The sequence below is a fragment of the Fukomys damarensis genome, unplaced genomic scaffold, assembly GCF_012274545.1.
Source record: "Fukomys damarensis isolate Sample0158 unplaced genomic scaffold, DMR_v1.0_HiC HiC_scaffold_9, whole genome shotgun sequence".
Classification (NCBI taxonomy): Eukaryota; Metazoa; Chordata; class Mammalia; order Rodentia; family Bathyergidae; genus Fukomys; species Fukomys damarensis.
This window is the reverse complement of record NW_022900921.1, coordinates 49,383,218-49,446,367: the sequence shown is the minus strand read 5'-3', so window position 1 is coordinate 49,446,367 and position 63,150 is coordinate 49,383,218. Positions and strand designations below refer to the sequence as shown.

Sequence of the window (63,150 nt, the reverse complement as noted above, 5' to 3'; positions counted from 1 at the left end):
CTTTCTTTCTTTCTTTCTTTCTTTCTTTCTTTCTTTCTTTCTTTCTTTCTTTCTTTCTTTCTTTCTTTCTTTCTTTCTTTCTTTCTTTCCTTCTTTCTTCATGTTTCCAGAACATATAATTACGATTATTGTGGGGAGTTGATACACATACAAAATACATCTTATTAGTTTTTTTCTCTTTTTTATGTCCTACCCTTCTCCTCCTTCCCTGTTCCTTATATTAGTCTCCTTCCCACTTACAAAAGCTCTGTTTTCATTATTTTCCCCTCCTCCTTTCATCTCTTATTGACAGGGGAGGGTGGGCATTTCTCATATAAGAGAAACCATGCAATATTTAAGTTTGTGTATCTGGTTTATTTCTCTAAATGTTATTGTCCTAAATTACATTGCTTCTAGTGTTGTCTGTCCCACCTGCAGCCTCTAGCTGCCTTAATGTCTTATTTCTGATCTTATGGGAAAGCTTTGAGTTTCTATACACTGAGTGATGTTAATAGTAGGTTTTTTTTAGTAGCTGTTGTCAATCAAGCTGAGAAAGTTCTTCTCTTTCACAGATTGCAGACAGTTTTTAATTTTTGGATTATGAATAAGTGTTGGTTATTTTCAAGTGCTTTTTCTGGATCTATTGATATGGGTCTGTGATTTGCCTTCATTGATTTTCAAATATGAGTCCATCTTGCACAGCTGGGATAAAGCCCACTTGGGTGGTTGCTAAGTATTCTTCATGTATTGGTGGATTCAACTGCTGAAATTTTACTGGGGATTTTTGCATTTATGTCATAAAAGACAATGTTGACTTGTAACTCCAAGTATAAACTAAATACATGAATTCATGCTAATATTAATTTATTTATTAAATTGAGGAAAATAAGCAAATTGTCTACACAAAAGAATCCAAGTACTCTACATTGCTGATCCCCTTGGACTTGCAACCTCAAATATCCATCTGCAGAAAGGAAGCCAGACATGGATTAATACTGTCATCCACACCTCTGAAACAGGTCTTCACAGATTGCATAGGTTTCTTCTTTACTTATCTGTAGCTCCCTGCTTTAACAGTGAACAACCCAGCTTCTGCCATCTCACAATTCTGTGTTTAAAATTATAGAATGCTAGATTTTTATAAAATAAATGTTATAAAAACTGAAAGCTAAATATTTAACTTAGTTTTCTTTATTTTTCTATCAATTATCTTGATATTTTAAAGGTTAGTGGGTCTGTAAGATTTAATCCTACCTTCAATTTTACAAAAATCCTGTGAATGTAAATGGAATGGACCATTTGATGTGTCTTTTCTAATCATCATACTAAGAGACATTAAATATTTTGGTCACACAGAGTTGTTTACATTGAACATCACCTTCTCTATAGTGTAACTAATTATTGAAATCTGTTTTTTCCATTCATGTTGGTTGTAAATATTTTGTTTCTGACAGTTTCTGACATTAAGCACTGGTACTTCCTAGGGAAGAAAATGGAAATAAACATTATCATTACTATTATTTAATTGATGATTAAAAACTTACTAAATGTGCATATTCAGAAGACGCTCAATTTAAAAATTAGCAGGATTTAATCCTAACATAATTTATATTACTGGCTGATTAACTCTGTACAATAAATCAGTTAACAAATAGAAGATTTTCAGATTTTTATTAAGGATAACCATTTTACCTATACTCCTGAAAAATCTTCTATTTGTTAATTGATTTATTTTAAAGAGTAATGTTAATTATTTCCATGTTAAAGAGAAATTTGTTCTATATGCAAAAAATTCAACTTTGGTCCAAATTGTTCAGATATCTGACACATAATTTTTATCAGCTTATTTGACATTTTTATGTTTTTATCTGGATTGAATTTTCTTGTCTGTAGTATGTCTATAATTAATGGCTTTTAGATAGTTTAATAAGTATTTATTAATTTTAATCATAGATATCTTCAGTAAATTCATGTTCCTTGATGAACATGGTAAGATAAACCATTCAGCGTTTTAACAAATATATATTCAGCAGGTATTATGTGGGAGGTCTAATGCTGAATAGCTTTTGAATTTGTTTGGTTGGGTTTTTTTTGCATTTGTCATGGGAGTTGGAATATAAAAGTACTTAATGATGTATTGTAGTTGCATGACTGTGATTCTCTGGAAATAAACACCATTGCACTTTACACAGGTAATTTGAGTAAACAAAATGAAACATGGCATTGTATTCTTATTTTCCTTGGTGAGTGGGCATCTTACTTTTTCTAGTCCCATGACACATATGCTATGGTCCATTTGTAGTTCTTGACCAAATGTGGTAACTCTGCTCTTGTGTTTTTCCTGTCTGAGTATATACTAACAATAAACCCAATCATGACATTATTATAGGAAGAGCAACCATGAATAATCTGGAAAATGAGAGACTCGGCGGGTGTGGCCCCCTTCCCTGTCCTTTCCCCTTTCCCAACCTCAGTCAGCATTTTAGGAAATCCAGTCCTGGGTAGAAGGACATAAGTTTTGTAGTTTTCTGTTTGGTGTGAACAGAACAGAAGCCATCTTATCTTCTGTCTGATTTCCAATTTACTTACGATGATGTGAGCAGGATGGAAGCCATCTTATGCTTCTGTCTGTTCTAAACTTACTTTCTGAGTTTAAACTAGCTTGTGATAACCATATGACCAGTATGCCTGTGTAGTAACTGGTGTGGTAACCATGTGGCCTGAATGCCAAAAAGCTTATCTTGTAAACTCTTTCAAGAAACTTATAAAAATATGTTTTCTAAAAGATTTATTTTTACCACCATAGGATTAGCACGATACTTGTGCATCATGTGAGATTAGCACATGTTACTTGTACCAAACTCCCACAACACAAAAGACAAAACCTTCAGCTGCTCTTCAGCTTGGTCTGCTGGCTCCATGCTGTGGACTCTGCCCAGGCACTGCTTGGAACTAGCTGTGGCCATCACTCTAGTCAACGCATCCAGAATGCCCGGTCTGGCTGCCCAGCTGTACCAATCTCCAGATTCCCCATAAGTTCCAGTGCTGCCACTTGGGTCCCCATGTTCTCACAGTGTGTTGGCCAGGAGGAAGAAAGATCCAGCACCGCCTCCAGCTTCCAGCTTATGCCTGCATGAGATCCCCTCTGTCTTGCTGTGAATGTAACAAATGCTCAAAAAACCGTTCCATTCAGGAGATCGACTTTCAGAATCTTTGTTTGGCAGATGCTCCAACTCCCTTTGGCTTTTCTGAGCCCCTGGGTGGCCTAACTCAGAGGGCCTTTTGGCCTTGGGAGTGGCCTCCTTGTCCACTTATGACACCTCAGTCATTTAGGTTTATTATGTGACCCTGCATCTCTGCTTCAGTGTGCACTATGGCTTATTGTTGCTATTAGTTTTGCTGTCGTGAGTTTCAGGACTGGTAATGTGTGAGAGACTGCTTGGGCCTGCACAAGATGGCTGCCCTCAACCTTAGCCTTTGCCTCAGTGGAAAAATCCCACTAGACTACATACGTGACTTTTGGCAGGTCTAGCCCCTGGGCAAACAGGAAATCTTACAGAAAGAATAGCCCTTTGTGCTAACCACAGGGTCACGGGATCTGGAGCAGGAGGCCGGTGGTATTTCCTTGTCCTGCTTGCCCCTAGAGATTGTGAAGTTAAAGATCGCATAGGGTTAACTGTTGATGTACGCCTTCCCACTTACCCCTCCCCACATTTGGTAAAATACTGATTGCTGTATGCTGCTAAGTGCTTTGTCCCTTTATGGTTAAATGCTTGAATGACTCATGTGATTGGTAGAGGATTTGTTTGAACTGTCCAATAAGCTTGCTGAACCTTCCCCCTGGGATAACAGTATATAATCGTTTTGCTGAGCCAATAAAGTGCCTTTGATCAGAAACCAGACTTGGGCCGTGTGCTCTAACTTCTTAAAGATTTCCTTCACAGACATTCAAGATCGGATCGGCCTCTGATGACCCACGAATAAGAGGCGGCTCTCACCTCTTATTCCCCGCGGGACGGGGTCCCCCCAGAGAGCCGCAGTAATGAGTCTTCAGGAGCAGCCACCACAGCACCCTGCAGCCTATGGCATCACCGCCCCATATGACACAGTTCCTAGAAGCCAAATGATGATTCTGAGCTGGGTCCAGGTCTATTTTATTTGGGTCAAGAGTTTGGGCTTACTTGACTATCTTAAAGTAAGATTTCACATCAAAATTCAGATTTCTCCTTCAGGAGAGAATCTGATCTTCTGGTTGTTGGTTTCCTCAGAATGGTGGAGTGTGTTGAATGATTGTTATTCCTTCCAATGTGGGGCCATGAAACTTACCACCTGCTCTTTTTTTCTTTTCTTTTCTTCCTTCCTTTTGTTAAGTTAGTTTCTCCAAGACTATTTTGTTATAAAGGGGTACATGACCCAGGTATCTACAGTGGAGCCCCTTAATGAATGTTTCCCAATTAATTTTACAATCCTCACAATGTACTTGCTTCTAATGTGTGCTGCATGATAATACCACAGACTAGAACTGAATTCCCTACCTCACTAATCATTACTACAAGAAAATACTAACTTTTTTTTTTTTTTTGGTACTGGGGATTGAACTCAGGTCCTTGTGCTTGCAAGGCAGGCCAAAGAACCGTTGAGCTAAATCCCCGGCCCAAATACTAATGTTTTGATAGAAGCAAAAATCAGAACTCTTGGAATTGAAAGTTCCCCCCTCATTCAAATCTGCAGAAAAAATTTCAACACCTATTGATGGGGGGCATGTTAAAAATACCCTAATAACTAGTAAGGGAATAACATTGTTTCTATCAAGGAAAAGGTAATTTCTGACAAGAATTACAGAACAGTCCATACATCAAGGGACAAAAATTCTATCAGAGCAAAGGAGATCGATCCATCTGCTATTATTTGAACATTAGTCATTGTCTGTACACTTTACCACGAATGGATTTATAAAATTGTTAGGGAGAGAACACTTTAAATCACATGCAAACAGCTGTCTTCTCAAGCAGGCTTTACCTCACTAGCTCTCAACAGTTTCATTATCCACACTAGGGATTCACAAAATGATGGGCTTCTCTTTCTTAATCCAGCTTGTGGAAAGTACCGCAGGAGAGAAGGAAATTCATAAGTCACAATGGCAGTGGCTTTAGCTGTTGTTCCCACAATTTAAAGCAGCAAATAATGGCTCTGTTGAGAGTTGGTGCCCCTCATGGTGACTGCCAGCGATGAGTGTGGGGAGGGCTCTTCTTGCAGACAGAGCGGGGCTGAAGGATCATTCTAGGGCTGCATTTGGAGGTGAGGTGGGAGGGAACGACAGGGAAGGTAGAAATTCTCAGCCATCAGGAACTTGCTGGCTTGGCAACACAGCTATCCCTTCATTTTTTTGCTTTCTCTTAAACCTTTTTCTGCTTGAAAGTGACCCCCAAAAGCCAGTTGTATTAATTTAGGGTAGTGTAAGAGAAGTGGATGTTTAATCTAAGGACTTTAGTCTCTAGAAAGAATGAGTCTCATGATTGGATTGCTCCTTCCTGCCAGGAGCTTTTCTCTGTTTAGAACACAGATCATGTTAACACTTTTTAAAATAACATGAAATATCACCTCTCATGTCTGCAATTGGCCAATACTAAAGTCATGTAAAGATGTCATAATTTATTGTATGAAATCTTTCCCCTTAACTGCCTTGAGCCACATTTGAGAAATGGTTTATTCACACTTCTCTTCAAGCAAATGATCTTTGCAAGTAATTTCTTTTATATTCAGGCTTATCTATAAATTATCTTCATCTCATAGCAACGTTATATTATTAGATTTTTGGGGAATGAACTAAAAGTACCACCTGAATAAGATGTTCTGTTAAAGGCTGAGCGAGTAGCCCCTACTCAGAGACAGTACTCTTTAATCACTGTGTCCTTTCCTCTCTGGGTAAAGTTACAGAATCCACTAAGGGTTCTGTCCTCTGTTTCATGATCACACAATGGGCTAGACAACTGTTTGGTTGCCCTGGGGACATGAGTTGGCCCTGTCCTGACTTCACTGTGGCTCAGTGCTTCCTTCAGTAAATCTTTTAGCTGAGCCAAAGTACCAGAGGCAGGATCACTTTTCTCATTCCTCCAATAAGGCAGTCATGGCTTTCTTGAAACCAATTTGCCTAAAAGCGCTTAGCTGGAGAGTAAGTGGAGGAGGCAGGATTTCATTGCAATTCTCCAAAACTCCAATGTTCTAATGGTGGCTTTGAATGACCAGCATGGGTTCTGTTTTAGGACCAGGACTGGCTTCCTGGGTCCCTCATCATTTGCTAAGACATGGGCTCAGACCCTGGCCCATGCTCTGTTCTGCTGTGCTCCTGGATCCCTGCTGGGTTGACACTTGGCTTTACAGGTGTGACTATGTCATAGCCTTGCAGGTTAAACTGACTCGATTTCACCTGGATGGATGCACCATGTGGCTGAAATTGTTCTGAGGACTCTAATAAACTAGAACTGAAAGAATAATGACTGTAAGTACAGGAAAGAGATGGTATCTGGAGAAATGGGGACCCAGGGATTGGAGCTGGAGGAGAGATGAGGTACAGCTCGTGCTAATTCCCTCAAGTTGCTGTCCTTAATTTTGTTTAGAATATTTTGAGAAACGGGTGCTCTCCAATCACTCTTTGGGGAACATGGATTTATATTAACAAAGAAAAACTATAAACATTTGTCTTTCTCTTCCTGAGACACACATAAAGCCATGACTGAAACCCACAGTGTCCCCTACCTTCCTCCTCTTGATTTCTCTACCCATTCAACTGGTTTCTTTTTCAAGATAGTTCTTCTAGAACTATCCTTGTGGAACTCAACTTAAATTTTTACTGATAAACTGCTCTTGACTGATTGCAAAAGACTTTGTCCTATTGGAGAGGCTCCAGAGGCGGGCAGTGAGCTCCCTTCTCCTAGAGGAGGTGGCACTTGCTCCTTTCCTCCAATGTTCTCTACGATCCAATCTGGTCCAGTCTGACAAAAGCATGGCAAAGCATCTTTAGCTGCTAAGTGAGGTGGTCAGGGGCTGGAGCCCTGGGTGTCATGCTGCTAAGGAAGCCGCCAGTCTTCTCAGCATGGCCTTCCTCACTGTCTTCCACTCGTCATCTATGAGAAGTGTCTCTCTGCAGACAGTGTCTCTGCAGACAGGAGCAGCAGTCCGTTGCACTTGTGCATCTGGGCATGGCCACACACACACACAAGCATCCACACAGCTGGCCTCACCTCTCCTCACATGCACGTGTGCCAGATCACTGGATTTACCAGCATATTGATACACAATGATCATGTTTAGAAAAGATATATTTTCCTGCAAATGAAAAAGATAGCAGTAACTGATTTTGGATATCTAAGTTTACATATTGGGAAGTCTTGGAATTGGGCTAAAAGTGTTAATGAGGTAGAATCATAAAGTAATTTTCCTCTGAATGTCTTTTAACCTACCCACCAGGGTCACCTCTGCTGATCAGTGTCTAAGTAGCTACTTTGGAAATTACTGTCTTAATAATTAACTTATCATCTATAGAAATCTTGCATCAGAAATGCAGACCATGTATATGTTAATGGGTGCACAATAGCCATGTGAGGTGTCTACTTGCACTTGGGAATCACAAATGTGCTCTGTTCCCTGAACGGCTGCTGGAGATGGTAGACTACATGTCTCTCAGCCTGAAGGACCACAGAGTGGGGCCAGCACAGGTGCATCAACAGTCCCTGGAGGTGATGTCAACGAGAGGCCTTGACTTCCCTGGGTGATCCCTGGGGTACACATTCTCCTTTCCTTACCTACTGAGGGTTGGGTCAGATGCTTAGAATCTCCAAAAGAACGCTGAGCAAGGATGGGATTAGGGAAGTCATACAGATTATCCTGCCCTTTAAGAACAATTCTTTTTGTAAATGCTATATTCCCAGGGTAATATGTCTTAGTCTTTTTTCTGTTGTTAAAACTAAATGCCACAGACGGGGTGATTTATAAAGAATGGAAGTTTACTTAGCTCACGGATCTGAAGGCTGTGAAGTAAAGAGTGTGGGTCTGGCATATGCTTGGTGTGGGGTGAAGGCCTTCCTCGTATAACACAGCCTGGTGCGGGCACACCATGACAAGGTGGAGAAGGCCTGTCAGCAGAGCTCTTCTTCTTCTTGTGAAGTCCTCATGACCACATAGCTTCCTCTGTTCCTGTTACTTCCCTCAGTTCCTGCCTCCTAATACCACTGATTTGGGGAATAGGTTTCCAGCACATGAACCCTTGGGGGACAGCCTCAAACCACAGCCAGGGGATAGAGGCTAAGAGCCCTCTCATCCCCGTCTCTTTCTGCTCAGGCCTAGGAATGTGGCCTACTTCCTTGGTCATTCATAGTCCAGTCCTCCCACACATGGCCTGGAACCTGTGGAGAGTGGAAGGCATCTAGGGTGCTGCTGGCTGGTTTCCTACTCTTGGCCCCTCTGCTCCACTGGTCCCTGAGGGCTGGAAGCAGGCAGGTGGAACACTGCAACACGGTTGTCTCTGGAGCACATTGTGGGGAGCTTCTAGGACTTTGCGCAATTGTATCTGAGACTCACCAGGTACAGCAACAAACTGAAGGAGTATGGACACAATCTAGGAGTTTGTTAGCAAGCACAATCACACTCACAGAGCCAATAGGACCTGTGTTCTTTGTAGATTTAATGTTGAGGTTTGAAATGAAAAATGCGCCACCCCCAGCTTGTGCAGGAACCATTCTCTACGTCCTTGTTGACACTCGTTACTGTGGTCCTTCCCACTAGAGTCACCATGCAGTGTGTGCGGGATCCCCAGAGGTATTAAGGATGTTAACACCCTTTCATGTATTTACTAATCATCTCTATGTTTTCTTTGGCAAAATGTCTGCTCATATATATTTTTAAAAATAGTACTTGGGGTTGAATTGAGGGCCCAAGGCCTGGTCCTGAGCTACATCCCCAGCCCTTTTTATTTTTTACTTTGAAATTGGATCCTGCTAAGTTGTCCGGGCTGAGCTGGAATTTGTGATCCTCCTGCCTCAGTCCCTCCCATAGTTGGGAAAATAGGAGTTTGCTACCATGCCTGGCCCTTCCAATCCTACCTACATTTTAAAGATCAATGATGTTTCTCCTCATTACTGACCTGTAAGGATTCTTTATATATTCTTGACCCAAATCTTTAATCAGATACACGATCTTCAGATATTTTTTTCAGGTCTTTCCCCAACAACGTCATTTTCAACTCAGCTTTGTAGAATTTTGAGAAAGTTCGACAGGTCAATTTCTCTTATGAATTCTGTTTCTGGTGTTTGTCTTTTAAAGCAGTTAGCTTTTCATTACTCTTTTATGATGGAAAGAGGTCTGTGTACATCACAGACTTGGAGTGGGAGACCACACAGCATCATTTGGGTCTGAAGAGGCCCCACAGCTGCACCTCTCATGGTGGGTGTTGAATGTTCTATTGGTCTGTGTGTTCTCACCCATATCCTTATAGAACACCGGATTCATCATGGGGCTCGCTATATTGACTTTGTGTAATCCAGTCTAATCCTGCCCCAAAGGCTGTGCCTCTAAGACTTTGGGAACTAAACTCCTGCTGAGGAGTTAATGTTACTGACACTATAGCATCTTTGCTTTGCCTAAGGACACAGAGATTTCCTCCTGTGTTTTTTTAGTGGAAGCTCTCTCCCTCCCCCATACTAGGAATCAAACTCAGGACCCTGTGTTTGTGAGGCAGAAACAGTGCTACTGAGCTAAATCCCCAGCCAAGGACAAATGGAAGTTTTTTAGTTTTTTTTCTTGCAATTAGGTCACTGACTCATTTAATTTTCACACATGATATAAAATAGGATCTAAAGTCAGTATTTGTCTTGTGGCCACTTGTGGCCAGAGCCACTTGTTGAAAACTCTGTCTGCTGCAGTTTATGCCTTGGATATCCACAACAGCTAATGCTTCGGAGTCTCTGTCCAGTGTGGTGCTACTGGGAGGTGCAGAGACTACCAACGGGTGGGGTCACTGGGAGGTCTTTAGTACCCTTGAGGGGAATGGTGAGATCCCAGCCCCTCTTCACTCATTTTTGTTTCCAGCCATGAGATAAGCAGTTCTCCACCATGTGCTCTATCTATGGTGGGTTCAAAGGAATAGAGCCAACTGATCATGTGCAGAACCTCCAAACTACAAGCCAAGACAAAACTTTCCTTCCACAAGGTTATATCACCTTTGCTGCTTTCTCACAGTAACAGAAAGCTGACCAACGCACTATCCCTTCTCCTGTTGAATGATCTTGGAACATTTGTTGAGCATTTACTCGAAATAAGACTCTCACATCTGTTTCATTGCTCTGTATGATTTTTCTTAAATCAACACAGGGTTAATTTTGTAGCTTCATAAGCTGTTAACTCAGGTAGTATATTTATTAAACAGTGTTCATATTTTTAAAGTTGCTTGGATTATTCAGAGTTTGCCTTGCCTTATAAATTCCAAATGTATTTCTGTTATAGTGAAGTGTGACGGCTCAAGTTTACAGCCAAGCGTTACAGTAATCCAAAGGTTTCTGGAGGCAAAGATATGGAAGGCAGCACTTGGAGAGATGGAGGAACCAAGTTTTGTCATGTTGTCAGGCTCAGAGGAGTTTGTACTCCAAAGTCCCCAAAAGCCCCCAAACAAGAATCGAAGCAACCTTATACAGAAATTCTCAGAGTAAGGAAGTGGGGCCATGTACGGAGGAAGCAAGCTCACAGAAGGGGAAGAGCAGAGTTAACAGAAATCTGGAAACGTTAGGTAAGAACTTCGGGCAGCTCAAATAGATACATTGAGCAGAACACCTTATGGCAAAAACATGGGGCACAGACAAAGGCCTGTCCTGTTGTGCATTATTTCCTCATCAGTGCCGGTACTGAAACAGTCATTCGGTTTATAAAGAATTGATATCTGGAATACATTGAGCCTTCAACTGTGTGAGCATGGGTTGTCTCTCCACTTACTCAGAACTGGAATTTCTCTCATCAGTGTTTTGTAGTTTAGTGTGCATCCCTTTATACTTCTGTCAGATTTATTCCTGAAATTTTATTTTTTAATGTTATTGGGAATGAATGTGTTTTCTTAATTTTATTTCTGAATCCCTCCCCTGTATGTGATGAGTCATATTTCTCTTTCCTCTTTCAGAATTTTCTTTTTGCCTTTAGGGGATTGACTATGATGTGTCTTCATTTGCTTCTCTATACAATTATCCAACAGGGCTTGTTGAGCTTCTTGGAAGTGTGGATTAATAGTTTTAATCAAATTTGTGAGGTTTTAGGTACCTATTTCTTCAAATATTATGTTCTTTCTCTTCTCTCTTAAAATGTCTCACAAATTTCTAATGTTCTATAAATTATTTATATTTTCTCATCTGTGTTTTTTAGTTGGATTACTCCTGTTGATCTGTCTTCAAATGCTGGTTTTTCTGTTATCTTGAATCTGTGAGCCCATTCAGTGAATTTTTCACATTGGTTATTTTACATTTTACCTCCAGAATTCTGCTTGGCTCTTTAAAAAAATAATTCCTCATTAGGATAATCCCCTTCTTGAGATATAAGTCTACTTTCCTTTAATTCTTTAAAAGTAATTTCCTTTAGGTGTTGATATCCTTTTTTTGTTGAGTCCAATCTCTGAACTACTGGGAGATAGTACATGCTGACTGCATTCGTTTTCCTGAATATGAGCCATACTTTTCTCTTCTTACTTATCTTGTCATTTCTCCATTGAGAATTGACCAGTTTAGGCAATATACTGTAGCAAAATTTTGATCTCCCTTGTTATTTTTGTTTTTGCTGTTTGTAGTTTTTAAAGCAACTTGGCTGGACAGCATCCCCTGTGATATATCTCTGCACAGTAATTCTTTTATTCTTGTCTTTATTTTTATGCCTGGCTTCTCAGGGGTTTTCATGCTTGCACAGGTTCATGGTGAGCTTAGTGATTCGATACTTTGACTCCAGGGATTTGGCCACTGCTGAGGGACCTGTTTGAGTATGGAGGTTCATAAATTTCAGGAAGTCTCCCATTTTCTGGATCTCCCTGTTAAACTGTGGCCCCCTTTGTGCTCTAGTTTTGCCCTAACCAGGACTCTGATCTCAGCCTTGCTGAGCTGCTGACCATTCCCAGGTTTTGCACATGGAGGTGGCTACTGTCCCTGGATGCTGCACTGTGGTAATGTTTGTGCTCTGCTCCAGATCAGCTAAGCCCTTCTTCGGCAGTACATCCTCTGGCTCTCCTGCTTGTTCCTTCCCAGGAAACCAGCACATTAGCTGGTGAGGTGGCATGGTCCACCAGTTATTTTCCATGCAAATTTAGCTAAGCATCTCTTGGTTGGACCTGAGGTACAAAAAGGCAACAAGAATTCTGTCTAGAAGGGAACTGCATTTTAACACCCTCAAACCTCTCTAGCCAAAATGCCAAATTCTCTTCTTTCTCAAGTCTTTACTTCCTGACCTTGCCAATTCCCTCATCACCATTGCTCAAATATATGGGAGCAGATTTTGTTGACTTTTATTTTGTTCTATAACTTGCATGTTGTTGCAATTATGTGTCTTTTTCCAGCTTGACTGAATAGGATTGACCAAAATATTGCACAAGTTTAGGTGGCACAATGTGGAGTTCTAGATATAGGAATGCATTGTGAAATTATTGCCATGGACATCATTATCTCTTCATGTAGTTATTGTGTGTGTGTGTGTGTGTGTGTGTGTGTGTGTGTGTAACACTTGATACCTATTCTGTTAGCTAATTCAGAGTGTGTACTGTAAGGTGAGCTATGGCTCCACATTACACAGCTGGTCTCCTGAGGTTTCCCCAATAGCTGAGGGGATGCACTCTGTGAGTGAGACTCTCTTCCCGCATGCTCAGACCCCATAGCCACCATCCTCTCTGTACCCAAATCCCACGTGGAAGAGAGGCTGTGCAGCCTTCACCTTTTCATACCTGGCTTATTTCACTTACATTGTCCTCAAGGTTCAACTGCATTGTTGGAAACAGCAGGATTTCTTTCCTTTCTAAGGCCACTAATACTGCATTATGCATATTAGTAATATTATAATCAAATAATATGACCAGCTTTCAGATTTTTCTTAGATGTTCATATGTTTTTGTTCTTGTTTCTCCTGTGTGTTAGTAGCCTGTAAAGAATAACAGACATTTCCCATAAAGCTATTTCACGGTTGATGTGAGCCCTCTGAAGCCTGCTCATTTCATTCCCTTCCCAAGCTGTTCAGAATGTTTGCCTGAGTCTCAAATTCTTGGTGTGCAGACCCATGAGTGGGGACAATGGGTCGTCACTTGGGCCCTCATCTGTTTCTCCGGGGCTTTGATTTTTTTGCTCTCTCCTTCAGGGACAGCTTTGACAATTATATTCCTGGAGTTTGCTAATACTTTCTTATGCTATAACTTACTTTCTTTTTCAGAGGATCTCATGAGCCTTTGGAAGCTGATCAAAACACTATTATAAATGATGTAATACTGTTAGAAATAATGGAAATGAGAATGTTTATTCTAAATTTACCTAATCCAATGGAAACTTTTTTCTTGATATTTGTTTCAAATGTTATGTGTTTAACCTGCTGAGAGAAAATAAAACCACCTTGATAGTTAACTAAAAATTTTGTGGATTTCTTTTTAACAGGGTAACATTGGTAAAATGGAAAGAAAGACAAAAATCAAACAGGGCGATAGAAACAGAAGGAGAAACAGCGATGTGATAGGTTAGGCTGTGAAGAGACTGGCGACAAAGGTGTTCATGGGGGACGGCAGGGGGAATAGGGAGGGACACACAGACACTTGGCGAAGCACGGACAATGGGGGGATGGAAGAGACCAGTGGTGAATACCGAAGTCATTGGTACTAAGGCCTTGGCGCTTTCTATAAAAATCAAGGCTGCTGCAGATCCAGCATCATGTGAGGTGACATTGTGATGGCTGTGAGTGTGGCCAGGGATGAAGTCAGGAGTGAGCACTACAGCAACCCTTTTGCAGACAGTGTGGGTGGGTGTGTGGTCCTCTTCGAGAGCCGCTGAAGACAAGTCAGTGTTCAAACACACAAAACACCGATTCACCTTTGCTTTTCCATGGAGAAGTCCCCGAAATGAATCTCTCAGTCAGGGGCATGTGAGTTACCCTAGCATCACTGTACAGATCCCAAGAAGGTTAGGTCTGGAGTAAAGTGGGGCTTGCCCTGGGTAGGGCAGGGCAGACTCCACACTTGCTGACTCTGGCCTGAGCCCTGGCCCGACACTTGATCCTGTGAAGCGTGGAGTGTGAGTACCCAGCTCCCACTGCTCCTCTAAGAGGATACCCCAGAGGCCTAGGCCTCCGGCCACACCACCTCTGCAAGGTCCCTAGCATCATTTCCCTACCCTGGACCAAGCCTCATGCGCGGACCTTCAGGGACGCACACCTAAACCACTGCCGTTGGTGAGTCCAATCTCATTTTTTTTATGGCTCATCATAACTTATTTTATGTTAAAATGTACAGCTTTTTTGTTTGTTTTTTGAAGTAATTGACTAAAAGGAGAACAGATAAATACAACAGTGTTGCTGGCTCCTATTTTATACAAGGATTATACCTCTCCTGCTTGGCCCTTAATGTCACCCTATACAGGTACAAAGGCTACAAAAAGGAAGCAATATAAACAGACACAAATAACTCTTTTGCTTTTTTTAAACATGCAGTTGTAAACTCAGTTTCAGCTACTCACAAGTTACTTCTGTGTTTTTCCTTAAAAATAACTCCAATATTTTATAAAGATAGAAAAATCTACAAATGGAATGAAAATGTAAAGTTAGAGGCATTTCCATAAAATAGCAACTTTACACCAAATTCACTATTTTAAAAAATCCTGCCAAGTATTTGGACACATATGAAATGTTTCAAAACCTGTCAGATAAACACTGAGACATGCTTCATTCAATAAGCAGAAATCTCTGCATTTGTAAAACAGATATCTGCCTTTTCCCCCAAAGAAATCTGTCACCAAAATGGAAAAGGGTGTCAATTTTAGCAATAAAATCCCTTTGACTAACCAAATGGGAATAGCTTTTGTAGGTCTTTACAGCTTTATAATTAACAAAAATATAATTTTTAAACCCTCAAATTAGAGCACCCTAATCAAGGCAAAAAACTTGAGAAATGGCTTACTGTTAGCGCAGCACTTATGCAGTACTGTAAAATGCACTGTCACGGCATGCTGAAGTGTCACCTTCGACAAAATATAAAGAACTGAAATGCTAAGGGCAGTTATGTGGAGTGAATGGGAGGGGAAAAAAGCTCTAGGTTCAGTATTAAAGCAGATAATTTGGAGGGCTTGATATCCACATTGTTTTTAGGAAAGCAGGCACGACAAGCGACTGCCTCCAAATTGTAGTCCAAAGAGAGGCCTTTCTTTGTCAAAGATTCCATATAGAAGTAACAGAAGCTGAGGAACAAAAGAAAAAAGAAGGAAAGAAGGAAAAGCAACTTGTATAAGGCTTTCTGCTGCATACAGTTTTTAAAAAAATAAGTGGTGCCAATCTTTGTTCTTTAATTCATATTGCAAATTGTTTTCCAGGGGGAAAAAGTCACACAACTTAAAGAAGTTCCATTAGCACTTAGAGTGACCACTTTACTACATTTATCCATAACAGCGATTACCTAGCTTGATATTTATGTTGATTTCATTGGACAATAATTCTGTTTTGATTTTTATTTATTTGATTAGTATCAGGTTGATTGTTATGTAAATCTGTTATCTAATCTGTATTCCTCTTTTATGAATAGTCTTTTTATAATAGCAGTTAGTAGAGGTACCTTTTTTTTGCTTTTTCTGATTTGCCACTGTATCTCTTTATATATGAAACACATCAACAGTCTTTTTTTGTCATATTCATGGAAATATACTTTTCCAAGTTCATTTTTCTATTATAATATTTCACCTTGGAATTCTTTCATTGCATTTATAACTAGAAAGCTGTTCTACAGAAATCTGAATCAAGATTTAACTAATTTTTAGCCTAGATTTTTCTATTATTTTTATTATTTAAGCTATTTAATTGAAAATATAAAGATATATAACACCAGAAAAATAACTATTTTCCAATTATCTGGCAAATTTTCAAATCAGCATTTATTGAGTAATCTTCTGGGTTTTTGGTGCAACTACTGCACACACATGTGTCCCCTGTTATCTTGTTTTCTGTCATCTGGGCTGCACTTCTGTCTCACCTGTGCTGTGCTTTTATCTGTTACCCTATTGTTCTAATTATCTTTAAGCATAGCTAGTACCTTTTTGTTGTTAGCTTCCCCCTCCAGTTTTCCTGTCTATTTATTCTTGCACACACACTTTACATTAAGTAAAGGTAAATTTAAAACAAAAATTCTAAATTTAGGCAATGTTTGCAAGACAAAATAACTAGAGAAAGATGGAAACTCCATAATTTTTATTAATCTCCATTGAATTTATATTTTTTCCTCCCTCCCTCCCTCCTTCCCCCAGCCTCTATCTATATAATTTTCATCATTTCAGTTCTTACAAAGTTATTTCTTGTGTTTCTGACTTTCACCCATTGTGAATAGAATTTCATATTATTGTCTGATTAGGTTTGATGGCATGGTTGAAATAGAAAACATTGTTTTTGGTAGTAAGATTCAAAAATGTAGGTCCTATGACTTAACCAGGTTGTAGGGACTTTCACAGTGTTTTGGAACGCCCTGAGGCTCCAGTGCTTTCCCAGCACGGCAGCCCTGGGAGAGCTCTGTGGCTCCAGGTACCCAGTACAGTGAGGTCCAATGAGCTGAGCTGCCACCTTCCTCCCTCACCAGGCTATAGAAAAAAGTTTTTTGCTGGCCATAAATTGGCCAGCCTTTAAGCCATCATGGGCCTGGTTTCCCAGCTTTACTAATCCTTTCTTCCTTTCATATACTTTCTGTCTCAGTGGAATGCGTTCTTTGAAATATCCTTTATAATCTTCCAAGATTTCCTGCCTCCCGTCTTTGTTCACACAGCCACCTTGCTCAACCCCACTCTGTATCTAAATCCTAGCTATTTTTTTAGGGTTTAACTGAAATGGCCACTTGTCCACAGAGCCTCCTCTAATGCTTTCTGATGCAACTGTCCTCGGAGTTGTCAAACCACTGTCATGTCTCTTACTGTGTTGGTTAGAGGGTTTGCATCGTGAGCAGCACACCTTGTTTCTCTCTCAGGCCAAGGAAAGATTTAGGGAATCTGAGAGAATCAATGTCAAGGAGGAAGCTCATCCTGCTCTGGGAGCTGAGTATCAGAATAATAGTGAATGAAGACAAGACCTTTCTTTCATCTATTAAATAAAGCAACTCAGGGCTGGGGATTTAGCTCAGTGGTGCCATGTCTGCCTGGTAAGTGCAAGGTCCTGAGTTTGATTCACCGGTATCAGAAAAGGCAAACAAACAAACAAAAAACCAAACAAAAACAAAACAAAACAAAAAAAACCAACAGCAAGCTAAGATAAACTATTAGTATAAATGACACACATGAGCATAAATATTGAAAGTTTAAAAAGCAATAGACTGTGTCATTTGAGGGTGCTATTCTGTTGTTTAATAGGAAGTGTGGTGTTATTCAGTTTTTAAATAAGAATTGATTGTGGTTTATATCTTGTACTGAGTCACTACTTTGAAGATAACAATACACAGTGTAATAACTATTGTTATTCTCATTATTTGGTTATGAAATTTGTTTATTTTTTCATAAAATAAAGAGAAAAAATAAACTCAAAATAGATCAAATACTTAAGTGAAGGATCTAAGCTTATGAAACTACCAGAAGAAAGCATAGGGGAAATGCTTCACCACTTTGGAATGGCAAAGGGTTTTTTGGATGAGACCCCAAAGCATAGGAAATCAAAGGGCAAATTAAAAAAATGGGATCATGTCAACCTCAAAGCTTCAGTTCGGCAAAGGAAACAATCAACAGAGGGCATACACAACCAACAATGGGAGAAAATATTTTTGAAAATGCACATATAAGAAGGTTTTGACATCCAGAATACATCAGGAACTCCAAGAATTCAATAGCAAAAAACCTAAATAACCCAATTGCAACATGGGCAACAAATCTAAATAGACATTTCTCAAAAGAAGACAGACAAATAGCCAAATGTGCATGAAAAATGATCAGCATTACTGATCATCTGGGAGAGGTGAATCAAAACCATAATGAGATATCACAGTTGGAATGGACATCATGGAAAAGACGCAGCTACCAGGGGCCGGCAAGGGTGTGGAGGGCTGCTCCCCAGTGCATGTGCCACCCGAGCCTAATGCCAGCTGCTGTGCCTTCCTCCTGGTCTGCAGCTCCAGAACAGTTGGAAGTGGACATTTCTTACTTAAAAACCGCCGCTGGTGGTATTTTATTGTAGCAGCTCTATAAGACTAAGACACAATTTCCCTAGCATTCATTTTATTTGGTTCTTAAGAGATTTTTTTCTTTAGCTTTATTTATATTCCCAATTCTCAGCTTCTAGAGATTCTGCTCACAAATCATTTTCATCCTTTAGAGTTTGAGGTTTAAGAAAACAATAATTCTTCCCCAGTGGACAAATCCTTCCCACTTTCTTCCTATGTCTGTGACGAAGAAGCTGGGAGAAAAAGCGTATAGTTTTTTGTTTTAATTATAAATTTAGTCACTGGTTTATATAGGTAAAAGTTTTAGTTGATTCACTTGAGGATTTCCATCCATTTATCCTTTCATGTACTCATTTCCAAATTTAAATTTGTGTAGCATCCTCTGCTAGAAGGTTGGGAATGTGAGTGGAAGGAGAAGATGGGGACTGAGCAGCAGGTCCAGGGCAGGCAGGACCATGCCCTGGGCAGTGAAGGGTGCCATGAGTGTAGGCAGCAGGCGAATCAACTTACACTGGAGACTTACGGTCAGGAACAGAGCCTGGAGGAGGAGGTCAGTGCCACACCAAATTCTGAGGGTCACAGAAGCTGCCAGGTACAGAGGCTGATAGACGGGGCCTGGAGGGAGAGCAGCGCATGAGACCCAGGGGGTGGGATGCATTCAAGGAACAGCACACATTAATGTTTTTATATTTCAATTCATCTGCGGTCTTTTACCGTGTGTTTAGATCGTGGCCGGCAAACCAACAGCCTGTAGATCCACGGCAGCCCACTCTCTGACGGTGTAAAGTGCTGCTCATTGTCGTGCAATATCAGCAGCTTCTCTGATGTTACAATGGCAAAGGCAAGAACTGCAGGAGAGAGCATGCGACTCAAAGTCTCAGATATTGTGATCTAGCCCTTCACATAAAAGCTTTCCAGTGGCTTGTGTGGAACTTGGCCAATGCAGGAGCCTGAAGGCTGCAGAGACCAGGGCAGGGCTGCAGAGGGAGTCAGTTTACAGAAGACTGAGGTACCAGTGTGTGGTAGTAGGGTGTGTGGCTGCACCTCACCATGAGCCACACAGCCAACAGCGCTCAGCAAGAACAGGTTCGGTCCCCTCAGACCATGGCAGCACTCCTGTTCCACCCACTCTGCATTTCTCTGTAAAGCTCTTGTCTTAAAACCCCATACTTTTTTTTTTAAGGGAGAAAAGCTCACTATTGGAAGAGGGAAAAACAAAAACCAAAATAAAAAACCTCCACACAATCCATAAGTGCAGCGGAGAAAACAGCTTGAGAACTGAAGACATAAAAAGTGCAAGCAAATAACATTTATTAGATGTTGTTTTTCAGAATTAACCTGAACAGAAGGCAGAAATCATCATTCTGAGAAAAGGTATGATTTAAATGAAGCCTAGAAATAGCATCAGGAGAAATCAATACGTTGTTTCTGTTTTCAACTTTCCAGACACAATAAAATGGGGAGAGAGGGAGCATATGCAACAGTTCTGCTGAGAAGAGAGAACAGAAGTGGGATCCAGGTGGTAGGGCCCAGGGCCACTCACCTGTTCCCATGTCTTCTCCTTCCTAGAGCTCCTTGCACCATCCCAGAGGGTGTAGACCTTGGGTCTCCAAGCCCACTCAGCCTCTTGCTACCAGTCGTGGAAGGACCAGGATGAAATGAAGATGTTAAACTTTCTATCCTGGAAAATGAACAAGCTCAGAATATTAACTTAGCAGAGGGAAAAGACAGCTGGAAAGGAGGAGGTTGATGCAGGGGTGGCTAGGGTCCCTGGCTCCTGGCACTTATGGGTCTCCAGCCAAGTATGTTCAGAAAGCCGGCCCATCCAGCAATCTCAGAAAGCCTCCTTTGTCTTGTCACCTGCTTTTTGAGACTCCCAAGAGAGTCCTAGTTTGTGTGCCCCAGAGACAGGGGCCCAATGTGATTAGATGAGTTAGACCAGTCCCCCCTCTAACTGTACCATCAGATGAGGTCATGTTCCATGAGATCCAGAGCATCATGTCCTGGTGGTGTTCTGGGTCTCCGGGCAGGAGTACATGAGTGGTGCTATAGTTGATGAAGACAGTGGTTGTAGCTACTGTTATGGGTTGGGTGGACTGCACGGATGCTCACAGATGTCTCCAAGTAATTTCTGGGGTGTATTTGGCTGCTGCTTGTTCCTGTAAAGGTTTGTGCTGGCCGAGGATGAGAGGATGGTGGCTTTGGGGTGGCAGATGGGGCTCTCAAAGTTCTATCTTCCTCCTCTAACATGGGTCACTGCAGGCACAGAATAATTCCCAAGTGAGAAACATGAGGTCTAAGAAGACTGCTGGGGTTGACAGGCAGATGCACTGATTCCCAGAGAGCAGAGAGTGAAAAGATGCATCCCTGAACATTTGAGCTGAGTGACTTCCACAGCCCAGCTGCGAAGTTTGTCTGGCCTCAGAGCTTTGGTCCTTTCCCATGTCTATCCTGAATAGTTTTGCAGAGACTGTGAGTTTGGCAGGTAGAAAGAACATGTGTTGGAAATATCCTTATACATTTGGAGTGAAATTGCCTGAAATGATGGCTGAATTTCCCCATAAAAAACAATGAAAACTCAGATGATTTGTTCAGCAACCCCAAAATATTCATATAAAATGATTGCAGTACTGTAATATAATTCAAAGTAATAAGAAGATACAAAATATGAAGAAAAATAAACGAATTAACCAGCACTTACCTTTGAAAACCTTTGTGGCTGGTGTGAGAGTGATAAGAGACAAGAGTGTTGTTGTGTAGATGACTTTCACTATCACGAATGGACTCTGCTCTCTGTAGGCTCAGTGGAATCTTTTTCTTTTCATGCAGCTTAAGCAAGGAACCCATCCGGGGGGGATTTAGTTCAGTGGTTTTGCTGCCTGCCTTGTAAGCAAAAGGTCCTGGGTTTGATCCCAGGTACAAAAAGTAAACAAAACAAAACAAACAAACAAACAAAACAAGGAACCTATCTAATGACACTTGCTTTTGCTCCCTGCTGAGGGTTTTGTAGAAATGTGACACTGCATTGTCATTGAACAGATTCATTGTGCACTCTAGCCTTACTCGGGTGATGCTTTTCTACAACATGTTGCGCTGTTTTCCACATTTTCCACATCTTCCTAATCTCATGTGAAGTAAAGGATTCCTTTGCCATTTTCTTCTCCTTTTCTGCAGATGTTATTATCTCAGTTTGGGAGTCCATTGGTGAGAATTAGTAAACCCAAGCCGATGCATTATCACAGCAGCACTTGCTCTTTCTGCTGAGTGGTTCTGTAAGTTCTGGAAATGCACACTACCCAGTGTCTACCAACACAATGTCGTACAGAAGATGAAAATTAATCAGAATTTGGAGACCACAAAGTTTCCCCAGGGGAAATTTGGTCACCACTGAGATATGAAGTAGAGTTCTGGAAATTTGATTGTTTATTAACTTAGAATAGTTTACTCCCCGAGAACACAGCATGAAAAAAACACTGCATTTTAAAAGTTCAAACTTACCAATTAAAAGTAGGCTACAAGCAAATAATATTAATTTAGCTGATTATTATTATTATTATTTTTTTTTTTGGTAAATAATCAAACCAAACCAGCACTCCGGGAGATTGAGGCAGGAGGACTGTAAGTTCAAGTCCCACCTGGGCAACTTAGTGAAACCATGTCTGAAAAAAAAAAGAATAAATAAAATAAGCAAAATAATTATAAAGGGCTGGGGATGAAATTCAGAATTAAGGTCCTGGATTCAGTCCATAGTGACTGAAAATCAAATAGGACAAAACAAAACAAACAAACAACCCAAATTACCAATGTTTAGCCTTTAAAGAAAACAGATCATTTTTTAAAAAACAAGCATTTTAAATATTAACAAGAATTTCCATGTTAAATAATGTGGCCTCACCGTAGTAATTCAAGTAGTCCAAAGGGCTGTCAGCCCCTGCCCGCATCAATGTGCCCTGTGGAACACAGCTTATATCCCTCACCCGAGGGATACACGGACTCACTGCCGTCCACAAAGATCCCACTGCCTGTGTGGGTGGTAATTGACCACGGATATAATCAAGTGGGTTTGGATTTTTCTGGGCACTTTTAAATTATTTTGGGGAAAAGAAAAATGGAACTAGCGCTCCCTCTGCTGGTTAATTTATAAAATGAAAACCAGTCAAGATTTCATAGGTTGTTTTATTATTGCTGTTGACAAAATCAAACTTCCGGATGTTCTTCCTTAGTCGTGTCAAGATGATTTTAAACCTTGGGGTCACATTATTATATTCGTGTTCAATTTTATTGTTTAGTCATTGTATAGTTTGCTTAAGAGAACTAGATTATCTTATGGATGGACACCTGTGGATAGCATGTTTGTGGATAAAGGAGGGGCCTTTCCTGCTTCATCTAGATCCTGTATCCCAGGAGATCAGCAAAGCCATGACCGCTGTTCAAGGTCAAGTACAGCAGCTCAGTGGGGTGAGGAAATACCCAAGGACTAAGCATCATACTTGGGCTCCAAGCAAGTGTCTGGTGTTCAAAAATCACCTGTCATCCCTGCCTGCACGCTATCATTCACGAAAAGGAGGTAGGGTGCCTGGCATATCTCTTGGCTTTAAATGCTGCAAACCCATTCTTTCTGTGTTCTTTTAGAGATTAGTGAAGATGCATGTTTAATGGAAAGCTGCGACCTTCTGTTCTCTCCTTCATCAGCCCTGGCTGTAAACAGTTAGCACTGCCTCTTCCCTGAAAACCATCAAGAAGGACACCAGTGCAGACTCAGAGCAGGACCCTGCCCTGCTGTACCTCAACCCTCTGCAGCCTCAGGGAGCCCATAACACAGCCCTGGGCTGACCAGTACCGTTTCATTCTGGCCCTGGTTGAGCACTGCCCGATATTAGCAATTTGGAGAACAGCAAACTGCCCACCTCCCTTCTGCCAAACCTCAACTCACTTCCTGTTCCCTTTGAACCCATTTCCCAAAAAAAAATCCACATCAGTAAGTGGCACCATGGCTCACCCAGGGCGATCTCCAAAATGCCTGTGAATCCAAGTGAATTCCTTCTTCCTCACTCACCCTCCTCCGATCTGTCAGCAAACCCTGTTGCAACTCAAATGCACTTGTGCTGTGCCACTGCCACCCTCTGCAGGAGCTGCTGCAGAGAGTCCTGGGGATCTCGATATCCCCTCTAACCTGACACTCCTGAAGCCACCTTCCTGAGCAGCTGCCTGGGTGGTGCCTTCAAATGTAAGCCAGAGTCTGTCCTGTGCTACTGAATTCCTCCAGTTGCTTTCATTGTGCTTAACACAAATCTCTGCTCTATAGTCCTCCACTGCTCCCACCTTCTCTCCCAGTTTGTTCCACTCTGTCTTCATCAGGCTGCCATTCCCACACCACTTCTCCTGATCCTTCAGGAGGCTGCCTCCTCTCGTTCAGAGCTGACTTGGTGCTCCAGAGCCTCAGAGGGACCCAGCATATTCCCAGCCTGTCCTCTGGACAATTCACACATCACCCTGTTTCTTTCCCTCCAGGAGCTCCTGCAAGCCTGCTCATGGTGACTGTGCCTTCCTGCTCCCCTTCCCCCAGTGGAGGGTTTGTCAAGGAAGGACCTTGTCTGCCCTGTTCAGGCTGCAGCAAGCAGGGCAGTGCTAACTTCGTGGAGGTTACTAAGGGGGATACTAACTTTAACATTCTGGAATTATTCAAGTTCCATTGTTGCAATTTCTGGAGGTTGGCTTGGAAGTCAGTCTCACTGTCCTTGGCCTTTCTTGACATGCTGTGGCAGACTGCCAGCTGGCATGACTTCGCACCACTCCCGCCCAGTCTGGTTGTGTCTCTGAGTTGACAAAACTACTGTGTTTACTCTTTATCATTGGTCTTATCACCTCACGCTGCTATCATGGATGTATCTGCACCTTCTCCATGACCTGATTGTAAGTATTGCCATGAAGGTACTTATGTCTCTCTGAAGTCTTAGGAAGGTGCACATGAACATACCTGATAGATAATTGGTAGATATACAGATGTAGGAATGCCCTCAAATGCATTTATTCGGTGACACTATAGCACGACACACAACAGAGAACATCCAAGGACAATGCCAGGGTGATCACACACACACACACACACACACACACACACACACACACACACCCCTACTGTGTGAAACACCAGCCTGTGCTTGTGGCCAGAGCTGCAATATTGCAGGTTCTCCCCACTGTCTCTGTGTCTGTCCCATGCAGGCTTTTCTGTCTTGTCCTGCTTAGGCCTCTGGTAAGACCTCCACCCCTCCACCGTGCTTCCTCAATCTCCTCCTCTCTCCTGAAGGATCCTCACCGCCAAGTGCTCATTTTCAAAGCCCTCTGGACTTCCATGCAGCAGAAGTTAGTATTCATCCTCCCTTGTGAGCCACATGTTTCACACCCAACACATCAGCCACAAGGGCTCAGTCCTCCCTCTCTTCCACGCTGCAGCCCCAGGTGCTCCATAAGAACATGCTGCATTTGACTGTGACACTGTCAACCTGCCTCTGTGCAGGCTGATTTGTGCCTGCAGAGTCTGTGGACCTGTGGAGCTTGGCAGAAAGTAGAGCCGTGGTTGTGCAGCCCTGACCACAGTCATCAGTGTGTCTTACACCCTGACAGGCCCATCTGGGCACTTGAAACTCCTGTGACCTGCATTTCTAGGAAGAAAGCAAGCTGTGTGTCAAAAAAGTCTTGCCAGGCCTGACTTTGAGATCATATCTGCACTCCCGACACATCCTGACCTGGCAATATTTCTTATTTATTTTCTGCAAATTAAAAATATCTCATTATTAGTATTCTGAGACAATTTCAGAAGGGCAGCTGATGACATAGATAATAGCCAATGTGAAAATGGTGTGCCATGAAACAGACAGTTTGCTCCATTGCCCAGTCCCCTGAGGGTCCAGCCTAGGGTTCTCTGTGTATTTTAACAAAGTGGGCTCCTTGCTCTGCTTCTGTGTTTTCACTTTTGAGTCACTAGAGGGAGGTAGAGGAAAAGGTTTCAAAACAGTGACGCTGGAACCCAGTGAAGCCAGCCCAGGAACAACGTGGACCCAATGTCAAAGCTGCTGGTCCCTAGGCTGGCGGGGAGCTGCCTGTGGATGATTCAGTCAAGGCACCTGTCTGCCAGCACAGCGACTGCAGTGCATTCCTGTCAGTGAAAGGCCTTCACTCATAATTATTGTTTCTTCTGCTCTTCCTTCTCTCGGTTGGTTGGAAATATCCGATGAGAATCACTTCTTTCCTGGTCTCCCAAACGTTCCCTTTCTATAGGGATCAGATTAACATTTTAAATGTGTTGAAGTTGGCATTCCATCATGAATCTTGTCAGGAGTAGAAACATCGAGTTTCTGTGTGGCTGAGCCCTTTCAGGGCTGATCCTCTTCCTTGTTCCTCGAGGGGCTGGTGATCGAGTATGCATACTCAGGAAGAAAGATCTGAACTCTGCCAAGCCTGACCTTCCCTCCTCCTCCTGACCCGGGGTGACTCTTTTCTTAGAACAGTTCCTCAGCAGTAACCCTGCTATTCTGGATGGAATGACACAGGGGGCATTAGAGGGGGTGATGCATTAGTGCCTCCTCTTCCTAGTAAGCACAAACCCACAAAAGGATGGAGCTCTGTTAGCCCCAGTTGGAGCACTGCCCTCAGGCTATTTGGATGTTTTCCTGTCCATAGCAGAGGGTGTTGATGGCTCTGATAGAAATGTGCACAGAGTCCATGCTGAAGGTTTACTCTGTGGCCCCAGTCACTTGGGGTTCTTCCACCCTCCCCAAGGGCCTATGCCCCATGTCAATGCTGGGATTACTGCCCACTGAGCCATGATGGCCCCTTTGGGAGCAGCATCTCGGCCTTGTCTTTCAGGCCACCTGCTCTGCGGCCTCCTCTCCAGGGCCATAGAGCATCCTGATTGTTAATAGTCACCCAGATCCTCTTGCTCTGATCTGTGGTTCTCAGGACTCTGGGTGTTATGGGATCTCTTCATCCTATGCATGTCACCTGGGGTGAACCCTTGAAGGCGACACTTAGGGCAGTGGACTCTGAGAAGGTCAGGGCCCACATCAATTCACAGGTTGACTGGGGGGCTCATTAGGTGGTGCTGGTTAAGATGCACTCTTATCTCCCATCACCCAGGCTCTGGCAAAGTTTTTCCTGGTTCTGCCTCAGTTGTGGGCCAAGGCCTCTTACAAAAGAATTCAAAACAGGCTGTGGGAGAGCACACAAGGGAGCCCCTTTCCTGTCCCTAGGGAGTGAGGCCAGGATGCAGGCTGGGCTCAGTCTTTGTGCCTGAGTTTGGCAGGACCTCTCCAGAGTTCCCTTGTGTACCCATCTGGCTGCTTGAGCAAAGCTGTAAAGAAGGTAACAGTGAACCCGGCAGCCTCCTTGAGCCCAGGCCAACACCTTCCCTTTAATTACAGAACAACCAGCATTTCATTTCATTCCGAAATGGAATCTGCTCCTTTTTCATTAAATATGTACGTCCCATAAAATATGGATTAGCCACGGGCCTTGCAGGTGAACAGTGAGCTACAGTCTTTCTAACTTGACCTAAATTATTTGTGTTGGCTTTATGATGTGGAAAGCTAATGTGTGCATTCCAAAGGCCCCTTCTAAGAAAGTTCTGATGCTCCACTGTCTGTATAACAATCCTCGTTTCAGCCCTGAAGGAGTGAGCCAGTGACATGCCCAGGTGAGCAGCCTCAACTGCGATGGAAGCCTGTCCCAGGTCCACTCACCTGTCCCTGCTGCCCCTTCACTCTCTCAGGATTGCAGGCTCCAGAGCAGACTGTTTGGAATAGGGAGGCCAAGCGTGGTTCTGTGCAGATGTGATACATGGACTCGTGAAATGTGGCTTCCAGCAAGGAAAAAGGCGTGCAAAGAGAAAACAAGCAACAATTCGTATAATCATGAAATGTGATTAAAGCTCGAAAGGGGAGCTAATTTAAAACACGATTCAACATAAACAGTATTTTATTTTTATGATCTCATGGAGGAAAAAGTTTCCTTTACTGGAAGGTTTGTGGTTTTATTGGCTCTGATGAGGTTTATGAAAATGTAACCTGTATTTTGAAGAGATCTCTTTTCCCTTCCTCTTAATAAATTGAAACTAAAATTTAAAATGGAACAGAAGATTAATCACACCGCTTGCTTTATGGAATCAAACCAAACCAAAAATTATGAGTCATTTCTGGGGTTACTAAATGAGAGGAATACTAAGTCATCATTTTCATTGCTCTTACTAAACTGATGAATTTCTATTCCCGAATAACATGAAGAGAATATTTACCTGTAGGTTGGATGCATATTTGCAGCAGATGTTTTTACATTCTTCATATTTAACAGCGTTCTTCTCTTTATAAGCCCCTTCATATTTATGTGTAATAACATTTATGTCAAGCTTCTCGTGGACAGGAGTGTCAAGACATAAGATCTCCTTCCACCCTCAGAATGACCAGGAGGGAGGAATTTTCAGCCTCGCTTTAGTGACAAGGACACAGTGATGTAGAGATTCCATTTCTCTGCCCTGAACTCTCATGGGTGGTGGTGGTGTCTAGGTGGTGACTGTCTCAAGTTCTTGGTATCTCGAGCACAGAACTGAGCAGGACAAACAGAGGTGGAAGTAGCAGCAGAGACTTGGTAACCAGGATCCTTTCCTCAGGGTGGAGCTGGTCAGTGAGAGGAGCTCACCGCCTGGAGATGCAGGCATCAGAGCCTGTGTGGCTTCCCAGGGAGGAGCATGCTGTGGATGGTGAAGTGACTCCACCTCTTCCTGTTGGAGGGGTTTTGACCCTACAGTGAACTTTGAGGAACCATCATGGTGCCCCTAGCTGGGAGGGTCGGGTCAAAACCACAATGTAATCAGACTGGGATGAATTATATCTGAGTTGGGGCCTCCTTCGGTTGTTGTTGTCCCTGATGTTCTACAGAGCACGCGTCCCCAGGGATGGCTGTTGTCATTCGAAGTGGGTTCTCTTGGTAGCTTCTAGAGCCACCTTTGGCCCTAGAAGCCTACAGCACAGGTGTCCTCCTGTTTCTGCGGGCTGTGGTCCAGCTGTCAGACCTGGGTGCTCCCTGTGGCTTTTGGAGAGCTGGCTTCCAGCACCCGCTGGCCTCAACCCTCCTTGCAGGAGTTTCCTCCCCTTTTCCTCTCTGCACAGAGGCTGGCAGAGGTGCCCAGTGTGCATTATTTGATGTGCTTAGCGTTTCCCACACAGCTGCAGGTTGCCCAGATGCTCTTACTTCCCCTACCTCCATAGCTGCCTGAAGTGATCTATTCTGTATTGGGCAAAATCTAAAATGAGTACAATATTTCCTACTAGAATTTCTAACACAGTAGCTCGGTGCTCTGTATGCATATCAATCTTGTAAGACAGCATCATATATGCTGATTATTGGTAGAGTGCAAACTCCTAGTAATGCGATTTTTATTGCACTAACCTTCCCTAAGCATGGCTCGGTGCTGCACATAAGCAGTCAATGTTCAAAAAGTGTTTCTTAATGATAATTGGTAAAAAAGTAAGGCAAAGATAAAATTTTTTATGTCAAATACACAAAAAATTTTAAACCAATGAAACCAAATCATAAAAACCAGGCTCATCTTCCTGAGTCTCATGTTTAATGTAAACGTACATGTTGGTGAAATTATAGTTGAAGGTTTTAAAGATTCATTTTGATTTTCTGTTTCCTGGGATCATTAGTATTTTGGATGTCTGTATTTGTTTACCCGACAAACATACTGACTAACACCTGGTGGGCGGCACACAGATTCTGCCAAAATTTAGTAAATGCCCATGGCTTAGAAGTAAATATTCTTAGTGTTAGGAAATCAAATTATAGGGAGGGGCTGAAGATGTAGCTCAGTGGCACAGCATTTGCCTGGTATGCACAGGTGTGCAAGGACCTGGGTTTGACTCCCAGCACTGTGATTATATCTGTGTCTAAATTTATATCTATAATCTACATCTCCAAATCTATAATCCATATCTCTAAATCCATATCTGTATCTCTAAATGTATGCATATGTCTACAGCTCAATGTATAGCTCCAAATCTATATAATCTTATCTCTAAATCTATATCTATATCTATATCTATAACTAAAGGTTTAGGTATATCTGTAATCTATAGCTTTCTATAACCCATCTGTGTGTTGGAGAAAGTGTGGAGAGGTAGTTGATATAGGTAAGTTAAATTGCTGTAGCAGGAATTTTGTGTGTCAGCTTAACCAATGAAGGGAGTTCCAGACTGTTGGTGCAGCCTTATTTCCAGGTGCATTTATAAGGCTGTTTCTGGAGGAGAATGCCCTTTTAAAATTATGTTTATCATTTCTGGTGGATACCTAATCATTACGTGTACTTATAGGGCATGGCGGTGCCTTGTGTGACAACCAGTCAGGGTAGTTGGCTTGTCACTTCAAACTCTGATCTCTTGAATTTGGTGAGAACATTCAGAACCCTTTCTTCTGGCTGTCTTGGCATGTGCAATGTGTTATGGTCAACAATGCTCTGATGTCTACTCACAAGCCAGAACTATTCTCCAGTTCAATTCTGACGGTTTCACCCTGGACCAAGCCCCCCGAATCTGGCCTTTTGGTTTTCTCCCTTATGAGGTCTAGTTTTGGCATATGCTTCAACTCTCTAAACAAGGAAGAGCTGACTGAGGCTTGGTGGGTGGCATTAGCCCATCCCAGAGGCACCATGGAACAAAGAGGTGGCTGAGAGGAGAGGCAAATTCACTCCCTCATTTTCTCTGGGAGCTGCAAGCCCTGTTCCTCCTGCCCCTGGGTTTCAGAACATCAGGCTCTCTGTCCAGGAGACTCCAGGACCAGCAACTCCCCAGTTTCCTGGGCTGCAGCCTCAAACTCAGAGTTACACCATAAGCTTCTCCAGTTCCGAGACCCTTGGGCCCTGTCTAAGCCCTGCCAGTGATCCCCACAGTACTCCAGCCCATGGCTGGCCTTCTGCTGTGGGACCTCTCAGCTCCATAACCATGGGGACTGACTCCCCAGTACATCCCCTCTTCCATATCAGGTTTTACAAATCCTGTTGCCTCTGTCTCTCTGGAAAACCCTAATAATACTACTATTTTTCTTTCTTTATAGTACAGATGTTAATAAATATAATTCAGATTTAGGGAGAAACAGTTAAAATATATTATGGAGATTTACAGTATCAATCAGCAGGTTCAATCACAGCATATTTTGTCAAAATAACAGGACTGCTTAACTCTCTTAGCTATCTGCATATACCATTTCTATGTTTAAAATGAAGCAATTTTAGTGTCATGTATTAGCAAGAGTGTGACTGTGAATGTAAATGGAGCCATCTTTCTGGAGGATATTTTAGCAAAATGTATGTAGAGACAAAATACTTCAGACCATTTGGCTTTGAAGTATTTGTCCTTAGGAAATAATTAGAGATACAAAACAAAATTTAGACTTAAGAATATTCATTGAATTTATTTTACCCATGTAACAGTTTAAAATTATAATATTTAAGCTGCCATAGTAGAGATTAGCCAGATAAGTTATGGAACATTAGGCAAAGCCATGCAAAAGGCTATTAAAGTTCATGCTATAAGATTTCATCCAGAGACAAACACAAAAAATAATCACCATATGGGCTCCATTGGAGAGAGAGGCTATTTCAAGAGTGTCCTCCCAACTGTGTAAAATATATGTGATTATCAGAGAGGTGTTTTGCTTCCTTTTCACACTAACTGACTTGTTCTAATAAACTTAAGTGTCTGATTCCTTAAGACAAGTTTTTCTATAGAAGGAAGTAGCATGGCAATTGTGTTGATGCTTCTAAAAGCCTCCATATAAAAATGTTAAATAATATTAAAGAAATAAAATTAAATTACTGAGGAATATGTGGATTTTGATTATAGATGAGTGAGGAAAATCAACCCATTTGCTAAACATGAAACAGAGTAGGCTATGCAGGAAAAATATATAGAAGAAACACATCAAAATATTAAAGACTATACTTTTGGGTATTGGGGATAGTAGGCACTGCTATGTTTCTTTTCAACTTTCACACTAAATTTTTCACAGAAGAAAAAATGATATCTATGTATGAGCATTTATTTTTCAGTTTTTTCTGTCAAGCATCCATTTGCCCATTTTCCAGTAAACTCACCTTCCTTTTCCTGAGTAATCCCACAGTACTTACATCATGTGGCACTGGCCAAGCATCTCAGCCAAGAATCTGGGCAGAGCTGGTGACCCTGCCATTGCCTGTTGCTGGCCACAGGGACTGATCATGCAGAGGCATGAAGGTGACCATAGCCAGAGCTAGGAGTCCTGAGAGCATACTTCTCTGCCCTTGTCATGACCTTGGGAATGAGGCAAGGGCACCACCTTGGTCTCTGCGGGGGGCAGCTGTGAAATGCACTGTGAGGCTCCTCTGGACCTCAAGGCTGCATGGGCCCTTTGTTCGTGAGCTCAGTCCCACATTCACAGCAGTCCAGGTGAAGTGTTACAGGTTTCGTGACTTCCCTTCATTCATTGTTTTGGTGGGAGCTTGTACTAGAAGTCATGGCCCCATAGTCATAAATCTCTGCAAGGAATCATAAAGATTAATTTTGCAGACTGACTAATTATATTGGAACTAATTTCCTCATTTACTTTGTACTGAATTCGAGGAACTCATTTGTTCTCATTAAGGAAAATACTTATAGTGATTCGTTAAACTTCTGTAAAACTCTCAAATGCATCTTATTTGAGAAAACAAACGTAACACAAAAGTGATGATTCTCATTTAGGCCAGTTCTCACTCAGAGCAGTAGTAGAATTATGTAATTTTTCTTCAATTAGTTTAGACAAAAAAAAGTTAATGGCATTTTTAAATCAAGTGTCTATATCCTTCATCCATCTATGATGAAAATAAAAACTTGCTCAAGGGGACCTCTAGCTGCTACAGCAAAGCCAAACTTTCAGTGGTTTTCTCCAATAAATAATGATGAAGCCTTTTCTACCCTGACCACAGCCAAAGATGATTTTCCTGCCTTTTATCTCATTCTCAGAAGGGTGAGGGAAGGGATCCTGGCTCAGTCAACACAAGTCTGACAGTTGTGTTAGGCTCAGTTGGAATGTGGTCTGCAGGCACTCTGTGTAACTCTGAAGGATCTGACTTAGCACCAATTTGAGAATGCAGTTGTCTCGTGGTGTGTTCGCTTTAGTAACGAGGAGAGAGAGGTATGAGTGAATTGGGACAAAATCTTATAGATTAGTTAGCTTGTACTAACCTATTTTTTGACAACCTCAGAGGGCACTCTCCTGATGTCTACTGATTTGATTTTACTTTTTACATTTTTGATGAAAGCCATTTGGGGGCTGAGGATTTGGCTCAGTGGTTCTGCTAAGGACCAGAGTTCAATCCCTGGTACCAACCCTCCCCCCAAAACAAAAACAAAAACAAAAACAAAAAAACATTTGGATCCTCGGGCACTTTGCTTTCTTTCTTTTTTTCCTTTTCTTTTTCTTTTGGCTTTTTTCTCATTTATTTTGAGACAAAGCCTTGCCCTGGACTGCCCTCCTGCTTGTGATGCTCCTGCCTCAGCCTCCAGGACATCAGGGATAACAGGTGAATGACATCACACCCAGTTTACAGGCTCTTGACCAAGTTTCAGTACCTGATCAGGCCACAAAGGCAGAGATGGGCCATGGCCCCAGTGGGGACAGCCACTCATGGGAAGCCCTGTGACACCTGTGGCTAAGGAGAGGGGTGAGTGAGCTCTGTGCAGGCCCTGAATCCTCCTCAGCACAGCACAGTCCCCAGGAGGATGGAGCAGAGACCAGGAAGCTCTGTCCTTTAACCTCAGCACAAGGGCTGCTCTTTGGAGTGGAAGTGACTGCTTTTCCTCCTCCTAGTTCAGCCTCAGAAACGGCCTTGCCATTGCCCTGGGCTGGTTCATCTTTCAGGTTCCCAGGAGCCTAGGGTGAATATTCACATCACCAGGGTCTCTGCCTTCCTCGTGAAACCACACAGCCTACCTCTTCCACTGCAAATAAACTCTGCTTCCCCAAAATGCTCACAGCCACACAGCTAAGCCTGGGAGTGGGCAGAGAGGCTGGACAAGCACAGGGGGTACATGGGGGAAACTGCAGGGACAAAGCGGGGCACCTGACGCGTGGTCCCGGGGTCCAGGAGCTACACCTGACAGAGAGTCTCATGTGTGGGCACACAGCTCAAACACACTCAGGCCTCGGGGGGAGTCCAATGTGCAGGCCCGCCATGGCTATGAAAATTGCATCTCAGGGTGAGAAGCCAGGTGTGGCAGCACACACTTGCAAACCCGACAATCTGGGAGGTTGAGACAGGTGGAGTACGAATTTGAGCCCAGCCTAAGCAACTCAGTGACTGATGGTGACCTTGTCTCAAAATTTTTGAAAACTGTAAAAGGGCTGAGGTTGTAGCTCACTTGGTGTAAAGACCTTGGGTTCAAGCTGGGGTATAGAAAAGACTCTTGGGATGAGGAAGCTGGCACAGTGGCCACACTATGGCCAAGTGGACCCTGCCCATGCAGTGACCCTCAGCCCTGACCCTTGGCACCCACCACAGACAGGGGTTGTCCTGCCAGGGTGTACCTCATCCTCCATCCTCCATCTACCCATAACTATGCCACTACAACGTGAGGAACATTCACCCATGCCCGGGAAGAAGGCTGGCACCCTGAGGCCCTGCTCAGGAAGGTCCTGGCCTCGTGAGGACTGTGGAAAAAGAGGTCCCGGAACTGGGTTCCAACAGCACCAATGGGTGGTGTGGTGCAAACAGGGACCCCCAATCAAGAGGCACAGACACAGAGCCACACAGCACGGTGTTGTTCTGACACCACAGTGCTTCTCCTTGCAATCTTCCTTTCCCAGTGTAGGGATTGAGCCCAGGCCCTTTGACGGGAGCTACACCTGCAGAACTTTTTAGATTCTATTTAGAGACAGGGTCTCGCTTAGTTGCCCAGGTGGGCCCAAACTTGCAAGCACCTACCTCAGCCTCCCAGAGGTGTGTGCACCACCACATCCAGTGAGATGCTCTATGCTTGTGAAACGGTGGCAATAACAGTGTAACAGTAAAAGGCACGGTACACAGTCAGGGCCATCAACACACCATAAATCACACGCTCTTCTGTTCCTGTCTCCCTACCAGACAGGGTGTGGGCCTGACCTGCCCCTCGTGTCCCAGCGCCTGCATGAGTGTGTCTGGAATGACATACTGGGTTCAGTTCCCCACAGCCAATCGTGGGATTCCAAATTCTTCACTGCGGTCAGTGGCTCGGGACAGAGACATGAAAGGCACAGCACACCAGCCACCGGGAAGCCTGGCGGGAGTGACTGACAAGACAGCCTTAGAGGTGCCCCTGCGTCCCCTCCTGTGCTCTCCGCATAGCGCCACTTCGAGCCGAGCCGAGAGCCATGGCCTGCTCTACTGCCTGGGTCTCCTTCCCAACATTTTGAAGAAAACCACGCGAGCCAGACTGTGGGGACTCAGTGCAGGCTCCTCTCTAACCACATCTACCTACTCTTTCCTGCCTCTTGTCCAAGACCGCCCCTGCCCCCCAACAATTGCAGGGTTAATCTGTGCTCCTGCCCACAGCGACACACAAAGGCCAACTGTTACGGTACACTGAAGACAAGGTGAGGCCTGGGGACCCTGGACCTCAGAGGGGTCTGTGAAGGAAGGAAATGCAACTTCTGTGAAAAGTGCAGCCAGGTGTGGGGGCGCATGATCCCGCCCTGGGGAGGCTGAGGCAGGAAGATCGTCTGGAATTCAACGCCAGCCTGAGCTACATAGTGAGTTCGACAAGCTCACATAGTGAGACCCTGACTCAAAAAACAAAACAAAACAAAAAAACAAAAAAGAAAATTTTCAGAAATATTCCATCTAACCACACAGTTGTGAGCCATTTATGGCACTCAGACGTGTGTCCAGAGGGGCAGGGTGGACATGGGGAGTCTCAGGAGAATGGAGCTCACTGCTGTCCTGAACCCAAATCTCCTCCAATGGAACCTGGGCCTCAGGGAGCCCAGCTGGTAGGGAACAACACTGACACAGCAGGCCCTGAGGAACACCAGGACTCTGTGGGCCTTGCTTCAGGGTGACGGGGAGGCCGTACTCAAGTTGGTACAGTAGAGGCCAGCGCCACAAGAGCCCAGGCAGTGACCTGCTGGTTGGTCACTGCTGTCGGGAGGGTCAGACCCGGGACATTTGGGTGGTAGGAGTGGCAGCGGCGTGAGCCCCAGGACTCAGCAGCACGCCCGCTGGGTCCTCACTCTTGTTCACACCTTCTCCTTCCAGGGGCTGATAGCTCCCTTTCCATGTTTATGTGAAGCCGGGTCCTGGGTGCAAATGCCATCCAAGAGCGGGAAGCTTGCAGGAAGCAGAGGTTGCTGGCCATGGGTTTATTGTTTTTGTTTTGTTTTAGAGTTGTTTTTATTTTGTTTTTGCAATACTGGTGCTTGAAATCAGGGCACTCACTGAGCTAGTCATATTCGGGCCTTTTTAATTTTTTATTTTGAAAAAAGATCTTGCTACATCAGTAAACGATCCTGGCTGGGCTTGGATTTGCAAACCTCCTGCCTCAGCCTCTCAGCATGCTGGGATTACAGACATGCATTACCATGTCCGGTGTGTCCTTGAACTCAGTAAATATTTCCAGACACAGTCTTGGAGGTAGCAGCAGCCCTGGTAAGTCAGGCGTCTAGCGTGTCATTAATACGCAGCCCGTGCCATTAGCTGTGTGTTACTCCTGGAGCACAGGCCTCATTCCAGATCCCCACAGCAGACAGGAACAGAGAGGTTGAGGAGGCATTCAGTCATACCAGCAGCTCTGTGGCTATCACAATCCAGCAGCCTTGGCCCTCTTGGCTCTCCGCACCCTAGTTCGTCAGTGGGGAGGCTGGAAAAGGGTCTGTAAGATTTGCTTATTTCCTCTTCAAATGGCCCAGAAGCCTCCACAGGCCAGACTCAGAGGCTGGGGCACCTGTGACACCCTGAGGAGCCCTAGCAGGTGAAGGGTGAGCACACAAATCCATGGCTGTTTCCACCAGAGCTTCTAGTGGAACCCCTGAGTTCAAGGCCTTCTTTCCCTCTGCTCCCCATCCTGACTCAAAGCTCACCCAAAACAGATGCCAGCACTATGCCTGGGGTCTGATGACAGCTCTGGTCATTACACTAGGACAGGCTCTGGGCACAGGTGGCTACGGCGGCCAGGGACATGGAAGTCCCCATGGGAGCCTCAGACAGCGTCACCAGGTGGGGACACTGCTGCTCCATGACACTCCCAGGAAAAGGCCGTTCATCAAAGATCAGCATGCGGTGAAGACACCATCAATTATGGCCCAGGTGCCATAAAACAGAACTGCTTGTGGGGACCTGGCCTGAGATCCCAGTCTTTACTCCCAAGGCATCGGTTTATCTCATCTACTTTATCCAGCACTGCAAGAGCCCAGTGCTGTTTATGGTATTTTATTCCAGGGTGTGTACCTTGAAGAGGTTAAGAAATTCCCCAAACAAACTCAGTTAAAATTGTTCTCAACCAGTCATGCCTGTCATCCCACCTACTCCGGAGGCCGAAGCAGGACAACTACACTTTGAACACAGCCTAGGCAACTCAGTGACTTAACAAGACCCTGGCTCAAAATAAAACAGAAAACTAAAAAGGGCTGGGGATGAAACTCATTGGTGAGGGCCTGAGTTCCACCTCCAGTCCTCCAAGGAGAAAAAGGCTCTCAACTCTCTTTGTGACTTGTACTTTACTGCTCTCTATCCAGGGCCGCCCCTTTGTCCCACAAGCCTCCCGCCTGCTTCCTGAGCACCATCTCACTTCCACTTTCACTTGGGGATGCCTCCCCACTCCGAGGCAAGCACGACAGACAGGACAGGTAGACATGATGAGTCCCGGTGTCCCGTGCCCCCAACAGCGCGGGGGGGCGGGGGACGACTCTGCTTTTTAAATTTCAGTCAATCATATTGGATCCAAGAAGCAAAAATTGTAAGTTCCAGGGAATTTTCAGGGGCAGATCAGCTTGTCCTGGGGCCTCACAGGAACACCTGCCTCCCCTTTGATTTCTTGTGAAAACTGGGTCCCAAGATTCAAGAGGAGAAAAAACTAAAATATAAGGGAAATAAGGGAGCAGCAGAGGGACTCGTGGCTCTTCCTAGTGTGCCCTCCGCAGAGGCCTGCTGGCCAGGCTCCTCAGAGCACCTCTGTTCCCCAGCAGAGCGCTGTCCCTGAGTGGGTTTAGGAAGGGAAAGGGCCGAGCCTGCACTGGGAGCCCTGAACTTCTCATTTTCAAATGGCTGAGCTGATAAAGCCAGTTACCAGGGAAAGGACTTCACAAACTGCCGGCCTGGATTCCCTTACCCCTCCCCCCTCTCTCACAATCTCTGCCCCACCCCTTTTAGGGTGCTTGACACCTTGTTATCTCCGAAGGAAAGGAAAGGAGGAGTCCCCGCTGGAGTGGGGGTGGCTCTATTGGAATGCTGGCGGGAGTCTGCTCATCTCAGCTTGGCTATCAAATGTCCCACCGAGGCACAAATGCCCCAAACTCCCCAAAGGCTTGCACCGTCCTACCCCTCATTGACTAATGACTAACAAAAGCACAGTCAGCACCACTGCTGGGATCCTGACAGGTCTCTGATTTGGCCCCCTTGCAAGGCAAGTTTTGCCAAAAAGGGGCCAAGTTAGGATAACTTCAGGCCATTCCGTATAAGCAGAAGGATTCTCTAATGTAAGATTACATTTGTGCAACAACAACACAAAAAAGAAAGGAATATACAGGACTGGATCCTGTGAAGGGACTAGGCAGGGGCGGAGACAACGTGGGTCTATAAACTTAGAAGGTTGTGCTCAAACTTTCTGTCTCTAAACTTTTAGTCACCATAATGATGTGTTCCTCTGAAATATATTTCACTGAAAAAGACACAAAATGTGTGACATGATCTCAACTGTTTTTTCAAAATGTATGTGTTCGGTGGTCCCTTCTCCCAAGTGCTTAGGACAGGAAGTATTTCAGAGTTAGGATTTTTTCAGGCCTTGGAATATCTGGAAACTTGGGATGACTTGGGATGGACCACAAGTCTAAAAGGAAATTCAAGGGCTCGGGATGTAGCTCAGTGGCACCGTGCCTGCCTGGTAAGCGCAGGCCCTGAGCTTGATTCCCTATTCAAAAATGGGCATCTGAAATGAACAGACATTTCTCAGACAAAGAAGTAAAAGTAGCAAGTAAATATATGAAAAAATGTTCCACATCACTGGTCATTCGAGAGATGCAGATGAAAACAACACTGAGATTCCACCTGACCCCACAAAAATGGCTGCTATCAAGAAATCAAACAATAACAAATGTTGTCGGGGTTGTAGGGAGAAAGGAACCCTTCTCCACTGTTGGTGGGAGTGCGGACTGGTGCAACCACTATGGAAATCAATATGGAGATACCTCAAAGAGCTGGGACTAGAGGTTCCATTTGACATAGCTCTGCTGGGTATCTTTCCAAAAGGATTAAAAGAATCATATCAGTGATATATGTGCACCCATGTTTATAGTGGCACAGTTTTTAATAGCTAAAACTTGGAAACAGCCCATTTGCCCATCAGTTGGAAACTGGATAAAGAAGATGTAGTTTTTCTATAAAATGGAATACGACTCAGCCATAAAGAATGAGAAATTAGATTCATTCATAGGAAAATTGATACATATTGAGGATATACTCCTAAGTGAAATAAAGAAGACATATGTAAATACTGAATAGTTTCTCTGGTGTGAAAAACTATAATAGTACATAAGATCCTAATGAGATAACTGACAATGTGAAATAGGAAGAAAAGGGCTAAAGGTGTAGGGAAGGGTAGGGGAAAGGGAATAAAGGAAAAGAAAAAAATATGAGAAAATGAAAAAATGGAAATAAAGTGTTTGTAAATGGAGAGGCGGGAAGGGGTTAAAGGAGGGCAGGGACAAGGGGAAAAAATGAGAACCAAGACCTGTCATATAAAGGTACAAGATCCCAATAATGAATGTAACTGTATTGTATACCTAAAATGTACCAATAAACTCAATTAAAATTTTTCTTTCTTTCCTTTTTAAAAAATCCCAAACCAAAACAAAAGAACAGAGAATAGCTATACTTCAGCAAACCTTGCTTAGGGGTAAGAGTGGACTAGGAAATGAGGAGAGAGGTAGCCCAGGAAGACATCATTAGCATTCACCCTGCTCTAGCGCTGATGAACACACAGAGAAGCAATTCAGAAGCCAATTGCTGTAGTAACTATAATTACAGAAAGGACCACACCAAGTCTTTTATGCAGCAAAGGTAAACATTCACTGTTACATAGTTGTGAAATGCATTTTATGTTATGGCAGCAGCATGATACAATTCAGAAATAATCATTGGAAACAAGGCACCATGGTCATTCAAATACCCAGTTTTAATTTAATATATACCGTTGTTCCTTGGTTTCCTTGGGGAATTGATGGGGTTTGTGTATAGAAACTTGTGGTTACCCAGCTCCTTAGGTACAATGGCAAAGTATCTCTGTGTAACCTGTGCACAACATCCCAGATATTACAAACCACATCACGTATAACAAACGCTTAATACAATGTTACACTGTATCACTTAGGAAACAATGACAAGCAAAGATGTCTATACATGTTCAATAGAGATACAATGTCTTTTTTTCTATGTTGGTTCCAAGGTTGCCTGATTCCAGAGACATAGAACCTACTGGCCCAAGAATAATGGCAATATGTCCCAGGAACTGGCCACCAAGTGAAAGTTGCAATTACAGTCAGACTGAAGTCATCAACACCTACCCATTGTTCATATCCATTGGGGAGGACACAGGCTGGACACACATGGACACAAATGGCATCTGAGAAGCTATTCCCAGGGCCCAGGGAGATCGTCTGTTCAGAGACAGTAGAGTGACACAGCAAGTACACTAACCAGCGAGGGCCACCCAGAGCAATTGAGCTGTAGGTGCAGAGAACATCCCCTGCCTGCACAGCATGAGGGACTCAGGGAAGCGCTTAGGCAAAGGAGGCTGGGGAGGTCAAGTGACTTTTCCTTCCTCCAGCTAAATAATTATAAGCCCTTAGGTTTGGAATTTTTTCAGATTCACAGCAACCCCCTGGAAGGTTTGAAGCCAGGTTAGGTCTTCCTATGGTAGAAGAGCCTTTGGCAAGAACCTGGAGCTGGTGTGAAGGGACTCACCTGGAGATGCTGCTACTAGGAGGCTGAGAAGGGAGTGCCCATGTGTCCACAGATTGGAGACCAGTCTGAGCAGGAGAGCAAGACTCCCATGCAAAAAATGAAATGAAATGAAGTAAAGAGAATCCAGTGTCAGTTCCAGCTCTATAGCAAGTAACCTCTCTGTGTGTTGTTGCTGCCCATCAGCACAACTCGGTTTGATCTGCTGAAGAGACCTTTCTTGCTCTGAATCTCATGTGAATGAGCAGACACAGAGGGGTGAAGTTGCTAACGGTAGGGAGGGTGGGGTGTCCTGGCTCTGCCCACTCACCCTGCTCTCTGTGAGTGTTTAGGTAGCATGGAGACTGCTCGATATGCTGCTGGGTACTAAGTGGCAAGTGCCTATTTCTTCCCCTGCCCGAGGCACAGGTGTTTCTATAATTGCTGAAATTATCTGCATGTTGGTTTTTAATGATGCATTAAAAATATTCATCCCATTAACTGACAGAGGCAAATATTCACTTTTGCAAATATGGGACAATGACATGGTAGCTCTCTGGCTACCATTTTTCAAAAGCATATTGCTCCAAGTTCTGTACCCTTTCTCCCTCATGAGGGACAAAGGAGAATTCCACGCATAACAAGGTGGAAAATAAACATATTTTTTACAATAAGAGAGATGTTGTTTTAGCCATAAGAAAATAAATGAAATAGGCTGGTTCATAAGTTATGTGCCTTGTCCTTCCTCCAGCTAAATGTTTATAAATCCTTAGGACAGCCTGGGGGTCTTATTATTGCTATAAAGCCCTCTTTCCTGAAGTCACCTTCAGCAGTGAGATCCCCTGCTGAATAAGAGCAGATAAAAACATCACCCTGTCTTCCCTACAGTCGCTTGGGACTTTACCCTTTTTCTAGGCCCAGAACTGGGATTGTGCTGTCACAGCAGCCCCTGGGAAGCCCCACTGTTTGAGAGGCCTGGAGGGTGTAAATCAGGCTGAATTCTAAAATCACATAAAGTTATAGAAGAACGTAGGTCAGTGTGAGTGGTAGCTGTTTTCTTTCCAACATCCAGGAAATGACAGTGCTGATAATGAATGGTCAGCCTGTGAAAAACAGTTTAAAGAAGAAAATGCAAAACAAAATACTATTTAAGGATTTGTTTTAAAAATCATCTATTTCCTCTGTATTTAAGAGCATTGATCACTTTTATTTTCATAAAATGTATCTTGTGATTATTTTAGGGAGCCTCCTGCTCTGAATTTGCATAAATTTGTTAATAGAGGCAGCATAGAATCACAGGTTAATGGCATCATATAGAGTTATATTTTTCTTAAAGTACACTGGCTATACATTATGTGCATAACACACATGTGTTGCTGACAATCCACCTTAGCTTCTGAAACTGGAATTTGTCATGTTTGTTTTGAAGGAAGCTGGACCAGTTAACTGGAACTAGAGATGGTTCGGGGTTGGCAGAGGGTTCTGGAGACTGTAGAGCTGGAGCTGAGTAGCTGCTGCTCTCTCAAGTCTCTACCCAGCCCAGAAGTAGACCAAGGCCTCAGGTAAGTGGCAGGATTTCAGAGTTTCATGTCGAGAAGAGTAGTAGTAAAAAAAAAAAAAAAAAAAAAAAGTATGGGGCAAAACAGAAGCCAGCAGCCAGGAAGGTGACACCAATGGAGGTTGACCCACTTGTCTTGTGCTGTGGCGTGGGAAGCAGAGCCAGGGTACTCTGGGAATGGAGAGAGAAGAGAGAGTGACCCAGCATCACACTGCATCTCTGCATCCTTGTGCCCTGAGCCAGGGGACTGAGGACAGTGGGTGCTGGAGACTTGGGGTGGGGGTTGGATGGATATTCAGAGAAGCCCACAGTTGCTATAGGATTTGCCTTTCCTGTTGGAGTCAGACAGTCTGCATCCTTTCTGGATCAGTACAAACCCCTCCCTCCCATCCTCTACCACTTTTTCACAACACCACCAACACACACAGCAAGATCAGGGTCATTTGCACCAAATCCTGCAGAAACCACTCCTTAAATATGCTGGGATCTGAAGATGATGTGAGCTTTGACCTTCACTTCACCCAGGAGGACCTCTCCTTCATGCTTCTCTAAGAACAGGTCATAAGGAAATACCACTTCAGGCTTTGGGCTGTTTCTTGGCAGCTAAAGTCAGGAGATGTATCTAATTATCTGGGACCCAGAATGGGGAGGTCATTGGAATAGACTTCTGAGCAAGTAGCCCTCTCTGTGACTCAAAGTGCCATGGTGTACAAAGTAGAATAAAACAGAAAATTTACTGGATTTGGGATGATTCCCATTGATACACAGATTCTAAAAATTCCTGAAGACATTTTGGTAAGATAATCACTAATGAAAGAGCCTGAGCAACACAGTCAGAAATAGAAAAGATTATTTTAAACCAGAGAAAAGTACAATATTCCCTCTTCAGGCAAGTGCAAAAATTGTGCTATATTTTACCTTCCTAAATGGGGTGAGGACCTCATTGTAGTCAGGGTTTTCAAGGGAATAGATTTAATACAGGACACATAATTTATAGGATTACTTTATAATATTTACCCCAAAAAATCAAATGCAGAGTAGTGCAAGTGACCTGTCCACCCAGCTGAGGGCCAGGATCCCATGTCAATGTCCTGCACAAATCCAGCTGAAGGCCTACAAACCAAGGCAATGTCCTCTATGAGTCCAGCCAGAGGCCTAGAGCCCATGGCAATGTCTCTTGCAAGTCCAAATTGAGGCTCTGCACTGGGAAGGCCCAAAGACCAGTGGTGGAAGCTAAAAAGCCTGAGCTGCTGGCCGGGCGAAGGATTTGAGCCACCAGGCTGAGAGATCTGCACTGGAGCCAGGAAGCAATGCTTAAGGTGAAGATCAGAACTTCCCTAATGAGAACAGAAACCATTCCTGGGACAGTGAGGATCTGAGCTCCTTTGATGAGAACAGCCAGGTTTGCATCAGGAAAACCAGAATCAGCAAGCTTCTCCAAGAAAATCAACAGCAAACAAACTTCCCCATCCAGTTCCCATTTTAGCCCATTGGCAACAATCCTCAGGTGGGTCTTCCATGCCCAGAACCACAACGATTCAGTTCAGCTGGACATTCCAAGTTGACCATTCATTAATCTACCACAGACCTTCTGTTAAAGTATTAATTGAAGAAAATTAGCTGTCATTCAATATTTTCTTTACTAATGTGTGGCACTAGCGGCAGGTTTGTCAGCTGACAAATGCATTTTTATAATGTAAGAGCTAAGAAAACGTGAACATGAAATATTGAACCACCCGAATCTTGCAGACATCTGAGTCATTTAAGGTGGAGATGTAAAGGTGACTTCATCTCTTTACAAAGCAAGGTACAGCTTTGAGAGGAAATGAAATGCCAAATATGAAGCAGATATTTAATGTCATCCAAAGGATTACAGGCTTCCACTTTACTCTAGAATAACCTTCCACAAATATCCATGAATATTCATTAGACAGAAAGAATCTCCCATCCAGATGATTGTTTCAATGCACAAACCAAGGCTTTTATAGAGTAACATATGGTAAAGTGAATGCAATGCTTCTAGGTGGAAATTTCTTTCTAGTTATTTCTTGGGAAATCTGTTTTTTTAGAATCCCAAGTTTGGAAGACAAAAATTGAAAAATTGAAAAAACAATAAAGAGAGGTATTATTCCCCTGTGAGACTTAAAGTTAAGGCTATCCATCCACCTGGAGCCATGCATGGGTGAAGAATCCATTGTCACCGAACCAGAAGGTGACACAGGGTCAGGTGACATTTTGGGAAGGAGACAGGATGACCATGCTGTGATCAATTGGTCTTGGGTGCCATTCTGCACAAGTCCAAGGCTGCTCTGCTGCAAGTTGTTCTCACAAATAAACCAACATGGACAAGTTCATACATGTATCACACTTTACAATATGAGTGACACTAAAAAAAGAAAGATAGAAAGCAAATGCGTCCTTCAGCTGGGAATTTCAACTCCTGCTTCTGGGTCATGCTGTTAACCTGGCTAAGGGACCCAGGTTTTATTCTACTCAAATGTATCTGTGTTGTTTTTTTTCTTAGTGTCTGAACACTGAGCATGGGTGATAGATATTTATTACGAGAGAAATGCTTAGGGACAATTGTGGAATATGGCGACAAAATCAGAAAGGGATCTGAATTACCCAGAGCAATAGCATTCCCAGTGGCACAGCCTAAATCAGGGCTGGTAGACAAAACCATTTAAATCTTTTTTTAAAAATACATGAATAAAACAAAAGAAAAGATACTATTTTGGTTCTGGAATATTTATGACAAAACAAGGTCAAAACTATATGATAGAACAATCATTGTTCTATTTTATATTTCAAGAATAACTTTTTTTTTTTTTTTTTTTTTTTGGTACCAGGGATCAAACTCAGGTCCCTGTGCTTGCAAAGCAGTTTCCAGAACCACTGAGCTAAATCCCTGGCCCTCAAGAATAACTTTTATTAATACTGAATAATTTCTCTGGTGTAAAAAACTATATTAGTACACAAGATCTTAGTGAGATAAATAACAATTATAGGAAGAAAAGGGCTAAAGGTGTAGGGAAAGTGGGAAGGGTAGGGGAAAGGGAATCAGGGAAAATAAAATAATATGAGAAAATGAAAAAAATGAAAATAAAGTGTTTGTAAATGGGGAGGGGAGGAGGGGGTGAAGGAAGGGCATGGACAAGGGGAAAAAATGAGAACCAAGACCTGCTATGTAAAGGTAGAAGATCCCAGTAATGAATGTAACTGTACTGTCTACCTAGAATGTACCAATAAGCTCAATAAAAAGGGAAAAAAAGAGTAACTTTTATTTATTTAGGTACTGGGGATTGAACTTGGGTCCTTGCATTTGTGAGGCAGGCAGCAGAACCACTGAGCTAAATCCCCAGCCCTAAGAACAACTTTTAAATATTGGATGCCTTTGGTGTCATTTTTTAATTTTAAATGCTTTTTATTAACAATTATTTGTGTTAATTATGTTTCCTATTACCAAATGTGTACATCAGATAGATACTACATTTATATGATCTTGAAGTATACAATGTTGTCACAAACATTGGTTTATAATGATAATAATAAACCACTTATCATATATTTAATAGAAAAAGTAGAGCTTTTAGTTTCAGAATATTATTGTGTTTAGTATTATGGTAGGTAACAAAATATTATTTTTAAGGTATAGAGTTATGGAAAAGATGGTGTAACCTTATTTTAGTAATTTCTGTGCATTTCAGGGTTATCGGATGTCTCATTGCAAATCCTAGATATAGACTTCTCTAAGGTTCATGTGTATTATTAATTTAGGAAACATTAAGTAAGTAAAGAGGACTTTTAAAACTCTCAATCTGGTCTTCAGCTGCCTGCCTGCCTGCCTGCCTGAGATCACCTGGCGGCGTGCGCGCGAGCTCCCGGCCTGCACGACAACAGACCCAGGAAGGAAGGTAGCCACGCGGGTGCCCTTGAAACACCCACACGACCCCCCTGCGTTCTCAAAGCTCCTGATCGGGCCAGTCCTTAGACCAACTCTGCAGAGGCATAGGTTCCCATGAAGGGTAGTTTTCTGAGCTCCCAACTTTGAACATCTTTAAAGAAAGGGCAGGGGAAACCTGTAATAGAACTGAGTGGAGTTCAACCCTGAGGGTAAGGAAACTAAAGTTAGGCCTTGTAGATTGTTTTCAGTCTCAGTCGTGAGGAACAGCCATTGGCTAGCTAAGACCAGGGGATTGGGTTCCGCATATGGCTGTGCATGTGGTATAATATGAGATCAGAGATAGCCTGAAAGAGGACCTTCAAATTCTTTTTCTTTCTCTCTCTCTTTTCTCTTTTTTCCTCATTCCACCCTAACATTTCTTTCTTTTTTCTGTCCTCTCTCTCCAACTCAGTCTCTTGCTCCACCATATTGTCCCTCATCTCCCTTTTTATTCCAGCTCCTGAATAACTCAGACTTCTTCTTTTATTATTTTTTGTTTTTAGGAGGGGTTTCTCTTTATGTTCTTTTCCCCAGTCATTTTATCTCACTCATGGCTCTGTACCTTCAAGGGAAGGCAAACGCCTGTTACTGTTAAGGGGATATATTCCTGTCCTTATTCCTACACTCTCTCTATCCCCCCTGAAGTTAATAGCTTTGTAAAGATAATAAGGTAATTCTCCAACCCCTGGATTCACTTCAAACCTGCTCTAATTCTTTCACTTATCTAATCCTCTCGTTCTAAGTTGAACCCCCCATCCTAAATGGTAAAGATGCCATATTGAAAAGCATATTCACTGCAAACATACTATGGGCTGCTTCTTGAAATTAATTTAATTCACATGAGTTAAAGGTGATACATTAATGACTAATTAATGGCAAGCTGTGCCTGATCCTATTGGGCTGCTGAATGTATCAATTGGGACAAAGAGTGGTGATTGATTTAAAGAGTTGTTTTCTCTGATATTATGAAAACGAGAATGTCTATGAGTCATTAGAAACTCAAAAGCTAAAACGCAACTATATTAGGAAGATTTAAGTAATACCCAGAAATTAAAGAAGGACAACCCAACAATAAAAATAAAAATGAGAAAACACTTAAGCAAGACACAAAAACAAGTATCCAGTTCACCAATAGCAAATAGTAGGACAAATGAGGATGAAAAGTCTGATAGTGAACCAACAGGACTCCCTGGACCCATAGCACAGGAGGTAACAAAATTGATCAATCAGGCTCTAGAAAAATTCAAATCAGAAATAATTTCCCAGCTAGCCAGAGAGATGATGAGCAAAATAGAAGTCATGATTCGAGACTCTAGAGCAGAAACTGAGAAAAAAATAGATGAGCTCAAGACTGTGATAGAAGCCATGAAGACTCAGCATAAGAAAGACATGGAAACAATGAATGCCCAACAGAGGAAAGAAATGGAATCCATAAAGCAGATTCAAACAGATATCCAGGAGATTAAAAACTCTATTAAAAGTGTATGCCACAGAATAAAAGATTGCGAAGATAGAATTTCAGATATAGAAGATAGGATAGCAGTCAGTGACCGTGAAAAAAGAGGTCTATTAAAAACAGTAAGGGATCATGAGAAATCAATCCAACAACTCCTAGATGATACAAAGAAAAATAACATAAGACTACTAGGAATTCATGAAAAAACAGGAGAAAACACAAATGACATAAAAAATATTCATACAGAATTAATGACAGAAAACTTCCCAAACAGAAGGGAAGAATTAGACATACAGATAAGTGAGGCATATAGAACCCCAACTAGCCACGATCAAAAAAAATCTACACCTAGACATATAATAATCAAGATTCCAGAAATCCAACAGAAAAACAAAATACTACAAGCAGTAAGAGAAAAGAAACAAATCACATGCAAAGGGAAGCCCATTAGAATCACAGCAGACTTTTCAACACAAACCCTTAGGTCAAGGAGAGCCTGGAGTGAGGTATTCCAAGTCCTAAAAGAAAAGAATCTCCAACCTAGACTTTTGTATCCTGCAAAACTCTCTTTCAAAATAGATGGGGAAATAAAATACTTCCACGACAAAGAGCACCTGAGAAATTTCATGAACACCAAACCAGCACTGCAAGGAATTCTAAACAATATCCTAGAAAAGGACAACGAAATTCACAATAACATGAGGCCCAACAGACCAAATCAAATAGGCAAGGCAAGAAACTAAAAGGAGATGGGAGAAAAAGTAAAAAGAGTCAACAAATGGACAAAAACATGACAAGAATAAGTCAAAATATATCAGTTGTAACCATCAATGTTAATGGCCTCAATTCACCAATCAAGAGAAACAGATTGGCAGAATGGATTAAGAAGCAAAATCCAACAATATGTTGTATACAAGAAACACACCTAGTGCAAAAGGAAGTCCATAGACTGAAAGTGAAAGGATGGAAAACAATTCTCCATGCGTCAGGAGTCCAGAAAAAAGCAGGGGTAGCAATCTTATTCTCAGATAAAGTAAATTTCAAACCAAAACTCATTAAGAGAGACAAAGAAGGACACTACATCCTTGTAAAGGGAACAATTCAAGAGGAAGAGCTGACAATCATAAACATATATGCACCAAATATAAATGCCCCCAACTATATAAAACAAATATTAAGTAACATGAAAAACCAAATAAGCACTAATACAATTGTAGTGGGGGATTTAAATACCCCACTATCACAAATTGACAGATCTACTAGGCAGAAAATCAACAATGAAATAATAGAACTGAACCAAGCTTTGGAACACATGGACTTAATAGATGTTTATAGAGTATTCCACCCCCAAAAACCAGAATATACATTCTTTTCGGCTGCACATGGATCATTCTCCAAAATAGACCACATACTGGCTCACAAAACAGGTCTAAATAAATGCAAAAAAATTGAAGTCATCCCCTGTTTATTATCAGATCATAGTGCAATCAAACTAGACATCAATAGCACAAGAAACTATAGAAACTTCACAAGCACATGGAAACTGAACAACACTCTCCTAAACAATCAATGGATTACAGAGGAAATTAAAGAAGAAATTAGACAGTTTTTACAAATAAATGAGAATGCCAATACAACATACAGGAATCTTTGGGACACAATGAAAGCAGTTCTACGTGGAAAATTCATAACATTGAATGCCCACACTAGGAAAACAGAGCGGGCTCAAATAAACAACTTAACGATGAAACTTAGACTCCTAGAAAAACAAGAGCAAGAAAAACCCAAAGCTCGAACAAGAGAGGAAATTATAAAGATCCGAGCAGAAATCAATGCAATTGAAATTAAGAAAACGATACAAAAAATAAATGAAACAAAGAGCTGGTTTTTTGAAAGAATAAATAAAATTGACAAACCCTTAGCTAATCTTATCAAAAAAAGGAAAGAAAAGGCTCAGATCCATGCAATTAGGAATGAAAAAGGCGAAGTCACAACAGATCCGAAAGAAATCCAGAGGATCATGAACACCTACTTTGAGAACCTGTACTCTAATAAAATGGAAAACACAGAAGAAATGGACAGATTTCTAGATACTTATGAATTACCAAAGTTGAACGAAGAAGATAAAAACATTTTAAACACCCCAATCACAATCAGTGAAATTGAAAATGTAATTAAAAACTTACCAACAAAGAAAAGCCCAGGCCCTGATGGATTCACTGCTGAATTTTACAAGACATTTAGAGAAGAACTACTACCATTACTCTTCAAACTTTTCAATGAAATTGAAAGAGAAGCTATACTTCCAAATTCATTCCTGGAAGCAAGTATCACTCTGATTCCCAAACCAGAGAAAGATACAACCAAAAAGGAGAACTACAGACCAATCTCCTTAATGAATATAGATGCAAAAATCCTTAATAAGATACTAGCAAACAGAATACAGAGGATTATTAAGAAGATCATCCATCATGACCAAGTCGGATTTATTCCAGAGATGCAAGGGTGGTTCAACATACGAAAGTCAGTGAATGTAATACATTATATTAACAAAGTCAAGGACAAAAACCATATGATCCTCTCAATAGATGCAGAAAAAGCATTTGATAAAATTCAACACCCATTCATGATAAAAACCCTGCAAAAAATTGGAATAGATGGTCTATACCTCAATTTAATAAAGGCTATTTATGAAAAACCATCAGCCAACATCATATTGAATGGCCAAAAACTGAAAACCTTCATGTTAAAATCAGGAACAAGACAAGGATGCCCACTATCGCCACTTCTCTTCAATATAGTTCTGGAAACATTAGCCACAGCAATTAGACAAGAGAAAGAAATTAAAGCAATAAAGATAGGAAAGGAAGAAGTTAAACTATCATTATTTGCTGATGATATGATACTCTACATTGAAGATCCAAAAAACTCCACCAAAAAACTTCTAGACTTAATTGACAGATTCAGTAAAGTATCTGGATACAAGGTGAATACCCAAAAATCAATAGCCTTTCTATACACAAATAACAGACAGACAGAAAGAGAAATAAGGGAAAAAATTCCTTTTACAATAGCATCCAAAAAAATGAAGTATCTAGGAATCAATCTAACAAAAGAAACAAAAGATCTCTACACTGAAAACTACAGCACTCTGAAAAAAGAAATCGAAGAGGATATAAAAAAATGGAAAGATATCCCCTGCTCCTGGGTAGGAAGAATCAACATAGTGAAAATGGCCATACTACCGAAACTGCTATATACATTCAATGCAATGCCAATTGAAATTCCAACACTATATTTCACAGAACTAGAAAAAAGAATCCAAAAATTCATTTGGAACCACAAGAGACCTAGAATAGCAAAAGCCATTATAGGCAACAGTCACATGGCACCAGGTGTAACAATTCCCAATTTGAAACTATACTACAAAGCCACTGTGATAAAATCAGCATGGTACTGGCAAAGAAATAGGCCTGAGGATCAATGGAACAGACTGGAAGACACAAAAACAAATGCAGATGTACTCAGCTACCTCATCTTCGACAAAGGAGCTCACCATCCTCAGTGGAGGAAAGATAGCCTCTTTAATAAATGGTGTTGGAAAAACTGGATATCAACCTGTCACAGATTAAAATTAGACCCTTATCTTTCGCCATGCACTAAATTAAAATCCAAATGGATTAAAGATCTAAATATTAAAACAGAAACATTAAACTTGCTGGAAAGTAAGTTAGGCAGAACTCTGGAAGACATTGGTATAGGAAAAGACTTTATGAACAAATCCTCAGTAGCACGGGAACTAGCAGAAAGAATCAACAACTGGGATCTCATCTTACTAAAAAGCTTCTGTACTTCAAAAGAAACCATTAGCAGAACTAAGAGACAATCTACAATGTGGGAAAAAATTTTTACCAGCTGTACCTCAGACAAAGGACTATTATCAAGGATATATAAAGAACTCAAAACAATCAGTCCCCCCAAATATAAAGACCCGATCCAAAAATGGGCATCCGAAATGAACAGACATTTCTCATACAAAGAAGTGAAAGCAGCAAGAAAATATATGAAAAAATGTTCCACATCACTGGTCATTCGAGAGATGCAGATGAAAACAACACTGAGATTCCACCTCACCCCACAAAGAATGGCTGCTATCAAGAAATCACACAATAACAAATGTTGGCGGGGTTGTGGGGAGAAAGGAACCCTCCTCCATTGTTGGTGGGAGTGCAGACTAGTGCAACCACTATGGAAATCAATATGGAGATACCTCAAAGAGCTTGGACTGGAGGTTCCATTTGACCCAGCCATCCCTCTGTTGGGTATCTTTCCAAGAGAACTAAAAGAATCATATCACAGAGAAGTATGTGCACCCATGTTTATAGCGGCACAGTTTGTAATAGCTAAATCTTGGAAACAACCTATTTGCCCATCCGTTGGAAACTGGATAAAGAAGTTGTGGTTTTTCTATAAAATGGAATATTACTCAGCCATAAAGAGCGAGAGAATAGATTCATTCATAGGAAAATGGATACATATTGAAGATATACTCCTAAGTGAAATAAATAAGTCACACATGTGTAAATACCAAATAGTTTCCCTGGTGTGACTATTCTGCAACAATGCATATGATTCTAATAATATTACTGACATTTAGAAATTTGAAGAAAAGAGCTAAAGGTGTAGGGAAGGTGTGATGCATAGGGGAAGAACAAAAAGGGAAAAGAAAAAAATGTGAGAGAATGAAAAGAGGAAAATAAAGTGTTTGTAGATGGGGAGGGGAGGAGGGGGTGAAGGGAGGGCAGAGGTAAGGGGAAAAAATGAGAATCAAGACTTGCCATGTAGAGGTACATGATCCCAACAATGAATGTAACTGTACTGTATCCCTTAAATGTACCAATAAACTCAATAAAATTAAAAAAATAACTCTCAATCTGATAATAAAGGTGAATTTGCTCTGGGATTTAGATGGGAAAACAGGTAAGATTTAAGTGAAATGACGTAATTTTTTCTTTTTTTATTATTTTATTGTAACAATGAATGTAACTGTACTGTATCCCTTAAATGTACCAATAAACTCAATAAAATTAAAAAAATAACTCTCAATCTGATAATAAAGGTGAATTTGCTCTGGGATTTAGATGGGAAAACAGGTAAGATTTAAGTGAAATGACGTAATTTTTTCTGTTTTTATTTTATTTTATTGGTATGTTTGAGGTGTACGTAATAACATCCAGCATAGAGAATTTGTACTTGTGTATGCTGTATCTTGCTTCTTCTTTTTTCCCCATTCCCTTCCCCTCCCTTCAAGCCTTCTTCCCCCCTATATTTACAAAAGTTTTGTTTCCGTTTTTTCTTTTTATACTTTTCTTTTCTTGTCCTTTCTTTCCTTTCCCTCCCCTCTTCCTTGTTTCCTCTCTCATTTGGATAATTTATTTCCCATTTCCCAATATCTATTGTGCATTTTGGTCCCTATTTTCATTTTTGGTTTCTGACACCAGATAAACCATGCAATATTTGAACATGTGTGTCCAATTTATTTCACTTAAAAATGTGGTCTCTAGGTGCATCTATTTAGTTAGAAATGTCTCAAGCTCATCCTTCTTAATGGCTGACTAATATATATATATATATTAATCTTCTTTATCTTCTTTATCCAGTCATTGGTTGATGGGCATTTGGGTTGTTTCCAAGATTTACCTAACATTTGTGCCACTATAAACATGAGTGTGCATGTATTACTTTGATATGATGCTGTTAATTCTTTTGGGAAGATAGCAAGAAGTGGAGTAGCTGGGTCAAATGGAACTTCTAGTTCTGGTTTTTTGAGGAATCTCCATACTGATTGCCATAGGGGTTGCATCAATCTATGCTGCTACCAACAGGGGAGAAGGGTTCCTTTTTTCCCCACAGCCCTATCAGCATTTGTTATTGGCTATTTTCTTTATCCCCCCATTTAGTTTATTGGTGTATTTTAGGTATACAGTACAGTTACATTCATCATGGGGATCTTGTACCTATACATGATATATCTTGGTTCTTAATTTTTTCTCATCCCCATGCTCCCTCTTAGCCCCTGCCACCCTTCCCTATTTACAAAAACTTTGTTTCCATTTTTTTTGCTTTTCTCATATTTTTTTCCATCTTGACTTTCCCCTACCCCTCCCAATCCTCTATTCCTTTAGACCTTTCTTCCTATTATACAATATAAATTATACATTTTGATACTTATTTACATATTTAGTTTTTCACACCAGAGAAACTATTCAGTATTTACACATGTATACTATTAATTTCACTTAAGAGTATGGCCTCAATATGCATCCATTTAGCTATAAATGTCTCTAGTTTCTCCTTCTTTATGGCTCAGTAGTACTCCATTTTATAAAAAAGCCCACATCTTCTTTATCCAGTCTCCAGTTGATGGGCAATTGGGCTGTTTCCTAGTTTTAGCTATTACAAATGGTGCCAAATAAACATGGGTGAGCATAGACCAATGTGGTATGATTCTTTTAATTCTTTTGGGAAAATATGCAGCAGAGGAATAGCTGGTGTTGTTTTCATCTGCATAGTTTGACCAGTGATGATGAACATTTTTTCATATGTTAATTTGCTACTGTTACTTCTTTGAAAGAGAACCATCTGTTCATTTCAGATGCCCATTTTTGAATTGGGTCTCTATATTTGGGGGGGGTCAGACTTTTTTGAATTCTTTGTAAATTCTGGATAGTAGACTTTTGTCTGAAGACTAGCAGGTAAACATTTCCCCCCCACATCGTAGGTTGTGTCTTAGCTCCGTTAGTGGTTTCTCTTGCAGTGCAGAAGTTTTTTTAATAAGATGAGATCCCTGTTGATTCTTTGTGCTAGTTCCTGTGCTACAGAAGATTTGTTTGTAAAGTCTTTCCCTATGCCAATATCTTCATGAATTCTACTTAACTTATCTTCCAGCAAGTTTAGTGTTTCTGTTTTAATATTTAGATCTTTAATCCACTTGGATTTTAGTTTATTACACAGTGAAAGATAGGGGCCTAGTTTTAATCTTTGGCAAGTTGAAATCCAGTTTTTTTTTTAAATATCATTAATTAGAAGCTATCTTTCCTCTAGTGAGGATGGCTGGCTCCTTTTGTCTCAGGTAGCTGAGGATGTTTGGAATTTTTCTGCATCTTCTAGTCTGTTCCACTGATCCTCAGGGTCTGTTTCTTTGCCAGTACCATGCTGTTTTTTTTTTTTTTGGTTTTTTTTGTTGTTTTTTTTTTTTTTTTTTAATCACAGTGGCTTTGTAGTATAGTTTCAAGTTGGGGATTATGATACTCTCTGCCATGTCTTTGTTGCCTAGAATGGCTTTTGCTATTCTAGGTCTCTTCTGGTTCCAAATAAAATTTTGGATAGTTTTCTCTCATTCTGTGAAATATACTGTTGAATTTTCAATAGAGATTGTGTTGAATCTATATAGCAGTTTTGAAAGTATGATTATTTTCACTATATTGGTTCTTCCTACCCAGGAACAAAGGATGTCTTTCCATTTTTTTACATCCTCATCAATTTCTTTTTTTCAGTGTTGTAGTTCTCAAAGTACAGGTTGTTTGTTTCCTTTGTTAAATTGATTCCTAGATATTTCATTTTTTTTGGATGCTATTGTGAAAGGGATTGTTTCACTAATTTCTCTCTCAGTGAGTCTGCTTTTTGTGTACAAGAAGGTTATAGATTTTTGGGTGTTTACATTGTATCCAACTACTCTGGTGAAAGTGTCAATTAAGTCTAGAAGTCTTTTGGCAGAATTTTTTGGGTCTTCTATGTAGAGTATCATATGGTCAACAAATAATTACAATTTAACTTTGTCCTTTCCTATCTTTATTCCTTTTCTTTCTCTTGTTTAATTGCTGTGACTAATGTTTCCAAAACTATATTAAACAGAAATGGTAACAGTGGACATTGTTGTCCTATTCCTGATTTTAGTGTAAAAGTTTTCAATTTCTGACCATTTTGTATGATGTTAGCTGTTGGTTTTTCATAGATAGCATTTATCAAGTTGAGATAAAGACCATGTATTCCAATTTTCTGCAGGTTTTTTTTAAAAATCATGAATGGGTGTTGTTGAATTTTGTCAAATGCTTTTTCTGCATTTATTGAGATGATTATATGGTTTTTGTCTTTGACACTGTTAATATAGTGCATTACATTTATTGATTTATGTATGTTGAATTATCCTTGCATCCCTGGGATAAATCTGACTTGGTCAGGGTGTATAGTCTTCTTGATGAACCCTCCATTCTGTTTTCCAGTATTTTATTGAGGATTTTTGCATCTGTGTTCATTGGAGAGATTGGCCTGTAGTTCTCTTTTTTGGTTGTGTCTTTCCCTGGTTTTAGAATCAAAGTAACACTTTATTCCATAAATGAATTTGGAAGTGGTGCTTTCCTTTCAATTTCACTGAAAAGTTTAAAGAGTAATGGCAATAGTTCTTCTTTAAATGTCTTGTAGAATTCAGAAGTAAAACCATCAGGACCTGGGCTTTTATTTGTTGGTATATTTTTGATAACATTTTTAAATTCACTGAATGTAATTGGGGTGTTTAGAATTTTTATATCTGCTTTGTTCAACTTTGTTAATTCATATGTATCTAGAAATCCATTTCTTCTGTGTTTTCCATTTTATTAGAGTATAGGTTCTCAAAGTATGTACTGATGATCCTCTGGATTTCTGCTGGATCTTTTGTGACTTCACCTTTTTCATTCCTAATTGCATGGATGTGAGCCTTTTCTTTTCTTTTTTTTTTTTTTTTTTTTTTTTTGGTAAGATTGGCTAAAGGTTTATCAATTTTATTTATCCTTTTAAAAAAACCAATTCTTTGATTCATAAATTTTTTGTATCATATCTTAGTCTCCATTGTATTGATTTCTGCTCTGATCTTCATAACTTCCTCCTTTGTATGAGCTTTGAGGTTGTCTTGCTCTTCTTTTCTAGGAGCTTAAGATTCACCATTAGGTTGTTTATTTGAACTTACTGTGTTTTCCTTGTGTGGGCATACACTGCTATGAATTTCCCATGTAGAACTCCATTCATTTTGTCCCATAAATTCCTGTATGTTATACTAGCATTATTATTAAATTATAAAAACTTTCTAATTTCTTCTGTGATCCACTGGTCATTTAGGAGAGTGTTATTCAATTTCCATGTGTTTGTGAATTTCTTGTGGTTTCTTATGCTATTGATCTCACATTTAATTGCACTATTGGCTCATAATGTAAACGGGATAACTTCAATTTCTTTGCAGTCACTTAAACAAGTTCTATGAGCTAGATGTGGTCTACTTTTGAAAATGACCTGTGTGCAGCTGAAAAGAATGTATATTCTGAATTTTTGGAATGGGACACTCTGTAAACATCTATTAAGTCCATTTGTTCAAAAGCTTGGTTCAGTTCTAGTATTTTCTTGTTGATTTTTTGTCAAGATGATCGATGTATTTGTGATAGTGGGGTATTGAGGTCCCCCACTACAATTGCATTAGTCTTTATTTGGTTTTTTATGCCCCTTAATATTTATTTTGTATAGTTGGGGCATTAGTATTCAGTGCATATATATTTATGATTGTCATCTCTTCTTCTTGGGCTGTTCCCTTTACAAGGTTGTAGTGACCCTATTTGTCTCTCTTAATTAGTTTGGTTTGCAATTTACTTTCTCAGCAAATAGGATAGCTACCTCTGCCTTTTTCTGGGTTCTCTTAGCATGAAGAATTGTTTTCCATCCTTTTACTTTCAGTCTATAATTTTCTTTTTGAACTAGGTGCACTTCTTATATACAGCACACTGTTGTATTTTGTTTCTTAATCCATTCTGTCAGTCTGTTCCTTTTGATTGGTGAATTGAGACCATTAATATTGGTGGTTATAAGTGATATGTATTGACTTTTCCTTGTCATGTTATTTTCCTGTTGTTGGTTCCCTTTTCTTCCCTCTGTTTAATTGCTTGTCTTGCCTGATAGATTCATTCTGTTGGTGTTTATAGAGTTTTAGTCACTGCTATCTCTTTCTAGAGAGTCCTTTAGAACATTTTAGAGTGCTGGTTGGTGAATTTTTTCTTTGTCATGGAAGTATTTTATTTCTCTATTAATTCTGAAAGACAGTTTTGTGGGATATTATCAATGTGGGTTAGAGATTGTTTTCTTTTAAGGCTTGAAATATTTCACTTCAAGCTCTTTCTGAGTTGAGGTTTTATGTTGAGAAATCTGCTGTGATTTTGATGGGCTTTTAAAAAGTGATTTATTTCTTTTCTCTAACAACTTTTAATATTCCATTCTTGTGAGTAATTTCTTGACTATTATAATGCCTTGGTATAGATTTTTTATCTCCATGAATTGGATTTCTATATATCTCACTTATCTATATGTCAAATTATTTTTCCTGCCTGGGAAATTTTCTGCCATTTCTTCTTTGAACAGTTTTTTAAAAAATATTGTTTGTGCTACCTTCTGCTTTTTCATTGACTCTGATCAATCTTATGTTATTGTTCTTTGCATAATCTAGCAGCTGTTGGATTGTTTTTTTTTTGTGGTCTTTTGCTATTTTAAGATCTCTTTCTTTTCACGATTGCTAACTGCAATTCTGTCTTCTATATCTGTTATTCTGTCCTCACATTGACTCATTCTGCTTCATATACTTTCAATGGAGGTTTTAATCTCATGGATCTCTGTTTGAATCTGTTTCATATATTTCATTTCTTTCCTACATAGGGTATTTATACTTTCCATCATTTTCCTAAGCTTTCCAATTTTTTAAATCTGTATTGGTCTAGTCACTAAGCATGTCTTTCACTATGGTCACTATTTCTATAGTTATCTGATTTGATTTTATTTCTGATTTGATTTTTTTTTGATATCTTCATTCATCTGTTTTGTTACTTCTGTTATTACCACTTCAGAGAGTTCAGGTGGGTGAGTTTCAAGTTGTTCCACCTTATTGTACCCTAGATTTGCCTTTGGTGAGCTGGAAGTCTGGGGTTGCATCTTGCTTAAGTGTCTTCCTATTTTCAATTTTAAAAATGTAATCCTGTGTTGATGCTTGTAAATTGCTTATGGCTTTATTGCTAGTATTTAGATTCTTTAGGAAATGACTTTCTCAGAGATGTCTTGCAGGTGTTGCTAGCTTTTGGGTTTTGAGTCTTTTGCAAGAGCACATCTCTTTAGTTTATTGGGGCTGAAAAATTCATGCCTAATTGGCACAGCCCCTAGTTCTTTGGCACTGGCCTATAGAATTGTTTATAACCCTTAGGAAATCTCAGTCCTAGCATACCAGGAAGAACAACTGATTAAAACAATTGTGTAAACTTTGCTAAAGTAATCTAATCAGCTATAGCAATAGTATGAAACACAGCTTAGAAAATGACAAAATGTAGCAGCTAGCTATTCATTTGCCATTCATTTAACAATATGAACTATACTTATGGTTAGATAACAAATTCTAAAACAAACCAAAAATTGTATACAGTAAATAAGCCCTCAGTATGGTGATTTTACCATCAGAGGAGAAAATGTAAAAGGAGTTAGAGGGGAAAAAAGAGAAAGAAGAGAAGAAAAATTAGAAGCCAGGCAGGAAGTATAGTAGGCAAACTTTGGGAAACTGGTGAAGACAGGAGGGAAAGAAAGAAGGAAGAAATAAAAACAAGAACAGAATAGAACAATAACCACAAAAAACTAGAAACCATTTTCACCTTCATATAAAAATGAGAACCACCGGGGATGTAGTTCCGTGGTGCTGCCACCTACCTTGCAAGAGCAAGGACTGGAGTTCAAACCCTGGTACCAAACCAAACCAAACCAAACAAAGCAAAAAAACAAAAACAAAAACAAAAAAATGAAAACAAGCAATTAAGAAAAAAACAAAACAAAAGCAAGAAAAGAAAAAGTCCACTTCAAGGTGTGTCTCTTCTGTCATTGGAAGACAAAGTGGTCAGAGTCCAGATCTGTGTTCATTAGCTTTAATAAGCCAGCTGTAGCTTTATAGTGGGGTGGTGGATAATCCCAGGAAATTTTCAGTCCCACTGAAGTTCAGGCTGGTTTCTGGCTGTGAGACTGGAACCCCTGGTCTGTAACACTCCTTGGCCTCCTGCTGACTCGAACTCAGCAGTTTCATCCTGACACTGGGAGCTACTAGATGGAGCAACAGTTTCTCTCAGTTCTGAACTCAGCTGGGCCCTCTCCCAAGATGGTTAGCAGCCTTCTCCTAGGGGACATCTGAATCTAAATAACTCACTAACCACTGCAGTCCTTTGAATCCACTGCTCCATTCCACTGATGCATCTCTCCATGGAGGCCTCTAGGGTTACCAGTAGTTAGCATACATCTACAGGTTCAAGCTGCCCCTCCCATGTAATAAGTCAGGGCTCAGGGAGAAAGTGCCTCTTGCCACCTTCTGTGTTGAGGTTTCTCTCTTTGCGTTCCCTTGGGGCTTCAATTCATACTTCAGATCCTTCCCAGATCCCAGGTACCCACTTTCCTCCTTTTCTTCCTCACATTTCTATATTCCAGCTTCTGGACCCCAAATCTCAGAAAGCCTGTCTCTTTGCTGCTCAAAGCTCTGCCACCTTGATCGGAATTGTCAGCTACTGAGTATGTATTCTTCCTACTCAAGACATTGCCATGAATTTGGACAACTGTTTATTTATTCTTTTATTTCTTCATTTAAAGGTGGTATATTGGGTTGAGGACATAGCTCTGTAGAGCTCTTACTTAACACATGCAGGGGCCTAGGCTTGATCCTCAGCACTGCAAAAATATAAAAATAAAAATACAATCCTATCTGCTCTATGTCACCTGAGATGCAAATGGAACAAAAAAGTCTGTAACAGCTGGGCCTGCAGACCTAGTTACAATGGTGTCTGAGCATCCTGAAGATGCTGTCCCGCTATGAGCTCCCACACCCAAAGTACAGAGAGGTCAGTTCTGGAAAAAGTGATGCATGAGGCCTTTGAGGCACAGAGTCAACTCCAACGAGAGGCAAAGAAATTTAGAAAACAGTTTAAAGAGATATTGGTGAGAGATGGGTCTGGTTGCCTGATTAAAAAGTGAATAAGATATTTAAAAATGAGGAGAAGTCTCTGGGAACCAGCTTTGTCTGTGAAATTTCACAGTTGCAAATGGGGGTTGTTTTTCACTGCAAAGACCTCTGAGAGCCTGAATTCAGGGCCCCAGGGTGAGGGAAGAAGCCAGAACAGGGGCTCAGGGATCCACTCAGGTAGCAGAGCTGAAATTTCCCAGTACATTTCAGCTCTAGAGCCAGGGAATAGGTCTGGGATGTAGCTAAGCCATGTTGTCCTTGGTTCTCTTTGTCCTGAAAGGCATTGCCCCTCACAGCTCTGCCTTCATTCACTGTCATATAAACAAGAAGCCGAAAATCCGAATTTGGTTTAGGGTCTCTGGGTCAAGGGTTCACCCACTCCTAGGGAGGACATGAATTCCACAGGTGAAATGACATAACTGACACAGGACTGGTGGGTCTCTGAGAGAAGAAGAAGGTGCAAATGGAATTAACATGGACAATACAGGGCAAATGGCAGATGGCAAAACATGACAGGCTCCTTTGACCCTGTGTCACGACCTGCTCTTCTCATCCTCAGGGAGGTGATGTTGTCCTTCTGCAGAGGGAGGTGGTACATGGCTGAAGTCTCATTTGGGACCTCACACTTGCAAGACAGGTGGTGGAACCATTTAGCTAAATCCCAGGGCCTTCCACCCTTTCCTTCTGAACTGACCCGGTATTTGCTGCACCAGTGGAACACATTGTGGGAGTAGGGAGCCTCACTGGGATCCTTGCGTGGCCTTGTGGAACCTGGAGTGTGGACTCCAGAAGTAAGGTCTGAATTATCATGGGGAGCTCCTGGAGAACACAGTAGGTCTTTGAAAGTCAGTCAAATCTCATTAAGAACCAACTTTCCATGTCAAGGAGAGGATGGTGTGTTTTGAACAGTGTTCCAGAATAAACTTCCATGTGAGGTGTGTGGGGAAAGGAACTGTACACTCGTAGAGGTCACTTTTCTGTGTGTTTCATTCACGTTTCATGCTTCGTTCAGCAAATATTCATTGACAACCTTCTCAGTACACATTACAGTCTAGATCCAAAATATCCCCCCAAGCTTGGTGTCCAGCCTATGGGGTTCTGGCGCCTCATTTAATGCAACCTGTGCTTTTAGAAGTCTACTCAAAACACAGTGGCATTCCAGATATAGGAGGAGTCAGGCCTTCCGGATGAGAATATAGAAGAGTGTAACCCAATGGTACTTAAGTCTAATGCATTTAGATGGAAAACAGCAAAGGGATAAGAATGTCAGAAACCCCTAGTTCTCAGTGACTAGAGAGAAGGGAATCAGCACAGTGGGTTGGAAGAGAGGTCTGAGAAACAGGAGGAAGGTCAGGAGGGAGAGGGTGTTTGGAGTCAGAGAGCTAAGTCATCCCTTAGGTGACTGCTGAGCAGGATTTGGCTGCTCTGGGTGCTTCTGATGCTGATGAGAATTCCTATTACTCATGAGGAGGGAAATATAATGACTAAGGCTTGACTGAGTGGGGTCTGTGCTTGGTCCTAGACCACTGAAATTCCCCAGTCCCGAGGAGCTGAGTACTGCTCATCTCTGCACTCTGAAGATAATCAAATTGTACTTCAGAGAGAATAAATCACTCCCCTCTTCAGGAAAATATACCTGATTTTCAAGGCTTACTGCAAAATGAAAATTCAAGGAAACTGGTATAACATGGTGACCGCAGACTGAGACCAGCTTGTCTGAGACTGGTCTTGACATCGCCAGCACAAATGATCCCTACTGAAAATGTGCTGGGCTTTCCACCTGATAGCTCCGGAGCAATGCCCTGAGTCCCCAACATGGAGGAGGCCCCCAAAGCCAGCTGTCTGCTGGTTGAGCTCAAGCACTGGTTAGGGCATTTCTGTGAGGGTGGGTGGGATACTGGGATGGCTGCCTAATGGAAGCTCCTCATTTGAAAATGAATTAAGGACTCTGTGGCTACCAGCTGTGACCATGAAATCCACAGTGCTGCACACAGGACCAGGAGGTGAGAAATGTCAGACTGTATCTGTGTTTGAGATTTATTTGAGTTGACACTGTCTGCCACGGTGCTATTTTGAGCTTTTCTTGGTGTTTATTGCTGCTGTGCCTTCCCAAGTCCCAAGCAGACATCACACTGGAGAGCCTCTGCTAACCAAAGCAGAGCTCTGCGCCAGGGTCAGTGGGACAGAGCCCTTGTCCACTCCTGCATTTAGTTAGATGCACATTCATAAGACATCATTTTTTTTCTTACCTTTCTTTTTTTCTGAGGGGGGCTCGGTCTTCATGGGAAGCACCATTGTGCCACTGTTCCAAGTTTTTAAATGACTTTCTCCACAGTCATCAGCATTGTGATTATCTCTGCTTCTCCAACACCTGGTCTGACTTTAGAAATTATCTACCATCTGGTCAAATCCTGAGTAATTATAACAACTTAATGGCAGGATGAAATATTGTTTGTTAAGAGACTTGATAGTCTTTGAGAGTTAGGTAGCATTAAATTAAGCTCTGCCATTACCTTAGAAAATGTGTTTCCCTTGTAGACTCTCAGTGCTCTGGAGGAGGTCCAGGAATTGCTTTGGTGTTGTTCTTTCCCT

General features: G+C 41.5%; 1 long non-coding RNA gene across 2 annotated transcripts; it reads right to left on the bottom strand.

Annotated features, from left to right (window-relative positions):
• Window positions 1–17,788: 17,788 nt before the first annotated feature.
• Window positions 17,789–21,246, bottom strand: LOC104847811. Of its 2 annotated transcripts, none has more exons than XR_776237.2 (5): window positions 21,063–21,246; window positions 20,322–20,617; window positions 19,905–20,042; window positions 19,076–19,209; window positions 17,789–18,976 (listed from the first exon to the last, which is right to left on the bottom strand). It is a non-coding gene; the product is annotated as an uncharacterized LOC104847811 (long non-coding RNA). The 2 variants fall into 2 exon arrangements; XR_776238.2 differs by having other exon boundaries at window positions 19,905–19,991; window positions 21,063–21,243.
• Between the last annotated feature and the right edge of the window lie 41,904 nt (window positions 21,247–63,150).